The sequence below is a fragment of the Corvus kubaryi genome, unplaced genomic scaffold, assembly GCF_017639235.1.
Source record: "Corvus kubaryi isolate FWS band 111438036 unplaced genomic scaffold, C.kubaryi_AGA036_p1.0 37300, whole genome shotgun sequence".
In the NCBI taxonomy this organism is placed as follows: Eukaryota; Metazoa; Chordata; class Aves; order Passeriformes; family Corvidae; genus Corvus; species Corvus kubaryi.
The window spans coordinates 8,461,891-8,533,979 of NW_024581093.1; the positions used below are offsets into that span (position 1 = coordinate 8,461,891).

The window sequence follows — 72,089 nt, forward strand, 5'->3', positions numbered from 1 at the left end:
TCTGCAGTTCTTCAGAGAAGGTGACGTTCTGGATCTGGTGCCTCTTCCTATGGCAGCTGACTCCCCAGCTCCACAACAAACTCCTCAGCTTACAGAAGTGTCCCATAGGTTAATTAGTTCATGTGTATAGCATATCTTGATGTAGAAAGTGTTGTTATTATTACTTAAAACTCTTGAACAACCTCTTGATAAAGAGATAGAAGAGTTTTAATTGCAAAAAATGTGTATCCTGAGAATAATAATCCCATTTTCTGAATTCCAGTGACTTTTTCTTCATGGTTTCCTGTTACCATTAAGTTGACTTTTAAGAACATATAATTTTAAAATATTTTTTTAAAATTTAGAATGGAAGTTGCCTGACATAAAAATATTTAGATTTATTCTGATTTTACTTTTAATTGCATACAGCACTGCTTTGACTGAAAATATTTAGACTGAGAAAGCCTGTGCCAATAGGCTGTATTTGTATTTTTGCTTAGCTCTTCAGGAAATTCCTTGTCTGTCTCTGTTGCTTGGCTATAATGTGCTTAATGAAAACGGTTTTTGTTGTTTTTTAGAGTAAATGTGGTACAGAAACTTGGGAAAAAAAATGCTGCTGCCTTCACAAATAATTCTAAGAAAAAGGAAGTGTAAATCAACTTATATGTAAGTTTATTGCATTGCTTTGTGTCAGAAGCCTTGGACAGGTTAGAAGTAGTTTTTGCTGTGGGCAAATGATGTAACTGGTAAAATGAACGTGTGTTACTATGGAGTAATTCATAGTCTGTCTGTTTTAAAGTTCTGCATTTCACTGTCTGTGGATCACATGCAACACTGCAAGTTGATGAAAACAAGAGCTTTTTCCTTCTTCCTCTAATGAGGAGTCCTTTAATTGGCTCTGAGTCTTACTGGAACTTAACAAGTCCAGACCACAAACGTGTCCTGAAAAGATGGACACAGTAATATCATGGATACACTTAAAAAAAAAAAAAATTAATAGCTGTGTTACTTAATTTATTCTAATTTAACTTCTGAAAATGGGAATTTAACCTTCTTAAATACTTTGCTTCTAGGACCAAGTAGTTCTAGCTTCTGCTTAGGGCACTAGAGTTAGCCTGAGTTAGTGAATATTATAAAACAAAGTTTCCATCAATGAACAAACCTGAAGCATGTTTTCAAAAACACATCTGCAGTCAATAATCTTGAAGAGTAAAGAGTGTTATGGACAAATTCGTTGAAAGCATATTCTATACTGGATATGAAATTCTTGTGCATATGTATAAACAGTGCCATTCCTGGGCTCTGGAGGTCTGATACAGGGCTTTGGAGAGACACTTGGATACCAGGGTTTGTATGTTTGCACATAGTTGGTAAACAGCATGATTTGGAACCCAGTCATGTCCTGTGGTTTCCTCATATCCTTCATGTTGGATGAAAAATAAGCTGTCATTCATGGCATTGTGGAAACGGAACTACTTAAGGAGACAGTCATTGAATGTGGTAAATTTTCCGTTGTTTATAGCCCTTAAATCAAGGGTAAAAGTGACGGGGATCAATGTAGTAATCAGTGGTTGAAATCTGAGGGGACGTTTAAGGAGAAGAGGCTAAATTATCACAATGCTCCTTCAAAAGTAAAAGCTACAAAAGCACTACTGAGCACATGCAAAATCAGAATTTTAGGTACCATGTTTATGTTGAAAAGAGTATCTATTATTCTAAAACACTCTGAGGGGGGAGGAGGGGCCTTCACTTTAACCCTCCCTTCCCCAAACAGCATGAATGCTGAGCTATTTTAAAGTGCCTTGCAAATAGGAAGAAAAGAACATTCCTTCTTTATCCACAATACAAAGCTGTTGTGTTTATCTCCCGGTCAATGTTTTTTGCTACTAGTACTACTCCTCCTCCTCCTCATGTTTTGATAAACTGCAAGTGTGTTTATGAATAGCCATCAGTACTATGATACAGATAAAACCTGTTCATGTTAGTGGTACACACCCATCCCATCAGGGAAATGAAGAGGTCTTGCCAACGTAGATTAGATTGTGATGGATAATAGACAGTAAGTGAGAATAGATTAATCTGTATAAATGTGAAGTATTTAGTAGTGTTCTTCAGCTCCAGATAATGAAATGCCATCGAGGTACAGTTAAATTTCTGTTTATTGGCATCTGCTGCAGTAAAGAGCCTGCCAGGAGCATGGTCTATGTTTTGAATTGATTTTATATACTGATAACTCTCCATAGTTGTGTGAAACATGCCCAGGTGCTGGAATGGAATTCAGTAGTTCAGTAGTTCTGTCTTTAGTAATAATTTATCTGTTACCTTGCTTATGATTATTCCTCTTCTGGTGATCCCTCCCCTTCCCCCCTGTAAATAATAGCAGAAGGAAAACCTCTGCTTTGCTTCTCTAATGACAAGGTAGTTCATCTCAGAGTTTTGAGCTGCTTGCATATTTATTTTGTACTGTCAATACATCATTAATATTTCCATGATGCCTGAAGTTTTGGTATCTGCCTAAGAGCAGTAGCAGCTGTAACAGCTGTCTGGTTAAGAAGAATAATTTTTGGACTCAGAGTGTAGCTTTGTGTTGCTGCCTCTCCAACAGTGAGTGCTGAGTGATGTTCAGGTGGTATGGCACAGCAGAGGTGAGGCCAGTGCTGGCTTCCCAAGGGTGAAACAGAGCCATAATCTCTGTGAAGATGAACCATGTGGCTACTTACCTACTCATTTACCATTTCCCTTGCTCTTTTGCTGTGGCCATTCTCACATTTGGGTTAATCCTGTGGAGTTACTGGCTGGTAGCTCTGTATTTGCACTGTTAATGTGAGACTGGGTGGCACTGCCCATCCTCCTTGTTCACTCTCCCAAAGCTGTGTGTTAGGGGTATTAGTGTGCAGCAGTCATCACTCCTAATTAGCAAGGTTTCTCACTCATCTCCTGTGTTCTCAAGCACACCAAGATATTTCAGGCTATATTTTCACTGTGACGCCATAGTTGTGCCATACGTTTTATCCATAGAGGCAAGGCCTGCCTAATTTCCCATTCTCTGAGCGGGGAAGTTGATGTACTTGTCACATGCCAAGAGCTCAAAAAAATTACTTTTTAAAGAAAATTTTAGAGTTAAATAAACCATTTCAGGTGTTGAATTATACCAGAGAACTGCACTAAGGTGACCTGTTAAAATTACGTTCAGGTGGTATCAGTTTAAAGAACAAAGACTTTAACAAGTCTGGAAAAAATATAGATAATAGGTTGGAATACCCATAGTGCGTGGTTGAGATAGCGCTGAGATGTGGCCAGAGGTCTACTGGCAGCACATTGTGCTGCTCTAAAGACAATATTTGCTCTTCAGACTGGCAGGAATTGCTGTGGGGGACTTACCTCCTTCAATGAGGAAATTCCTTGAACCTGGCTCAATCGTTTCCTGCCCTGTCCTGGCTGAAGGCAGTGCGGCTTTGGAAGACTTTCCTCCTTTGGCTTTAAGGGATGGTGACTAAAATGTCGAGCCTGAGGGTCATGAGGAGGGAGAGACAGACAAACTCAGGGAAAAAGCTTCCCCTAAAGGAATACGGAGTGTATATATGGCAGTGGGTATGAGAGGTGTGGGACATGATACAACAGTTCTCCCTCTCTTTACAGAAATGCTTCTGTAAAAGAATTTTCACACTTATTCCCAACGAAACATGCTTTCCTTTTGATGTTTAAACACCCTTTATCTTTTTTAATAGCTTGGTACTACCCCAAAATTACGGGCATAAAGAGAACAAAATCCTTCAAGCCTCCTGCTTGGCAGTCTCTTACAATCGAGGACGCAGAGGGAAGCAGCAGTTTTCTGTGCTGCCTTTGGTGCAGGAGTTGTTTTGGAGCCGTGCTGGGAGGGCGGAGCGAGTGTCTTTGGGCTCGGGGAAGCCTTGTCCCGGTCCGGGGCCGGCGCTCCGCGGGGCGGGTGCGGTGCGGCCGCGCTGCCCGCAGGGGCCGCTCTGAGCCCGGGCAGCGCGGAACGCACCGACAGCGGGGAGCTTCAAAATAACCCCCCTTTCCCAATGTTTGCCTGCTGAGTCTGGAAGGAAAATCCAACTGGAAGCAATGCTGTGTCAACGGCAATAACTCTCCCTCGGTTTGCCTTAAAGCCTTCAGTTATTGTAAAGCCACTTGGCTCAGAGGCTTTTATCCCCTTGAACTCCAGGAATGGTTCTAGTTTACATCCACATTTCATGAATGTTCTTCTGAATTAGCCTACTTTGGGATTGTATGTAGGGCTAGTGAGCCTAATTCCAAACTTAGGAGAAAGTAAGGCTCACGAACTTTGGCTGTATTATTTCCACTATAATTTTTGCAGAGTCCTTTTGCCTTTTCACAGTGTGCCCTGTAGTGTCTACATCAGCTCAGCTCATGTCACAGTTATTCAGATTATACTCCATTATTTAAATATCATTCCTAAGAATTTTAGCTTTGGCAAACAGTCTTATATGGAGATAGAGGTATTGAAACACTGGTTTTTGTTTCAAGGAGCTTTCTCTGCTGCAGTTAATTTTATCGTATCTCTCTCCAAGAAAATGGAATAGAAATTCTGAATAATTTGCTAATCATAACATTCCAGATATACCCCAAACCAACAGTGCATTTCCCATTGGTCTATTTAGTGTGATTTTTCACTTTTGAAAAACTCAAATGTATTCCCACAAAGAGTGTGAAACCCAAGAGGACCTATAGTCTCATAAAATTTTGATTGGGAAATGTAGGAAGGTAGGTTCTCCTATGGGGTTGTGGTGTGCTGAAGAGGGCATTCAGAATTGGGAGTTTGGATTCTTTTATGGCTTTGAGAGATATTGGCACTTACATAGCAAAATATGTAGTTAGGATTCATGGTAAAGTTGCAGACAAAATGCCAATCATTATCTTTAATTTTGTCAGTAGAGAAACCAAGGCCAGTTCAACACATGAAGAAAGCTCAAGTTAATTTCAAAAATGAGCAACTAAATGGATGTTGTAATTTGTGTTCTTAAGCCCTTGAGGTTCCATAGAGCATAGCCTTTGCCAGGAGTGATTAAAATACTAATGAGGAGGAATGAAATATTCCCAAGAGAGATGAAGAAGATGAATTGAGCTTGGTGTTTACCTGTAAAGTTAAAAAATCTGAGAAAGGATGTGTTCCCTTGACATTAGACCACTTCAACTTCATAAAAGAAAAATTCCCCATAAATTCAGGACTTCACTACCAGTGTGTAATAACCTTTGAATAGACACAAATTTTTCAGGAATACTTAAAGCTGCCAGTGTGCCGTAGAAACAGAGTATATGTTAGCAATATTTATGTGATGTTAGTTTTAATTTTCAGAGACCACACTGAGTTTTGCTTAGCTAGAATTTATGGAGCAGAATTTTTCATGGACTAGAATAATTTAAAAAAATATTTTAATTTTTCACACCCAGAGTCCCTGTGAGGTTTCAGCATCCACACAGCTTTCAATTTTAGCAGTATTCTTTCCTGTGTTTTTGGGTACTTCTCACATTTGTGAATCTAGTTATGGGATTTTTCCCTGACTGAATCCAGGCTGGAGTCATCCATTCTGTCAATTACTGCAAATAAGTTCTCTGAACTTACTTAGAGGGTGCAAATATTTTTTTATTGAACGTTGTCTGTAACACAGTGTCTCCAGTGGATTTGGTCACCCTTGTGTAAAGTATGCTGGGACATTAGTATTTTTAAGCTTTTTCTAAACTTGAAATCAAAAGTAGAAATGAAAAGTCTGTGTAGCAGATGTGTAACTTCCAAGGAGATGCTGTGATTTAAATGGAAAAGCTCTATTTAAGCTCATGGTTTCACTAAGAAAACCACAATAAATTAAGTACAGGATCTGTTTGAAACTTCTGGTGTCTGATATTTCCCAATTTTTCTGTCCATAGTACAGAATTTGCATGCAAAAATGAAGAGTGTCTATAGAAAAAATATTTGAAGGGGGAAAGTTCCTGTTTCCTGGAGTAGTTTTGACCTGACCCTTTACAGGTGATGACTAACTCCTCTCTTCTGATTTCTTTTGTTTTGATCCAAGTGTCTAGTTGTTTATGTAAAAAACAAAGCTGAAAGAACAAACGAGAGAAGAGGTGATAAAAGTGGAGTTGAAACCGAGACAAACCTGTAAAGGCCATGAGCGCTTTGATATATTATGCATTTTCTCAAAGGACTTGCCTGAAGCAAAAGCCGAAGCAAAACGTAAAAGCTGAAGATCTGTGTAGGCAGGTGCCCTACCTTTTGGGTTGGATACTTACTCCCTTTTAGCTTCAAGATGTTCACAGTTTGAAGAATACTGCATGAAAGTGAGAGGAACTGGAATTTACCTATCTGAGCATCAAGCCATAATTCTACACACATAACCAGAGCTTGAGGACTGAGACAATGCTGTGCAGTGCTACACAGGAAGGCATCTAGATGTAAGAATGGATGAAAGTCCCACAGATGAGGACTTTAGAAGCCCCTTTGACAATATGGGAAACAACAGCAAAAGGATTTTCAGTGTAGGTCCTCCTACTCCATTCTTTTGAGCTGCTGAGGAATAGAATTGTTAGTGGCCTTGAAAAATACATTTTCTTAATGGAAAAGAAAAGCATGAAAATTCTAGGATTTAATGAGCCTTGCCCTGTCTTCAGCTAGTGAGAAATCACTTTCTTTCGAGGCCTGGGTTCAACAGTCAGTGCATTGACCACAGAGAGGAAGCAGAGCCCTTGTCTTCCTTTTGTATGCAGGAGTTGCCTCTGGTAAAGTGCTTCTACTTGGTTTGCCCTGTTCACTCCTCTGCTGCTGTCCTGAGGCAGTGAACTCTGCTGTGGGGGGGTTCCACTAAGTCAGATTCAGGGAGTTGAAAAGGAGAGCAGTGGAGAGAGGCCTTGGCTGGAATTGTTTAGGTGCAACCACAGTAGAAATGTCTCCATGGCTGAAGTAACTGTATGATGTGACACTGGATGGGAGACCTGTGGTTGAATTTCCCAATTCCTTGGCTAGTGGTAATTAGAAAATTTGCACAGCGGAGGTGCTGGGTCGGCATCGTTGCTTGGCACCCAACTGCAGAGTGTGAAGCTGCTTTCAAGCTTCAGCCCTTTTGGCAGCAGTATTGTGCTGTAATAGGCATAGGCAAGGCAGAATAAAGGTATGAAGCAGTCCAAGGTTGAAGCAGTGGTAAGAGACGTGGAAAATAAGCCCACTTGGATAGCTTAATATTGTGAATTCCTGAGACCACCTCCACATAATTCCAGAGACAGACCGCCAAACGCCAGGCTAATCTAAATTAAAACAATTATCCTCTTACAGCTTTAGTTTATTTTGGCAATGCTAACAAATTCTTAACAGCAAAGTAAGTCAGTCAGTCATTTGGGATTAATTCTGAGAAGTCCCAGAGGAAAGGACTGGGCAGTAAAAGACAGCTGAAATTTCAACAGATTCTGTTTTGTCACCCTCTGGCTCATTGTGCAGAGCATCTGCAGCAGGGTTTGCAAGGGAAATGCAGACCTGTAGTGTCATGGGGCCTTTTATTCTTGTGTCCCTCTTCCAGGCTGGCTCGTTGGTTGTCTGGAAGATTCTGAGCATGAGTATGGGGAATCTGGCTGAACTTTAGAAGCATCCTGGGAGTTTGGGGATTTGCAAAATGAGGTGAAAGAATGATCCAGCGATAACATAAGCAGGCAGTGTGGATACAGCTTTCCCAGTGTTGGTTAGGCTGACCAACCTGCAAGTGCTGGTGTGGCCTCATGAAGCTATTGCAGCTCTGGAGAAAGTGCTTGAGCAATAAAACAAATGAACTACTGATAATCTTGGATTTCTTGGCTGTTATCTCCAGTAGTGCTACCAGGGAAGAACACCACTGCAGGCTTGAACATTTGTATTTTATCTCACTGTGTTTTTCTTTGCTCAGACTGTGATATCTTTTCTGGAGAAGGAAACAAATGGTGTTATGTGCTAAGCAGGTTTAGGCCAATTAGTCTTCAGACACTTGGACTAGATGATTGTCATAGGTCCCTTAAAGCCCAAATATTCTATTCTGACATCTATATTAAATAAGATATTCTAATATAGCCTTGAGCTATTTTTGTGTGTGTGCATATGCATGTACACATACAGGCATATATTTAATATGTAATTTAGAAAAAAGCTGTTATATATACTTCTTAAATTATATAAAATAATTTCATGGCCTAAGGCAGTTCAAGCCTAGAAGAGACTATTGGTTCACTTAATCCATTCCCACTTGGTCCAGACCGGGAATTTGTTTTCCCAAAAAACACCAGAAATAACATGTCTGATGAAGGATATTCTCTGAAAAGGTAAGGAATCTTGTTCTGAAGACATAGTTGTTGGCTTTGTTGTTGTTTTGAGGGTTTTTTCTGATTTTGTTTTTGTTCTTACTACAGTTCCCTACCTGGAAATACCTTAATACTTGAGTGTTTTACATAACCAGTCTGTAACAAGTGTTTCCCCTTGCACGTATCGATCTCTGTGATTCCACAGAGCCCAATGCCTGCTTGTTTGCTGACTTCAGCTCTCCCCAAAGCAGAAGTATGTTCATTCACTTAGTCTTTGCTGCTAAAAACATGCATGTACAAGTTTGTGAATAATTTGTCCAAAATGGACCCAAAGGACCTACTTCTTCCCGATTTTAAGAACAGCACAGTTACAATCAATTGCATAAGTTTATGAGTAACTGCTGCTTTGTAAAATCAAGACAGAGTAGCAGGAAGAAAATGTACTTTTAGCAAATACGAAGTGTTAGTGAAACACAAACTGTTGAGCATGATTCACAGTTCAGGCTGCTCTGTCTATTGAGTGGTTAAGCTGTGGCATTTCATTATAGCCTTGGCTGCTTTTTCTGTATTGTGATGGAGCAGTTGCTAAACCACTGCCCTTTGCTCTACTGGACTGGAGCTGCCCTGCTGGGGGCCTGCAGCCCATCCTGCTCATAACTGGTAGAAGATTTCCTTCAACTCAAGGAGCAAGAGTGTCTGAACTGTCTCCATGTTGCAACAAGCTCCAGTGCAGCATGTGTGCAACTCTACCCTGACACCAAAAAGTCCTATGTGAACCAGATTTCAGTTTAATAAAAGTAAAGAAGTAAAACAAGCTCAATAAAGGTTTGATTTGTACTGGGGTTTGTATGGCTTTGAGATAAACTCTTATGCTTTTCCCCTTTGTTTTTTCCTCTTTAAAGAAGGTAGGTAAAGACTTTTGGTTCTGTTCTGAAAATGTCTTGGGAGAAATGTGTTGAGGGCAGGAAAGGCAAGGGTGGTGTCCTTTTTGACAAGGGCACAGTCTCAAAGTGCCCAAGAGAGGTGAAAAGAGAGGCCTAGGAAGGGTAATCCAGTTCAGCCAAGGGTCTAGGGATCATCAAAAAAGTCCATAGTGTTGGGACAGATCTAGAGTTAAACAGGGAAGCAAGTGAGTGGGACAGATTTGCATGGGACATGGCCAGGTATATGCTGAGCTGCAGGACTTTCCATCTCATGGTTAACTCATTACAAACAGGAAAGAAGAGGGAGGTTTTAGAAGTGGCTCTCAATAAGTGGAATTAGACCCAAAGACATTTTCAGGACACATTTTGTAACTTAGTGTTTCCCAGGTCAGATGTGAAAGGCTAATGAGAAGGTCAGTGTACTGTTCCAGCTTGTCTGACATACGTAAGTGATAACCTGGCAAATGTTACAGTTGATGAACAGAAACAGATGTGTTTATAAATGACCCGTGTTAATCTTAAAGTCGCCAGTCTGAAACTGAACTGAAAGAAGTGAGCATTGGTTTAAGGATAGAAAATTTATTTCTGGTTTTCTGCCAGTGATTTAGTCATTGGAGAATGGGTTTACATAGGCAAGAACAAAAGGAGAAGCTGAGCAGAGCTCCTTAAACCCACCAGATGTGCAGAGTTTTGTAGGATTATGGTGTTATTACTACAGAACGTAAGATGGTAGATTTGCCAATGTTGCAAAACATGCGTAAGTTGTAGAGGAAAAGGAAACTATTTCAGTAATCAGTAGAAATGTGATTTAGCAAGTTCAGAGCTGTAAGGCCCATTGCAAATGTTCTACTATATCTATGTTTCAAACCCTTTCCATATTAAATACAGATGCTAGGGTAGGCATGCTGGGGAAGTACTGACATAAGAACATAAAAATCTTCAGGGGATGGTTATTGGGGATTCTTAAAACAGAGCTTAAATTATTGTAGTGCTCAAAATGAATGCCTGGCAGTCATTAAAGCTAGAGAATATTTTTAGCACTAGTGCAGGAAGATGTTTATGATCAGGACAGGTCATACATCCCTGAAATGGATCCTGCTATGGTGGGAAGGTTGCCAGGTGTTTGTAAAAACTGCAATACTAACATTTTGCAATTACAGCTACTTTGTTTTGTGCTTTATTTTGTTGTGTCTGGTGCAAGACTAATTGTGAGGGCGATTAATGATTTCTAAAGAGAATGAGTATTCTGAGGAGGAGATAAGCCATCTTTTCTTTTGGCATAAGTAAAAATAGTGCTGGCCTATCTAGGTGAGGATTGTCTGTAGTAATTGACAGCTTCCTAAAGTGGAGTTATATCTGGATGGTTGCAATTGAAAGGTGATTTGGCAAATGCAGCCATTTTAGAAGAAGTATATTTTCAGAATATCACAGTAAGAAAACCTCTGCTTAGAACAGGAAAGTGCTGAGTGGAAACAAACATGAAGTTGTAGAGGACTTGAGAAGAAACCAATGGATCATGGGCTCAGGTAGTTACTGGTCAGTTCTGTGAATCATGGACTCAAAGTGAGAGATGTTTTTCAGAAGAACCTTGCCTCATGCAGTCCATAGAGGATTTTGAAGTGTTTCATGTGCATGGAGCTGGATAAGAGCCTTGGCCAGATGGTGTCTGATCTTATGGGCAGGATAAGGGTTTGCATCTCTGTTTCTCAAGCTTACATCCTCATAGGATACTTACATCCTCCCTTCCTGCCTGGGCTGTGGTGAGGCAGCCTGTGATAAAGAGTGTGGATGACAAACAGGAGTGTAAACTGTTCAGGGAGAGTAGTGGGCTTTGCACAGACGTGGAGCTGTATCATCTCTTCAATTAAATTGCTGCAGTTGCACCTTAGAACCAACAGAGAAAATAACCTAGGTTTCTAAATAAACCCCCTATGCACTTATATACTGGGGTAATGTTTTTGCCTTTGACAGGTACTGCACTGAAACATACTACTGAATTTATAATTTCAAGTGATACAAGGAAGCCTGGCCATGAGTAGTGTTGACAGTGTAATTTGATTTTATTGGTATTGTTGGCACTTCATGTGTGGAACATTCTTTTCTGGTTTATTTTTTAATGAGAAACATTCTATCAGATTGTGAAAAGAACATTTTCTGTTGCCCAATGCATAAGCAAAAAGCCTAATTGAACAAACCCCCCAATATTATAAAGAACAGAAAAAACCCCCATGTTAAACAATACTTGACTTCTATGTATAACGCATTGTCTTCAAAAATCGGAGTAGTTTCCATCCATATAAACAAGTTATATAGTAGTAACAAAGTGCATGAAGCAAATTGCTAAATTTAACTAATGTATTAAAATAAAAAGTACTTTAAAACAATACTTTAACACAGTTTTTTGCCATGATTCTATCATGCATCAACACAAAGCAGATCCTGAGGCAACCTGTGCCTTTGACAGTCTTTCTGTATTAATATGTAAATAAATGGAAGTAATGTTCAAACTCATAAGAGGGTAAAAAACATCAAGACAAACCATCCATTTATAACAGAGTTGTATTTAAAAAAAATAAAAATCAAAGTGCACTGCTGGTACATCTCACTTGAGCCTATCTGGTATGTGAATAACAGAGGGGCATGATCCAGTCTCCAAAGGTTCCATTGCTTTGTTTAAGCACCAAGGGAATAAAGAATGATGGCTGTTCTGTTCATAGCACTACTCTGACTAGCATGACAACGGGAAAATTGTACCAGAATATATACGTAAACATCTTTTGTATACTGAGGAGGCAAACACTCTTAAATTATCTGATGTGTACAGTACTGGTACTTAGTGTTTTGGTGCCAGTACCAGACTGGTCCAGTAATTAGCATTCAGATCTATTTCTAATTACAGATAAGGCATATAACAAAAAAGTAAATATTTGGTTATTAATATCTCATATAGTTCAGCAACCCAACCAGTCAGAACTTATCTTGCCAATTTTAACAATCTTCAAACTCTTGTCTTCCATTTGTAGATAGTACTGATCTTTGAAAAAGTAGGTATATCCTGTTAAAATAAATTAAAAAAGCACGCTCAGATTATGGAGCACATAATTCTTGATCAAAGATTTTTTTGTCTTTGTGATTTCATGAAGCTTAATGAACCGGAAGACTTATTTTCCCAAAATATTAATGTGTATTTGTATTATTAAAAAGATGTATTTTAAAAGACATTAAAATTCCCATCCTGTAGAAGAGGGCTCTTGTTAAATTGAGCCTTAATAAGATTACTAGTTTGTGAGCCAGAATTTTCTGGGATGAAATGTTTGCTGGCAAAATAGATGTTGAAAACGTGACTGAGTCAAGACTCATGTGACACCAGTGCTGCTTTCAGACTTTAGTGCATATCTGTGCAAAATTTAAGGCCCGTTAAAACCATGGGCCAGGATCTCAGCTGGAGTTGATAGGAAGTTAAGAAAAACTGTGACATAAAACCCATTCATGCCTGTGATCAGGGAGATTGTCATACTTGAGTTCTGGTTGTGCTAGAGCAGGATGGTGCTGAAATGGTGCTGGGACTGTGTGCTGGTGTGGAGGAACCTGGGGAGGATCAAGGAGCTGGGAAATGTCCAAGTCACAAGGACTGGCTCAGTCATGCATCCTGGGGTTAGGACATCCTGATGCCTGTGCATCAGGCATTGGGTGGCTCCATTTGGCTCCTACTCATGGACCACAAGAAACTAGTCTCCAACAAGTTTTGCAGCAAACAAATAAGAGAACTTGTTAGTGACTTAAATGAGAATTACAGCTTACCACTGTCCCCAAGGCCCAGGACAGCATCGAGGTTATCTGGAACACCATTCCAAGAGTCAGCAATGAATTTAGGGGAGGCAAGCTCCATTTTCTTCTTTTCTTCATTGTACCTGAAGGAAATTATATCTCTACATTACAAATCTGCATTTAATCTTAAATTGTAATATAATTTTTCAGAGAGTCCTCAGCAAATGTGACTACATAAAACAAACAGAAATATAACTGAGATCGTAACATGGTTTCTATTTCATTATAATTATTCCTGATTCCTTTTAAATCTTGTGAAATTTTACACCTTTCCTTTGAAAATGCAATTATTGCTGAATTGAAAATACAATTTCTAAGGAAAATTCTTTCCAGAAATGTAATTTGGATGGGAATCGGTGCTGAGCGGGAGGAGTGGAGGCGTACTGAGCAGCAGTGACATGGGATATAGTTTGAACCAATGACCCTTCAGGTGCTCAAGCACCTCTTCAGGAGCAGGAGACTTCAGAGAGGTTGTCTTTGATTAGTACTGGAGGGAGAAAAGCAATTATGTTCCCATTTTCTATTTGTCCATGTCCAGAGGGATCTCAGGTTGCCTTCCCTCATTGCTCTATGGAACTACTTGGATTATACCCAAAGTTACACCAGTACTAACTAGCAGTAGGTTGGTCAAAAGCAATTTAAATGATTCATTTAAATTCCTTACTATTTTTTTTTCTGGGCTATTTAAAGAAAATCTAGTACCTTGCTGGGTAGCTTTAAAACTTCAGCTCTGGAATCTGAGCCAGCTCCTTTTCCCCTCCCTCACAAAACTTTGCTATGCTCAACAGTCTTGTTATAATAACACTAAAATAGCTTGTGGCTGGAATGAAGGAGAGAGAAGGCTTCCAAAAAATGCATTTAAAGTAAGTGTGATAATGGCATAGGAAGGACTATGGTATGTAACTACTTTGATTCCATTGACAGAGTCCTTGTATAAAATGTAACAGCCACATACTTAAGGGTTATAGAGTCTGTTCGATGGAGTTGCATTTTTTTCTTTCTGAAATATTTGTCAACTGCTTGCTTTCTTCTTTACACAGATAGAAATCACTTAATCCTATTTTGTTTCCTTAACAATAAATTATGCATTCTGCAGTGACTGCACTTGATAAGGTACTTCGATGGAAATACTGTCTGTGATTAGAGTGATGAATTACTTGGAGGCCCTGCAGAACAGTTAATCAAAACAATAGCCGGTGCAGAGGAGACCAGCAGCTTTTTAACTCATAGCCTGTAGGTTTTAGTAGGAGTCTGAAGTGTTGCAGATGGCTGTATTAGAACTACTACTTGTAAATGTTTAAATGGTCTTCACAATAAGACATTAAAGAATGAATATCATTCTTTAGCTTTTTAGTTCTTTTTTTCTTTAGATAATTGAGAAGATTACTGTCCTTAAAGTAATTGAAAGTTATGATCAAGTGGCAATTGTGAAAGGGTATTTTATTTACTTACAGGAATCCACAGTCGTTAGGATATAATAAAGTAAGTAATTCAGTTTAATTATAACATGAAATTAATGTTCACATAAAATGGACTCAATTATTCTGAGACCTCTTTTGATATCTTATATAGAACATCTCTCAGAAGGAACCCTTACAGGTTGGAGAATCTTTTAGATTTCTGGTGGTTATTTCTGATGTTTAACTTTCCTCTAAATTGTCAGTTAATGAATGGGTCCACTTTCAGCCTGTTGTGTAATGTCTGCATTCCTGAAGGAAAGTCCTGTTCCTGGAACAGGCCTCTGACAGTGACTGCAGGAGTCAGTGCCTTTGCTTTGTTCTGATGCCCTTTTGATAGCACAGAGGTAACTCACAAAGTTCCTCCTCTGCTTTTTAAGATGGTCTTTTGTGCCAGATCTTCCTGGCAATTATGATAATGAAATTCTATTAAATACAACTATACAATTAGTATACTCTTCAGGTGTAATGTGGGATATTTATTTCTACCACAGTAATAGCCTTGAGACATTTTAAGGGCATACTTAATCTAGGAAGATAAGAGCATGGTAGCAGGTCACCTGGGTTTCACTGTAAACATGAGAAGAATTGAGAGACTGTCAAAATGAATTGAAGCTAAGATTTTTCTCAAAGTACTTACAGATAAACTTGTGGTTTGTTCAGATTTCCTCAGTGCCAACTGTATTAGTAGAGCAAAGGTGTAACTGATGGTAGATCAGCTGCTGAAAGGATTTACAGTCATCCCCAGCATGCTTTGGTAGTCACACTGCTCTTTCCTTTAAAGCCAGTGCCTCTAAACCTGATGGCTTAGTGAAAGAATTTCTTAGGCAATCTGGTCAGTCTTTGGATTCAAGTGATTGGAGATCAGTGCATTTATAAGGAATTCCTTGCAGAGTTTTCCCTCAGTATTTGTGAGCTGACAGTATGGACAACTTGCCCCTCTTAAAAGCCAGGGACTGATGTGGGGCAGGTGCTGGTACATGGGGGCAGAGGGATGAGTTGTTAGTGGTGGCCAGCCTGACACACACTCCCAGACCTCTTCCATTGCTGTTTTTGAGGCTGTTTTCTGAGATACGTGCTAGTTTCCTGCTGCTGTCAGCACTGTCCTGGCAGCCCTTGTTTTACATTCCCGGAGGATGACCCCCTGTGTTTGGTCCCTGCCTCCTGAAGCTCAGCATGCTTTCAGCCCTAGAGACAGCTCGGCTAACGGCATCCCACCGCCACTTAGTGCATCTTACTTCCAGTATCTGTCTCCAGCAAAAATGTATGTCCTCTTGTTTCTGCCCCAGTTAAAAGCTGCATCGACACGCTGCACATCAGGGGGCAGTCCCAGGCTGGTGAGTTTCTTTGGATAGCCTCTGTCCAAGTTGCTGGCTGAATAAACCCAGTACTCATTTCCTAAGTAGGGGAGAAAACAAAGCAAACAAACACTGTTTAATAATCCCTAACAAAAGGGTATTTCTTATTTTTTGCTTTGCCATGTGACTTTTTATTGCACTAACTGTACCACTGGTCTTTCTAGTATTTTGCCATCTGTGAAGCACTAGATTACAATGCAAGTGGACTGTGATTACCACTGCTTTTGCTATTGAAGTGCTCCTTGCCTCAAAAAAAGAGATCATCTCTTTTCTCTTGCTTCCTACCTTCTTAGCTGACTTACTTTGAGGCAGACACTGTTGTGGGTAAATTTGGGTTATGCTAAAACAAGTAGTTTATACAGGAAATTTTTTGTATGATGAAAATTGTCTGAAACTGGGCAGGGGCACCTGATATTAAAATGCAGAAGCTCATGTTCGCCCTTTATTTGTTTTCTTGACCAATTTTATTGAGTGATTAATAGGAAGTTTTTGCTCAGAATTCCTGTTGTCCTTTGTCACACAACATTTTCTAGTGTCTCCCCAGATATGTACTAGTGGACTATGTAGTAGTGGCTCTGTGCTCTTTACATGGAATCGTAATTTGCTTAGTAAATACCCTCACTGGATTCACTGAAAGCCATGGAAAGATTTGTTCATGAAAGGACATTTCTTTGATTCTATGCTAGTGGGAAAGAAAGTAAGTAAAGTATTAATGTTAGAAAAGTATAAAGTGCAGCATTTGAGATTCTTGGAAGTTATTGATTCACCATTCAGGAGTAAAGTGTGGGACTAACTAGTAAGTATTTTAAGACAGTTGTGTTATTTTCAAACCAATCTTTGTTTTTTGATAGTTCTTATTTATTTTTTTAAAAAGCAGGTTAGCTGCATTTTCCTGGAATTTTTAAAGAAAGGGAGAGGTTTAGATGTGATAGAATTATATATAATATATGCAATATTTGAAGTGTTTTGGTTTGCCTGAATTCTTTAAGTTTTTTCCCCCCCTCGATGTAAACTAAAGCAAATGGCCTCTGAGCCATGTGGAATAGATTATCATTACTTTTTTCTCTCCTGTATAGAAATGTACAGCAGCTTTTGCCATATGGTTTTTACATGACTGGAGATGTTTAGTCATGTTTTTAGTAGATATTGGAGCCTCATTTTTGCTGGCTCAGTTCTTCATGTTGAAAACAGTCTCACAGCTCTGCTCATTTGGCCACTACAGCTGAACCATATGTGTGACAGACAGAGCAGAGCTTCCTGTCCTCCTCCTCTCCCATGGAGGCAGCTTGCATGGCTGCCTGTATCCTCTGCCTGATGAGCCACCAAGGAAGATGCTTGGAAGCCAAAGTGGAAGTCAGTCTTTGGCAAAAGAGAAGGAGACAAGGAAAGGCATGAGGAAAAAGAAAAAAGTAGTCCTCTCAAGCAACATGTGCTGAGATAATAGCTTAAGATGGAAAGAAATAGAAGAAAAACAGAGCAGCGACTGAGGAAAGAGAGCTCCCACTGTTGTTGCATTGCATTTTAAATAACGATTCTTGTTTGACTTTGCTTATTGTTGAGTGTCTCTTTCTAGGTGGTTACAGCTCTCCTTTTGTTGTACTGGAGGCTGAATGCTGTTTAGAGTCTTTCAGATCCAGCCTTTGTCCTAAAATCCTGAGCATGGGAAGAGGGAGATGTCTCACCCTACCTGTTGGCTCTGCTGGCTCTTAGGCTGTTCCCTGTCCCAGGTACAACTCAGAGGAAAGTGAGCTTGAATGCAACATTATGCAAATGGATACTTACACTTTGAAACTTAAAACCCATACCTGTAAAAAAAATATAGCCTTTAAAACCAATACCTGAAAAAAATACAGCCTTCTCGTCCTGAGGGGCCTCATAGACAGCATCAATTTTCTCTGGCAGATCAGGCCAGAATGTAGCAACAAGAAGAGGACCTGTGGGTTTTCCTCGGGGGTTTACAGTCCTCCACATGAATCTGAGCAGAACAGAAAATTGTACAAGATCTACAATGAACTAATTCAGCAGCACATCTGTTTCTCATCACTTTTGGCACAGGCCGTATGAGCACGCACACACACACGTGCACACACAAATTAGCAGCAACACACACTTGGAACTCTTCTCTTCACTGACTGAAAAGCAAACTCATTTATTTAGAGGCATGTTGCTAGAGGAGCTGCACCATAAGCTGCATGCTGGACTGCTGGTGAAATTGTTGCACTGATTGCTTCCTGTTGCTTTTTGCATCAGGGAAAAATTTATCCTGTGCTTTGAGTATACAAATAAACTCATTTACACAGCATTTAAACTGTTAGAGCCCTCCTGCTGCTGTGTATGGAGCAGATGGATGAGCATTTGACACAAGCAGAGTTTTGTATTCCATGAACTGCTCTTGCAATTACTATTGTAGTGACTTAAAGTTCAAATTTAATAGCAGTACATCACAGTGCTTGGAAGTGAGTTTGGCTGTAAAAGAAACTGCTAGCACTAAAAACGTTCATTAGAGAAATGCAAAGGGTAATTTATTGGCTATTTTATGTATAAGTAGGATGATCATTTGATTTAAGCCTTAAAAAGCTCTAATTATCTTTAAATGGCAGAGCTTTGTGCTGAGGGCTTTTGGTATTAAAAATAGCACTGCTATTTCCTCCTCCATAGAATGAAGAACTTTTTTCCCCAACAGAACAAAAGTTTTAATATGGTCATAAAATGAAAAATCAGCAGGCTGGTGGAATTGCTCTTGCACCAAGCTAGAGTCATTAAATTCTGAGGTCAAACTGCTTTTACCATTAATATGTTTCTGAAGCTCAAGGTGCTACTGGCATTTTATTTTTTGCAGAGTATAAATTGTCATTATCCATTCCTGCCTATAACACTTATACCTTTGAGAAGCCCAGGATCTTAAACTGCATTTTTGTTTTGCCTAAAATTTGGAGGAGCAGTCCTAAATTAATTTAACAAATTGCTGTATTTTTATCAATAACGAAGATAATAATATATTATCGTATCCTTGTTGTGGATACATAGATGTATATATATATAACATGTACAAAAATATCTCTGAGCATGACTCATAATTTTCATTTACAAAAAAGAGGCAAAGAATAAGCCACTTGACTAATTACTGCTCTTGAAAGTGTTAAAATACATATGAAATCCTGTAATAGGTAATACCATTTGTTTCATCCATCTCTTTTTAGACAGAAAAGCAGATCCAATATGATATGGAATGGAAATTCATATAGAAAGTCCTTATAACACTGCATTCATAAAAGTAGTTCCTTTAAAAACCCGAGTTACAGAATTCTCAGTCAAGTTTGAACCTGATTTATGGCTGAATCAGCTCCAGTAATTGCTATCTGCATGAATTTCAAACTATCCAGGGCCAACAGAGACTTAACACCAGGTTTTTAATAAACCACACATTTCAAGGGACTTGTTAAATTGGTGAGGTTTTCTTTTGGAAAGGGAAACTTTTTCAAAGCTGAATTTTATTTTGTTTTTGAATTGGGTAGAAGGTATTTTTATTTCTACACATCTTACTGAGGAAATGGTGAAATTAATTATTTGGCTTTCTAATTTCAGTTTGAACACAATAAAATGTTTTAACTCATCCCTATTAAATCTTAATATTACATTTCTAGAGGGTTTTAATAATTTAGTTACAGTAAGTATTTTACATCATCTTTTAACATAATCAATATTTGCCATGATGATGATGATTATTATATGCAGTTATCAAAAGGACCCAAATCAGTGGGTCTTTTTTAGTGTCCTGATAAATTTCAAAGTGTGAACTTTTCTTCACTCTCAGAACAAAACCATCTATGGAAATGCTGTTCTTGGGCATTCTGTGCCCAGTGGAAAAGCTCAACTATTCTCTATGGCTAACAGCACCTTCAGTAATTCCCTTTTCCCAGTAATTTCCTTTCCTTGATTTGAGGGGGGAGGAAAAATACTTTTTTTTTTTTTTAAAGAAGTAATCATATCTGACCTCCTTTTTGCTGTTTACTCTTTGCCTGTGCCATGTGACAGTTGGATTCTATGGTCATTTTCATGAATCATAAAAGTCACACGACACATGATAGACAGTGGTTTCTTGAATGCCAAAAGTGAGTCACAATGCTGTTTGCTTGATACTTGGAAAGCTGCAAGACTGACAGGCAAAGCCATTCCAGAGCAAAACAATTCAACAGTTGTCTGCTTTTGCTGCATGCTAGATAAAGGCTGAGCCAGTCTGAACAGATTGTTTTGGTATTTGCATAGTTCTTAGTCCAACTGTATCTAAATGCAAAATACTTCTATTTTGTTTGGATTATACAGAATACTGGATCACTCTGCTGGTTTAGGAGTAGATTTTACTTGTTACTTTGTGTGACTACTAGTTTAGAAGAGCAGAAGCAAGGTGGAGATCTGGCTGAAAACCAAGGCCCACAAGTGAGCAGAAGAGGAGCAGTAGTTGGGAATAGTGTGGAACTTGGTAGGGGTTTTACTGCTCTGAGAATGTTTTTCCTCTGAAGGTGCTGAGCTCAGGTGACTACTTCAGCTCTCTGATGACTAAGTTAGCAAAACTGGGCACTGGTTTTGACAAACTTGTTCTGGGTTCATGGGGCCAGCCCTGTGTGGCTTTGTGAGGCTGATCTCTTGTTACTGTGGGGCTGTTTGGTGGCCAAGGAATGACTGTTCCTTGCCAGTAGGGATCACTGGAATCTTAGCCTGCTGCTGACAGGGCCAAGAAGAAGAGTACAAAAGGTGGCAGAGGTATCCCCACAGACCAGATGAAATGAACCCTTTTTGCCACAAGCAGCTGTAATATAAATAGGGAATAATATGTTCTTACAATCAGAAGGTTTAAATTCCATTTCTGCATTGCTAAAACACAAAGCCTGTGATAAAGATTAAGTCCAACTTCAAACCTAAAGAACCATTATTCTGGGTATCATATAGATTGGATCTAGAAGGAAATGCACTGAAGAAATTATTGTATTTACCCTTTAAAATCACCTATGTTTTTTTGTTACTAAAAGCTGGTGAGTAGAGTTAAACCATGCAGCATATTAATAAAACTTCATATATCTAGCTGAAAATTTGAAGCTGGAGTAGATGTCTGGACTCAGGTATATCACCAGGAGATACTAATAATTTTTCAATTGCTATTTTGTGAGGGGAACTTGTATGTTGGTTCCTGTTTCCTTTTAAATTTCTACTGACAACTGGCAAGGAGCAATGAACAGCTGAGTTGCAATACTTCCCTTAGCTTCAGATTCTTGTATATGTTTTTATATGATAGGAGACAGTGTTTGATTTAGGCACACTCATTGAATGTGTGTGGACCCATATCTTCAGTGGTGTTGGGAAAATGTTCAGGGTAACTGAGGATAAATGATTCCAAATTTGGCATTGATTTATGACAGGGAAAAAAGGAGCTTTAGTGTCTCTCACAATGGTGCTGCCAAGTCCCATAGTCCATAGGAGAAGCTCTTCATTGCTGAGTGGCTGGGTAATACAGGCCCTGGCAAAGGCAGTGGGAGCTGCAGCGGTGCAGCCACCTCATTTTAATAGGAATGTCTCTGCTTTTGCACAAAAAATGCCTTTGGTGCCTTCTGTCTTAGAGGCTTTGCACACATGTAACCTATCCCAATCACCAGTGCCCTTGATGTGTTATTACAGCAGCCATGAGTCACATAGTGCTGTTATTTAATGACTTTGGACTCAACCTGAATTAAACTATTTCCCTGAGGAGTTGATTAGGGCACTTTGCCATTTCTGAGCACACAAAACAAAGGCTGGATGTTGTGCCTGATGATAAATTTCTAGATTTTGGTGAATATGTCTCGCAGATTCCTTCACTTCAGGCTCTCTTAGTAAGCAATTTGTCTCACTTACCTATCTTTGAAGAAAAACGTTTCTCCTCTAATTTGTGCGACTCCATCAAATACAATCTCATGCTTGCAGAGCTCTGGAGTGACAGGTCCAAGGGTCGGACGTGGGCCTGGTCCTGGCCCTGGTCCAGGTTCGACATCGGGTGACACCTCTGTGATGGTGAACAGAGATATTCTGTTACACTGAAATGAAATACTGCACAGGTTACGTGGAGAACATGAGCTGCCATGGGTTCTAAAAGGGTAATCATTTGGAGTGAGTTCTTGAAGTAGGAAAAACTGATAATAAAATTGCTTCAGAAGGAGGATGGTTGAGCACAGCTGAGGAAGCCTTGACTTCCAGTCCTGCCTTGATCCTCTGTGTGGCCTCATTGGAGACATGGTGCCTGTGTGTGTCTGTCTGGGCTGAGCTGCCTGTTTAACCTGAGAGATAATTAGAAGTGACTGTACTGGGTTCAGAAGTGAACATCCTAATTCTTATTTTGCTGGCTTCTAAAAAGAAGTTAAATAAATTTCAAAGTCCTTGTACTCAGAATTATCTGCAGCTCTGCTGAGAAAGATGTCAAAGTGGATTTCTCTTTTTTAAAGAAGTGCCAATATCTGGCAAGTTACAAAGATGCATTTTGAGCCATTTGTATGATCTTTCTGCCCTCACCAAGAATCAAATTGTGCTTTTCAGAACATGCACTTTGCCATCTGGTTTATTTTATTTGGTTTTATTATTTCGCTGCTGCTTGTCTTGAGGCATTTGCTATTTTTTTCTCAGACATTGGGTTAATTTACTGTATGAGAAAAAAAAATGGAGTGTAGCTCAATTTGTGATGATAATAATAATGGTAGAAAACAAGGTTTTTTTGAATACTTGTTTTACATAGAAAACAGTTTGTAAAGGGTTATATCAGTTAAAAAGGAAGAAAGATAGTTTTGTCTCAGATCTTGAAGCATGCTTTAAGAAAATTGGGTTAAGTTCTGAGCTCTTATCAAAGATACACAGTATGAGCTCAGAAAACTCACTTACAAACCTTGACCATGTCTCAATTCCCATTCTTAATTAAAGCAGAACAAGGAATAATGAAGATTCAAATCAGATTTTTGTCTCATGTGATAATAATTTTGATATATTCTTATTAAAATTTCTAAGGTGTGGAAAACTGTAGAATATAGTCAGAGTTAAAAAGATCTCTCAGTAGAAAAATGAAAAGCACAGAAAGAGAAATGGAATATGGGAATGTCTACTTAATTGACTGTAGTATACCTGTGCCTCTGCAAGGTAGAAAATGTGTGCATGAAAGGAATTTTAATCATGATACTACGTATGCATTTTACTAAGACTGTCTGTGGAGAAAATAACAAATGTTAAAGATGTAACTACATAAAAATACTTAAATCGACTTTTTCTCTAGGAGACTGCCAAATACATTTACATTGAAGTTTCAGCTCCCACACTTTCTGCAAATGTTATTGTGGTGGTACAGCCTGAACTGTGGGAAGGCAATGTGAACTGTTTCCAAGCTGGGACACAGGAAACAATGTCCTTCCCCTTTTGCCAAGGGTCACAATCTGGGAAGCTCAGAGTGTTGTAGAAAATAACATCCAAACCCATGCAATCAGGTATTTCAAACTAGAGACAAACATGGCATTTCATTGTCCCGTAAAAGCACTAGAAATTTTCACCTAAAGGTGTGCTTATGGGGTGCTTTGATGCTCCTTTTCATTCAGTAACTTTAGTGACCCCTCATCCTTAAGTTGTGATATTTAATTGAAGTAGAAGGCCTGGTAATATGAAGAAAGCAGGGAGAAAGGAGCAGAGGATGTTTCTGGCATTGGTGGGATTGTGCAGTTCGTAATTTACTGCAAATTCTGAGTCCCAGATTTCAACCTGTGTTGCTTGCTTTCCTGATGAGTTCTGCTGATGGGGGAGGACTTTACCGTATAGCTCCTGGATCCCTTTAATATCATCCTGAGAAAGCCGAAAGTTCTTGGTGTAGGTGTAGATAGGGGCCATGAGAGCTCCGGGGTCCTCAGAGTGCTCTAATCCCATAGCATGACCAAATTCATGGGCAGCAACCAGGAAGAGACTGTACCCTAAATAGCACAGTAAGACAGTGTTAGCTGCTTGCATTTAAATAGAATTGTACCACACAGGCTATTCACAATAAATAATAATGATTAATATTTAACGCCTCCAATGGTGAACATCACACCTATTTGCCAGTAATGACATTTCACTGGAGAGATTCTAAAACCCTCTTTTGTAGGTGATTTTTGCTGCTGTCTCCCATGCAAGTGACTCTGACCAAGTGTTAATACTTGTGTGAGAAAAGGAAGTGTAGCAAATAACATTGGACATCCCTTTTAGGTACAGAATTAAACTTGCAATCTAGATATCAAATCTTCCTTTTCACCACAAAAAGGCTTGTAAGTGATAAACAGGTCTGTAAATCTGTGTCTCTGAGAACAGACTCTGAATTGGTACTGGTGTACCAAATATTGTTAGGTTAAAAATAACCTTTTATCATAGGATAACATATCATCAATTATGCCCAAACAGTCCCTGAAATTTGGCAGGTTTTTTTCTTCCTAAAATACACCCCCCTTCCCCCCCCGCCCAAATATAGCATTTATTTGTAAATACATAAAAAGCCTTTTGCCCATGTTAAAAGATGGACAAATATTAACCAAAATAATTTTAAATTGTGATATTCACCACATAGACTTTATATTGTCTCACTCATTTTTTAAACATGTTTTTCATCCTTTGCAATATCAGTCACAAATGTATTAATTTTTTACATTTAGTGTTTGTTCCTAATTTGTATCAGTGTACAATTTACTGCATACTAGTGAAATCCCATAGTACTTGTGGCTTTTAGTCTTGGAAAGAAACACTGGTGGGAAGAAAAACATCTATTTATTTATTAATTTATTTCATGGTTTTGTATTTTAAAAGGATCGTGCATCATTATAACTTTAGGAAATCTGAATATTTCAGACAGATGAGCTCTGGGAGTGACTCTAGCTGTAGTCTCACATTTCAGTGTAGGGACTTTGCTCAGATTTCAGGCTGGGGAGAAGTGCTGTAACCAGCAGGGATGATGAGAATGAAATCACTGCACATGTGATGCCATCGGTGTGGGCACTGCCCAGTCACCCTTGCGTTGCCCTGACAAGGGGTGTTACCTTGATCTGGACAAAAGCCCCACTTGCGGTCGTCGTCGTAGCTGCTGGTGGAGGCACACCAGAGCTTGCCATCGTTGCGCCCTGCACTTGTGCACGACTCGTATTTATTCCCGAGGAAGATGAAGGGGAATACACAAGGAGCTCCCTCGGAATTTCCACCAACTGTTGACATAGCTGTGGAAAATGACAGGAAAACACAGTGAGAAGGGGATCCCTTTTGCTTCTTCTCCTAAACTACACGCTAAAGCCAGAAAGGAAGCAGAAACACTGCAATGCTTCTAGGAATGTGAAGAGTAAGATTAAAAGTAATATTTGAAAATACTCTGACAGAATTAAAAAGGAAGAAGTCTAGACATTGCCATTGCAATGAACTTGCCAATAGTTTAGGTGGGGGTGAGAAGGAGCCCTGGACTCATGTTCACAGCTCTGGGAAAGCAGCAGTTTAACAGTGTTTTGTGGAAGGTGATTGTCCAGCAAGTATCTTTTAATGCTCACTCCTGGTGTTATTTTAAAGTGTTTTAAAGTATTTAGGTGGAAGGTATGGTTAGTGTCAGAAAGGTTAAAGAGCTATGTATATCCACCTGGCTGGTAGGTGTCTCACTCAAGAATAAGCTTTATATACCCTGACAGCAGGGTACAGTTTAAAATTATATGATTTAAAACATTTTCTAAAGAGAAGGATATATTATATGTAGAAAACTTTTTTTTTAACCAGTAGTTCTGCAAAAACTTGAAAAATTTTCCCCTGTGTTCTCATCTATGTAGTGTATGGCAGTAATATATAAGAAATAACATTTGTATGTGCAGGTACAAGGATTTCTAGAGGGAAGAGAATGCAACTGCATTTAAAATAACAGTTTAAAGTAGGTATCATGAACAGAATAGGAAAATAATATAAAAGTCATTTAAATTCATTTATACTTCTACCTGACAATGACAGTTCCTTTCAAATTATGGTCTGTCTTCTGGGAAGGTACATGAGAGCAATACAGAGGCAAAGCTGGTTGTGTCCCTAATTATTTATTAGTATTTATTTCTCATTCATTACTATTTATTAATAGCATTTTATGCTGAAAGAAAGCTTAAACTAAGTGTATTTCTTTGTTCCACTGATAGTGACTGTGTTACCTAAGATTTGACTACATTGATTCTAGATATATTGGTTCTTTTGTCTGTTGAAAGATCTTTAGAATTTTCTCTTCCTAACCATGTAGCAGGGTATAATGAATTTGATACCTTTTTTTTTTTTTTTTTTTTTTTTTAAAAATATTTTTTATTTTTTTTTTCTAAACATGTTAGAAGGAATAAATAAATTTAAAACTTTTTTTTTTTTTTTTTTTTTTTTGACATCTATAATGTGAAATGGAAGGGTTACACCTGGTAATCAAAAGTAACAGAAAGCCAAATACCAGTACCTCAAAGCTGTATTGCTAATGGTTGGGCCATTTTCAAAAGACCCCCAAAAATCAAAAAGCAGGATGCATGTAGGTTTGAATGTAGTTTCCCCTTGGCTCTGTTAAAAGCCAGAGATTTTAGAACTGCCATGGTTAACTTAGTCTCTATGCCTATAGCTGTAGCATGAATCCTAAGAATGAACACCTGCCAAGCTATTCAGGGCTCTAAATTAATTTTTGTTCCTTTATGTAGTAAAACTCAAGTTAAAAAGTATAAAAAATTGTGAAGAAAGCTGAAATCTATTTTTGTGGCTAAACCATTTCACTTAGTTCTTTTGAATTGCTGAAAAGATCTATTAACACAAGCTTAACATACTAAACAGGATTTCTTTTTACAAGTGTAAATGGTGAGTATTAAGCTAAAATATTATTCATACTTTCTTCTGTCACATGAGACTTCTCTTCCAGGGCCATTAACAAACCGTAATCTGCTTGTAATTATCCTGCAGTGGTAGCCATGTACGTTCAATGCCATTTGTGTATTCCTGACAAACCTGTGCTGTGACCACCTTGTTTATACAGATTGCTCCTGTTCCAGTTACATCCTTGGCCACCTCTGTTGAAATTGTGTCTAACTCATCAACTTGTGTGTGCTCTGGTGAAAGTGTGCCAAAGAAGACTTGTTAAAACAATGACCAATTAGACTGTGTTATGCAAGCAACATTCCTCGTACCAGTCTCTGGACAGAATCCATATTTCTTATCTCTGTCGTAGTCTTCAGTGGTTCCACACCATCGGTATCCATCTGTTCTGCCTTCTGTTGTGCACTGGTCATAGGACTGGCCTTGGAATTTGAAGGGAAATTTGCATGGCTGCCCATCACCATTGCCACCCATTGTAAAAAGTGCTGTAGGGGGAACGAGAGAGGAAAATGTCAGAACACAAGGCTCAGTATCAACAAGGAATCACAGTGTAAAGCATCCATGATTTGGCCCTTTTTAAGATGCCCAAGGGCACCTTTTCCCCCCCTTCTCTCACGCAGTTTAAAGCTGCAGCTAAAACCCAAATGTGTATGTGGGAAGGCTTGGCAGGTTACTTCTAACTTTGCTGTTGGTTTTGATTGACTAAACAGCCATTACAGCCTCAGTCCATGTGTAGGATTTGAGGGGGTTTGCCTTTGCTTAGGCTGATCCATCAGTGGGAAGAGGCATTGTTTATGTGTGTGCTTCTTTTTACAGTAGCACTAAATAAACCCCCCAGGCCTCTTCTGGCTTAAGGGTGACTGGGAAAGGGTTCTAACAATGGAGTATTGTGACACAGATGGTCCATTTTGCCTTTTACACTTAAACCAGTAATTGGCTACAGCATCAGGGACATGAACCAGTAAGTTAAAGAAGTCCTACTAATGAGAGGATTTGGAGCTTTGCAGGCCTGGCTCACACACACAAGTTTGCTGAACTTCTGATCTGCCTGAGAGAGTGATTCTATCCTTCTACATCCTGGACATGGCAACAGCCACACAGGGGTCCTGTCTGCAACACACCCTGTGCTTCCCCGAATGTTGGGTTTTGTTTCAGGTGCTGTACTAAGATAGGAAAGGTGCATTAACTAGGGCTGTGGCTATTGTGATTGGAGAAGGACTTTATTTTTTTAAAAAAGTAGTGATAGAATTGGAGAGCATAGTTAAACTGAGTTGTTTAGATGACTCACTCACCATGAGCTGCTTCCAGCTCTAGGTCTGGCAAACTCTGCATTTTAATAGCCTTTTTTATATTGGTTTACATGTGGCTAAGTTGCAAAAACCATATGGAAAGTCAGTCTCTTACTTTGCATCCTGCCTTTCTGAGCCGCAGTTTTTCATTTTGCTTGAGGCTACATCATGTGATGGTAGCAACAATGGTTTATTAAGTTTTCAATTCCCCCTCTCTCCCCCCTTAACAATAAAATTGCGTTAATGTAAATGAAAGTTAGAGACTGGGGCAGTTTCCCCAAAAGAAAAGCCAAATTTACTTGTAAGGGGATCTTAAAGGGCCTTGTTCTGCATCATGGTAAGCTCAGCAATTTACTGGTAAAGACACACTGAAGTGAGAGCAGATTCAGACTGGACATTACTAATATGTGAACTTCACTTTTAGCTCTTCCTAGAAAAATTAACCAGTTGTGATGTCAGGAAACCTCAGGCTGGAAGGCTGCAAACCCCTGTGGCACAGATCCATGGTGGAGGTAGGTGCAGCTTCACGAGGGTTCTGCCTGGGAGAGCAGTCAGGCAGCAGCCTACAAGAACTGTGACCAGTGTGAGGGAGGTACAGGCAGAGAACAGATTGTTATATACAGGAGGACCAATGTTAGGAGCCTAAACTGCCTGTAGTGTCAGTGGAGTTTGGAAATGAGAGATATCAAGATGCCTTGATCCCATATGGCAAAGGAGAAGTTCAGCACACCTGTGTAAGATTTGCGTAGTAGGTAGATAACTTTCTGCTTTACCTCCAGCTTTGACAAACAATAGTTCAATCAGTTTACAAAATTAGGGTACAGATCTGGGACTAACTTTAGAAAAGCCTGGTGCAGCACCACAGCTTTAGACATGTTTCCATATATGCACTGTGGCTCTATAATGAGAAGAATTCAAACTAACTTCAGTGAGTTAAACATGAGAGAAACAAAGGCCAACAACCAGGAATGTTGCCGCCAACACAGACTGTCTGATATAAATCCTACCCTATCTGAATTTATTAGCTGGGGTTTAGCAAATGGTGCCTTGGAATAATGAGTGAACAATGCCACTCTGCATTTAATAAGAAACATCTGTGCATAACTGTTCATGGATCTTGCAAAACAATTACATCAGAAACAAAAGGCTGAAACCCTTCTGTTCCATTTCAGAAACCTTGACACTGGCATTTCCAGGAATCTCACTTTCAGAACCAACTCTCCCTGACAGTGCTCCACTGCTTACATTTTCAGCCTTGCATGACTTTAGGATCTTACAAAGGTGTATCAGTCAGGGTATGTGGATCTCCATTTCTCCAGCTGCCTATAATCATGGCTTCATTCTGACTGCATCTGAGTGCTTGCAGTATTTTAAAGAAATGAGCCAAATTTTTCTCTTTTGTGGCTGAAAGAATTAATCCAAGGAAGAGGCGATTTGGGGAAAGGTGGGAAATAAAGGAGATGTCAAAATTTCCCCCAAAAAAAGATTATGCAGTTATGTGCATGTGCACACTTACAGTCTGCTGAAGTAAATATTCTGAAAGTCATACCACTAACAATAAATTTTTAAAATTTTTTGTAATCTGTGTAAAGTTCATACTCCTGCTTGTTCATCCTCTGTACTTGTATTAATAGCTGTCACCAGGGTAGATCCCAGCTCTATATGTGATCTATACCAGGCAATTAGGGGTTTGGAAATTAAAGAATAACTTTTTACTGCATTAGGGCTCAAGACTGATATGTTCTACAACAGATTATCTTTGGAAACCACTGCCATCCTGAGGCAGAAAATCTGTAATCTTGTATTTGAAACTGTATAGTCTTGCAAATGAGCTTGAAAAAACCCCAAAACTTGTCAAGCAGGAATCCATTTAGTGTTTGGCTACAACAGGATTCCAGAGAATCCTATTTTGAACTTTTTCTATGTACACATACCTGCAAAATTTTGAAAAATGCATTTCTTTTCAGACATGTACATATGAATACATGTACATGTGTGGCAGTACTTGTGTGCTGGGACATGTTGGGCTCTACTTGTGCATTGTTGGGCTGGCAAACCCCTGAACATATTTTGGTAGCTTGAGGCTTAAGCATCACTGATCTTCTTTCAGCAATCTGGATTCTCTTTCCTTGTACTGACTGCATGTAGCCATAACATTATAAATAAGTTCAGTACTATTGTTTCAAGCAGGATTAGCATGAATATGAAAAAAGCACCATTTCTTTCTGGTTTGCTCTCCTTCAAAACTTTCTTATTTTTTTTTATGACCCAGGAGTAGTAGGCAGGACTTTTACTGACCCAGTGCTTGATATGAAAGGTAAAAAGAGTGATGAAACACTCCCTGCTGCCCAAAGCTAATAGTCAGTTATGTACAAAGGGAAATAAATGAGTGTGGGAAACTGCAGTACTGGGAATGTCTGTTAATGTATGTGCCAGGAACTGGCAAACAGGACGTGGAACGAGTGGCTGAAAGCACCTTACCGTCTCTACTCTTCTCACTGCTGATAAATTACCTCAGTAGGCTACAGCCAATTAATTGCTTCTCTAAAGGTTTCCTACTGTGTGATGTACAGGAGATGAAATTAACACTCATACCAATAAATAGTCTGAAATGTTATATCCTCAAGATGTAAAGGCTCATCAAAATTTTCAAGCACAGAAATATGTGTTCCTATTGTTTTTAAAGGAAACATATTGTTATAAATTCATTTGAAAGATAATAATAAAAATTATATTGTGTATGATTTTAAAAAGTTATGGCTACACAAAGGCATTATACTCGTTATCTAATCTGTAAATGAATGTTTCCAAATATGAAATAAAATCCTTGTGAAACAGAGAGTTCTGGTCATCTTCCAAAAGGTAGAATTAAAGTACAATCTCAGCTTTCCTAGACCCTCTAATAATTTAGTACAGATACTGGCATGTTATGATTTCTGAAAGACATTCATTCCTTTATCTAAAAGGAAAGGAAGTGGGAAAAACACAAGAAGTGGATGAGCAAAGAAGAAAGGAACAGTCTGCCAGGAGAAAAATCACTAGAAACATTGGTCTACTTACACTCATGGGGACAAAAGCCATATTTCCCATCTGCATCGAAGTCTTTGGTTGTGGAACACCAGAGGAATCCATCGCTGCGTCCTGCATCTGTGCAGCTGTTGTATTCCTTGCCATTGAACCAGAAGGGAAATTTGCAGTATTCACCATCTGCATTTCCATACTTCACTCTGACCACTACAAAGAGAACAAATGCAGTGGTGAAACTAGCCACCAACTGATACAAAAAATACAATTTCTGGACATCTTATTTTCCTGGAAGATACTGATATAGAAATGCAGTCTGAATTTCCATTTTGAAATTCAATATACTGCTGGTCTCTCTATTGGCAAGATGATCATAGCTGAAATATAAACTGGTAATTTTAAAAGAATTACATGGATATTACTCATGGTGAAGTGTTAGAATCAGCCCAGAAAAATATATATGTTGTTACTATGGCAAGGCAAAGTTATAAACATGCTGTTAATACATTTAGTAATTTAGTTTCTTTAGTAATATGGTCTAAAATGTTCAGTATAGTTTCAAAGGTTCCAGGCAGCAGCTGAAAATGAGCTGAACATGCCTTGTGCCTCATAAACCACTTTGGTATTTCCAGTGGGACTTGTGTGACATCTGTGGCACGGGGGGACAGGGTAAGGAACACAGACACACCCAGATCCTGGGGTTTATTTCAATTTGTACACACATGTAGTCTTATGAATACAGTATTGGTGCTGGAATATATGTTAATGCATAGATAAGTCACTTATTCATTGCATTTCTTTTAATGGCAGTAACTAACTGGTTGCTTGTGCAGTATTTTCACTTATAGGGAAAACAGTTTCCTCCTGCCTCTGAGGCAGGGAACCAGTCCAGTTAGTAGTTACCAGCTGGTGCTTCTTCTGAAGGTGAAAGAAAGCCCAACAGAAGGAAGATGACTATTTTGGTATTAAAGTTCAATTATTTTTTTGATGGGAAGACAGATGAGAAAGCTAGAATTTGAAATGAAACACAAATGTGAGTTTATATTCTTATTTTAAGTGTTCCAAATTATTTTACAGGACAAGATGATAATCAGTATGTATGATTGTGGCAAAGTTCAAGCAGAAAAAGCAGGTTACAAACTACTAGGCGTTTTTTGCCTAGTTCAGGTGATATTATCTAGATCTGTTCTTCTAAGGGTATGGCAAAGTGCCTGTGAAAGATTCTTGAAGATGCTCTTAATCTGCTGTTTGATGTTAATTTTGTTTTGGTCACCAGCATGAGTGATTTCTATTCCACATGTTTGTAAGATACTATGAGTATTTAAAAACCTATTCAAGTGGATGCTTCTACTTTTAGCAACTGGAGCTGCAGCTTAAATCATCTTAAATCATCATGTGAGCAGAAAAACGCTGACCAGTCTGCCTCTTGAAAATAAACTTAAAGGTATTTTAGTTTGAACCCCTGAGAACTGAAGCATTCAAAATTGTAGCCATGGCTTTGTACTTTCACAGAATTCCTGAAGGTTATGCAGCATCAGGCCTACTGTTAATTCAGTTTTTCATGGGGTAATAGTGGAGGAACAGAAAGGGAAATCCTATTTCATTAGGAATTACATAAACATGTTGTAGAAAACATTTTAAATTGTATAAATGAATTTTCACCTCCTAATATTTACTGTCAGTCAGTGAAAGAATTTAATGCAGTGCCTGAAACAGTATTAAAACAGAGCAGCCAGCAGGCCATATGTTCTGAAACATGAAAAAGTCTGGTACCTTGTCCCTCTCCAAGAGTCCACAGTTCATCATCATCAAAATGGGAGTCTCCTCCAATTCCTGGCCCTGGTGCAAAGGCATGAGCCAGGAGACCGTCTTTGCCATCAAAGGGGTATCCATCACCATGTTCTGCAGGAGCAAGCAGACAAAAAAGAGCAGTTTCTAATGACCTCAGGCAGAGTCTGTACATGAATGATGATTATCATGTGTACTTTCCCATCCAAGACAGCAGCAGAATAGTCTAGTGAGTGAATTTATTGGTTTGGGTTGTGCTGGAAAGATTGAACCAGAAGAGAAGCAGCCAGTTCTTACAAAGAACATTAAGAGTCAGTACTGCAGTTGTCACAGCATGGTATTTTATATCTCATAAGTATTGTGGAAAGAAAGCAAAAATTGTGAAGAACAGTGAAGAATTGTACATGTGATGTATGACTGTATACACAGTGCTATTTCTCAATAAAAGCTGATAGGGAATTTTAAAGTAAACATTGTAGATGAGGGATATTTTCAGGTAATTCGTATCACTCTCCAACACAGAGATTAGAAAGTAAAGGCAGATTTCACTTTGCAGGCTGCTCTTTTCTTCTGCACCTCACACTGCTGTGCTCTTTGCTTTGTGCAGGATACTCACTACCCCAGCAGGAAAGCAAAGCTGGGTGTCAGCAGTGAGCTCTGGAAAGCCAGCTTGCTCTTGCTTCTCTGAGCCCTGAAGGAGAGTATCCCTCATCCACTTGAAGTACTCCGAGAGCCAGGCAGCTCACAGGGCAGCATCAGGTTAAGCAGCTCTCATGTGAACACACTGTAGGCTTTTCTTGGAAGTACACCACTTGTGGGTAAGGCAGGCTGGCACGGGCATAGCCCTGGTATTCATAGCTCTCCCACCACACTGACCTGTGCATCAAAGCTGGCTGCCAGCATCTCCAGTTGCATCATTCCTGGTCTTTTGGTCTGATGTCTTGCCATTTAACAGAAGCCCTAAATACATAGGCCTGATTCTCTCCTCTGCTACACTGATTTCAGGCTGGTGTCACTCTTAATACTAGTTCAGTTCATTCCCTTCAGGAGACTAGTGTGTCAGTAGTTAAGAAAAAGATTTTGACATATATCAGGTGCTTTACTCCCGTTTATTTCAAAGTAGATCCTTTGCTTAAGAGAAAGGTTAAAAATGAAGAAACCTCACAGCTGTCTCAGCCCCTGTGAATCTGATATGCAGTAAAGTGATAGGAATGACTGAATTGTGGAAGCAGCTCTTTGCCCGCAGTATCTGAGCTGGCTATAGCCAGCAAGTACTAAAACCAGCAGAAACACTTCTGCTTTTGTAAGAATTTTTTTTTTTTTTTTTTTTTTTTTTTTTTTTTGCAAACCGAGCCAGTCTGGATGAGGATCTGAAGTCCTGAGTGTACAGAATCTCTGCAGCTTTTGAGGTCAACTCATCAGTAGCTAAAGCAATGAAAACCAGCTTGAAATGAAGGCTTTTACAAAGAGTTCAGTTATTCTTTGAACTCTTCACTTAACTTCCAAAGTCTACCTCCCAAGTAATTGGCTGCACAAATATCTTTATTGGTATTAAAAATTCTGTGACTGTCCAGAAGTTAAAACCCCCCATGTTTACACTGGAAAGCCATAAATATTTTTTCAGGGGAAACCAAAATTAATTGAGAAGGCATGCACAATGAAAATGAATCAAGTCACCCATCATCAGCTGCACCCAAACCATAGTTCTGCTCATGATCCATATTTTTAAATTCTTCAAGACCAAAGAATGCATTGAAAGCTTGCATTCTGCCATGCTAAAGAATGGAAACCAGCTATGGAGTCAAAATTGGAAGGCACGAATCCATTTTTAAGCTCTCCAGTATGTTAGAACTCTCACCACTATCACTGGAAAACAGCATACAAAGCTATAAATAAGTGGTATGATGCTATTCCGTTCTCTTCTGTGGCAGGAAGCCAGCTCACATCATCTGAAGATCTATACCAATATGTCTCAGTTCTATTTCTGATTTGTAAATTTAAAAATAAAATGTTGCCCCTAGCAATTCTCTTTTGGAAAGATAAATATAGTGTAAGGATATTGTATAAATACTTCCCTCTCTCTCATGTAAAAGAAAGTCTTAGTGAAATTAGATCTTAGCTTGTATGAGCCAAGTGTGAACTAGGACAAGGTTTGCCAGAAAGGCTCATGAGGGTGGATCATTCTAATACTGAGGATTAATGAAAGGAACAAAACCAAAAACATAAGTAAAAATCGAAAAATATACCCCATCGGCCAAAATTAATCATAATGTCTGCTTCTCCATCATTTATTCGGTTAAATCTCAGCGGTGTGACATCACTCCAGACTTGAAAGGCTCGAGCAAAGGCATCATCTACTGTCTCAGGATCCAAATCTGGGGTATAGCCTATAATCCTTAGAGGTAAAAGCAACAGTTAAGTAACACACAAACATGCTCCCTGTATTAGTTGTTTACTGCTCAACATGCTGAGTAGACTCAGCAGTGAAACCAGCTAAGAGGTAACACTGCTGCACATGAGATCTAAACAACTTCCTTTGATTCAGAGATGTGTTTAGATGTTGCACTTACGGTTTATTTTCTTTTGGAATTGATGCAGCAGCAAGAAGAAAATTATAAATCCAGAGGCTGTAAAGCCTGGATGGCAGTGAGCCTTGCACAAAACATTTTGAGTTTTGCATTAGCACTGAGACCAGAAAAGGAGCTCAGTAACATTCTGGAAGTTTCAAGTGTGGATTGTTTTGCCCTTCAATAAGAGCAGAAAAGCAGCCCTTCTCCCTCACCTGTGTCTCTAACTGTATATTATTTCATCCCTGTGGAATGCTAATCCTTTACCTGTGTGTGGGATACATTGGCAATAGGATGCACAGGGAAATAGGAAGAAAAAGCATGTAAGATAAAGCTGCAGGCCTGACCTGAGAAAGGGACAAACTCTCTAGTATGTTGCTTTCTTCTTCTTCATATATTTTAATTGGACTTCTTACTGCCTTATATTATAGCCTATCTGCCATGTAAAGACTAAAGACAAGTTTCCAATTCTTTGCTGCTGTGACTGTGCATAGTGAGGGAAACTATTTTGTGCCTAAGGAGAGTGAGGAAGAATCAGAGGGAGCACATCAGCAAGTAGGGGCTGCAAGAGCAGCTGCCACGGGTTTTTTCAGCGTTTATTAGGTTAGTCACAGCCCAACGAACGCTTGGAGTCCAAACGTGTGAGGGAACAGCAGACTAAGTCAAGCACCTAAGACGAATCTGCTGGTTTTTCTCATTGGTGGTAAATGATTGCTCATGGACCACCTAAGGTAATGAGTTTTTTACTACAATGAGAGCTGTATTGGTCCCTAACTCTTCAGAAGAATATGAAATTAGAACATGCCAAACTTATTGCAATAGGCTTGTTATAACTTGTATTTGTATATAGCTGAAATACAATTGCTTGATTTTAAAATTTATTTAATCATCTCCTTTTTAGGACTGCAGGATGAAGAGGAGTTTGGCCTCTGCAATCAATAAATACTGTGATCCTCCTGGAGCAGGTGGGCAGGTGAGATACTCCTGCTCCAACTCCCTTAGGATGCTTGCTGCAGATCAAAGAGTAAACCCAAAATCTCTTTAGTTTCAACCAGAAAGTTGATGTCGAGATGATTCTTCCTGATACATTACAGTTTGAAATCACAGAGGTATTTGTTAAAGCATCTGGTAGTCATCCAAACACCAGAGGATTCTAATTCAAGGAGTCTTGTCTAGCCTTTGGGTCTTGGAAGTGCTATGGTTATATGTGAACAGAACCCAGCATTACCAGTCAGTACCAGTCAGTACCTGTATGTTATATGATTCTTTTCCCATTTTGGCTTTCTTGCAAAGAAGTTGTAATTGGCTACATCAGGGTTACCACAACGAGGTTTCTTCATTGTCTCAATAGTGTTTTGATCCAAATCTCCTGTTTCAGGCAGCCCAAAAAATTTCTGCATTTTCTTCAGCGTATCTTTCAGGACAAATAAATTGCAACTGTCTTTTGGGCACCCATAGTATTTATTCAGGTATTGCTTGGGAAAAAAAGCACAGAACAAAGAATTTAAAATTCATAAAATAAATAGTTAATCATTGTAAAGAAATAAATACTGTAATTCCATGTTAGCTTTCTACCTGTAATTTTTAAGTTTTCAAAATTACTATTATTAGTAAGTGAGGGACCAGCAGAATCATCTTAATTGACACAAAGCATCCTTGATCACATGATGTTGCTAATTAAACAGTCATTTCCACTATTAGCTATCACCTTTACTTAATGAATTGCTTTTAGTTATTAGAACATAGAGCTTCAATGTAGAGCTACAAAGTAAAAATGGGTTTGTCTTTTTTTGTTTTCTTTATGATGTATAAATCTGCTTACAGTTTTAGACTTTGTGTAATTGGTGTTGGAAGAATCTGGATTATTGAGAAACTTCTCAAGAAATCAAAGCAACCCCACAAATGAGACCGCATTGATTGCAAAGAAAAACCCCATTCTTTATTCAAACCACACAGAGTTGTTTGAATGTTGTATGTGTTTGCTTTTGAGCCAAACATTGCAAAGAACTGAAGAAGAAAGTATTTGGTAACATTTCAGTTGCTTGGACACTGCAGCCAATCAATATTTGCATACTTAAAACTCCACTGAATGCTCCAGCACATTATGGCCAGACTGATGTTTCTGATACAGCCATGATGGCAATTCATACAGTTCTTTCTCATTAAAAAAGAGTGATCATAAGAGATCCAAAAGATGGCACAAATCCCATTATTTTCATCTCCTACCTAAAATAATACCCACCAAAGTCTCTTCCCCTTCTCTTAAGAATGAGTTTACAGTATTTTATGCCTCTCTGTGAAAGAAAAGCTTCAGCGGTGTGAAATGGCAGCTACTCCCAAACTGCACCCAAATGGGTGCTTGGCACTGCCCAGAGCTGAGAGATGCCAATGGTGCTGTGAGACAGGAAGGTTGCAAGTTACTGATTTTCCTGGTAAAAACAATCTGCAGCCGAGGAAGAAAAACCCTTCAGGTATTGTATCCCAAATATTAACTACAAGTCCAAGGTAGGAAAACACCTGAATAAGGTAAAGGTCTATTTGCCAAAAATACACGAGGACTATTTCAAACTGAGGATTACAAGAAGCCTGCCAAAAAGACTGCACATTTAAGTTCTTGCGCCAGCAAGTATTCCCAAGAGAAACCTTGTTTCATGTGTCTAATTAATTGCTGAAATACACCCAGGAGACTGGGGATATTACCACAACATCAGGAATATAAAGCAGAGGATATTTGATACCTGCTGTTGGTCAAGCCTAGATTTCACCACTCTCCTCACAAAGTCCAGGCTAACCTCATCTGCCCAGCATAGGAAATGGTTCAGGGCTTACTCAGAAAAGGATTTAATCAAGATGTTACACCATTTCCTTCAGAAGGTCCTCCATTCATCATGATTAAGCACAGACTGTGGCTAGTTTTTGTGATTTTTGTAATGTACTTCTGATGTGGTATTTCTCCAGTGGAGACTGTGGCACTGGCAAATAAGGAACACAGAGTGGATTCATCTTAGCTTCCACTGAGCTGCTGTCTACACATAGTTAATGGGGCCTGGTGGAAATGATGTGAAATGCATTAAGAACATAATCAAACAAGCCAGTTTGGTTCTTATCCTGATTTTCACTTTCATGTAGTTCGATGGATTTTCTTATGCCTCTGCTTGCATCCCCCAATGATGTACCATAGTATAATATAGACTGTATATCAGGATTGAAGTTTACTGAAGAAACAGGCTGCTGCTCTTGCCATTTTAGGTTTGGGAGCAAGCTATACAACCAAAAATATAATCTGTGGCATGATAAAGAATTTTACTTGATAGAATTCTAAATAAAAAGCTAACCCCTTTCAGTTTTTCCTAAAATGGAGATTTTATTGAAGATGACAAATGACCATGATCAGCTGTTCTATGAGGAGAGAATCTTGAAGAAATGTAATGTCTATGCAAACCACATCTTGGCCTAGGCTGTGAAACGCTGTTCCCTCAGAGTCAGCAGGGAGCTGTGGTGATCTGGAATTTTGATCCAGCCCATTAATGAAACAGGGTCCAGCTGCAACATTGCAATTTGTGTTCTGATGCTGAGTGTTGGGGCTGTTCTGATGGAGGGTGTGAGGAAATGCAGCCAGTAAGCATTGCCCAAGAATACCCCAAGAAAGACAAAGAAGTGGTGCAGAGTTAAACCAGCTTGTAATTTTCCTCTGAGTACACATAATAAATAGGTTGTTTGAAAGAAACAGAGATGAGGGGAGATGTGGATTGCAGTTATTAAATAAAAGCCTGGCTGTGTCTAAGAAAATAGATTCTCTAAGAGTGGTTAAATTGCTGTTAGACATGTGGGACCCCTCTCTCCTCTCCCAAATGCACTGCCCCTGCCCCCAGCCCTTGGCTACTGTGCTGTTAGGGCAAAACTGTGGGTGAATTTGTTTTGTTAACGACTGAGGAATGCCATTTTTGGGTCAGTTTGTCTGTTTTTCCTAAACTTTCCAACACAGCTCCCAACTGGAAATTCTCTCTCTACCCTCCCCCAGACCTTCTTTAACCTGGGAAGCTTTCCCAAGATGCATACACACTCCTAAAGAGAAGTGACCAACTTTCAAATCTCTATGTCCTAAAATAAGAGTAATTTATCTCAATCCTCCTTAAAATGGATTTACTGCTGAAGAAGAGAAATGTCTATAATTTACATGCTAAATAAGGATAATCTATCTCAATCTCCCTTTAAATGGACTTCCACATAATGTCACTTTTATGAAGGTCCATGGGGCTAAAAAAAGGTTAGAATAAAATGCTGTAGAGTTATAGCTATAATTTGCTCATATCACAGAAATCCAAACTCCTTTTTTTTGTTCCAGATTGGATTTGGGAAAAAAAGTCTTTAAACCTTTGATGAGATTGTTTTCCAAAGTCAAAACTAGTCACAATGGCTTCTGAAATTCGAGCCAGCTTTCAGTTGTAGTGTCCCTTAAAGCTGTGTTTATGCAATGCATGGTAAACAATCTGGAAAACACACTTCTGAAACTGTGATACATGCATTAAGAGAGTCTCGACTGCCCTCACGTCTACTTGATTTAAGTAAAAAGAATTACATGTCTCTTATTTGCCCTTCTCCCCTCTTACCATTGCAATCTTTTGATTATAGTTGTGATGATTTACTAAAAGTATTTTGTAGCTTGAGACCTAAGGAAAAAAAAACCCAAAAAACTGACTTTCTTTGCTGGCTTTAAAAATTTTAAGAGAGGAAACATTACTTGGCTCCAGTTTTAACTTTTGAAAGCTGATACCTTTGCTAGCTAGCTAGCACTTCCAGAGACTCTAGGGAAAGAATGCTACACTCATTCCTTAGCCTCAGCTGAAACAAGAAAGAAACATCTGCTTATGAAACAACAATATAAATCTGAAGCAAAGATGAAACCAACACTTACCACTGCTAGTTCTTTGTCTGTTTTGGGAGTGCTGTCTCCAGGAAACTTAATGATTGGTGACGGTGCGGCTAAAGTTTTGTTAAAAAGATATACTTGGATGAATAGTACTTTAAAAATGAAGCCACAGCCAATGTGAGTCTTCATGCTGCCTAAACTTGCACTCTCCTCTTTGGAAAAAGCTTTTGCCCACTGCCTCTCCGTTACTTTAGCTGCAGTGCACCAGTTGCTTATCTGCACATCTTAACTCTCAGCACCGTTTTCCCTTTTGCTTGCTCTAGCAATTCCTTTGTATGTTTAAAACATCCAGATGCGCAGTCTCAAGCTACCACAAGAGGAAGTCTGAAAACTAGTGGAAACATGAGAAAAGGGCAGTTACCAGATGTGATTGCTGTGATTTTAAGGTAGCAACAGGCAGATAGTTATTATTGCTGAAAGAGGCCACATTTTCTCCTCATTTGTATATATGAAAGCATTTATTTATGCCAGAGAGGAAGAAAAAACAAAACTTGACAATCTTGAAGACATAGTGTCCCACATTTATTTAAAAAAAAAAAAAAAAAAAAGAGAGAGAAAGAAATTACTAAACATTATTTTCCTGGCTAGGAATTTTTACTATTTTTTAGCCTATTTTTATGTCACAGACATAATGATATGCTTTAGTCATACGTGGTTATGCTTCCACACAGTGCCTTGCAGCAAACATTTTGATTATGGATTTTGAGACAGACCCTGCACAGGGCGGTGCAGCTGAGTGAGGCTTCTTGTCCCCCTCCTGCTGAGACTACACAGAGTGTGGGTCTGTACTCAGGGCTCAGCGTGCTCTGTGTGAGCCTCACTCCCTCCCTGCTCTCTGCACAACCTGCAGAACTCTCAGTAAGATTATTGTGGCTCCTTGGGTTCAGACCCAGCTTGAGGCTTTGCCACCAACAGACACAGCGTGTCACCTTACCCCTACAGGGTAAAATATAATTAGGCAGATTCAGCAGTAGAAATTAACTTTAATAACTGATGTCAGGGAAATTGTACAAAATTCAGTGTTTGCTTGTAAGGGGGGTTTGACCACCTGGTGCAGCTGCCTTAATCTGAAATTTTGGTGTAAATATGGCCATTGTCATGGACAGTCCATTTATTGTGTCATTCATAATATTGCCAGGTTTGAGGTGCTATTACAAGTGAAATATTATTTTAGCTGAATATCCCTAATCTGGGGGTTTTGCTCATCACATTTCAAGATGGGAGGCTGGTAATTCTGCATGATTGCAAACTGTGTTCTGGCCAGCCAAGGGTCTACAGTTTCTACTAAACACAAGTCCAGCTATGAAAGTTCCTCTGACCTGTATGTCACCATAAAGATTGCCACGGCTTTCCAATGAATGCTAAATGAAAAGTTTTCCAGATATGACCCCTGTTAACAAATAGGGCTGTTAATGAAAAGAAGGTACTTTGCAGGTGTTTGGAATTTACTGATGATATTTGATAATAGATTGCAAATAGTTAATATTGGCAGTTGTTTGATTTATGTTAATATCAAGCTATTTTGCTAACTGTGCCCCATCATTCATGAAGAGAATAGTCTTACATAAAGGCAAGGATTTCAAAGGAGGGGCTGAGGGCTCAGGGAGAAAGCATTTTCAGGGGCTTGTGCTGCCCATATACTTCGAATGAGAGCCCAACACAGCAACTATATGCAGGGCTGCTGGGTGAATCAGCCATGGGAAATGTCACTTGACGCTCAGGAGAGAAAGAGGAGTTACGGGAACTTTGTGCATGAATGGAGCTGTCTTTGTCAGCAAGTGGTTTTGTATTTATCCCTGCTCATCCTTTCAGGAACGAATCCAGTGTGACTTGAGTTAGAGTGAACAACTTTCCCCTAATGGTTCAACTTTGAAATGACACATTCTTTTGTAGCATTTCCCCATCAGCAAAAATCCATGGTCATTTAAAGTGTTGCTGTAATAAACAGCAGTTCTGGAAATATGATCCAGGTTTTCCAGTGCCCAGTACTTGGTTGTGGGGAATGACTCTTCTGCTTTGTTTGTGATGACAGCTCATATTTGTATCTGGCCATGTGACACTGTAAGAGAACAAAGGCTAAGGCTTCACTATGTGTGCCAAGTTAGTCTTAGGTCTCCTTAATTAAGCAAGTAAAAATATTAGGTATCATGTTGCAAATTCTGCAGTTATTTCTGTGCTCCATGTTAGGTCAAGGGCTGACATAAATCTTAAGTCATGAGAACCACGTCATTTTCATAAGAATTTTAATGTAATTTATGACAGCTTAGCAGCTTTCATTTAGAAGGGTACTGTGGTGAAGCCGTTTAAAGCCAAATGTGTCCTGGCACATTCAGTTGCACTCATACACCTCATTGAAAACTAATGAATGCTCTGTTCTCCCTCTGTCCTAATGAATATTGGATCAGAAATGGATGAGGAAACTTTTGAAGGGACTGTGAGGTCTGTGCAGTTTGAAAATCTCACTGTATTTTGTTTCTTATCTTTGCTGGCAATGAGAGTAGGTTGAGGTCACCTTTTAAATACACTTTGTAAAAGAAACTGGCAAAGCAACAGAAACCACGCAGACCTGCAGTGAAGCATTGTTTCTCACCTTTGTTTGCATTTTTGCTGATACTACTTCAGTGAGTGAGCAGTTAAGCAAGTTATGTTCAATTAGGAAACATAATACATAATGGAATATTGGATTTATGGGTATTGGGTGAAGCAATAGATTGAGTTTCTGAGCAGTCAGTGAAAAGCATTCTCTTTCATTAGCACATGACATCAGAGATCCTGGCTGAGCTGCCCCTCTTTCAGATTGGCAATGCAAAATAAATGCCGATGACACTTTGTGAGAGTAGAAGTCCTATTGTATTGAGACTAAATTTGGGGTAAAATGTTTCTTATCTCCTTGTATTTGTCTTCAAGCTCTATGTCTTTAAGCTCTAAGCCATCATCCTGTTCTTAGTGTGCTACAGAGGTGCTGCTTTTACAGGCTGGGAATGCAGTGGTATTCAGTCCTGGCAGTAGGGACATTTGGCTGCTGGCTGGCCTCTGCTTTGACTCAGAGGTTGGGCTAAATGACTCTTGAGGTCAGTTACAGCCCAAATTACCCCGTCACCCTACCACTCTTGCTGAGTTTGAAGACATTATGATGTGTTTTCTTATCTCAGACTAGGTAAGGTTAAATCAGGGAGACAGACTCTGAAGCAACTGAAGTGACATATTCTGACATTGACAGATTAACTGGTGTTAGTGTTTAGTGCATAAACATTCCTCAGCCCTCCATACCCTGAAGAGATTACTTCTGACAGTAATTAATTAGATTAAATAATTAAATAATTAATTCTGGGTAGACTCCCTAGAAGTTAAACGTTAAGCAAAGAGGCAATACAAAATGAAGGGAAAGAAGAAAAGGCCCTGCTGAGAAGAGAATCCAAGGCCATCTACCAACTTTATAGAAGAGCTGAAGCAATAACCTAGCTTTCCTTTCTCTTACCATAATCCTCCATAAGATATTTTGTCTATGTAAACAGATGCTACCTCTGGATTAGCTACAGAAAATGAACAGTTATATCTCCTATTATTGCCTTTATGTATTTGTGGAAAAATTAATTTCCCTGTTGCATATAATTTCTATATTAGGTATTTTTATGATATACACATTGCTTTATCTCTCCTTAATCATAAAAAGCTCCTCTATAGTTACTGAGTTTGTTTCAGGTCAGAACAACTCCATATTGAAAATTTTAAACTATCTACTTTGTGAGTAAGATACCAAATTTACTTTTTAAATGTCTACTTCCATGCATTAATAGTTACTGTATGGCAGACACCACACAGTCTGAGAGGGCAAATACCTCTTTTGAGGGCATACTTCAATAATAACAGTAACAAGGGAATCATGATGTCTTTTGAGCTGTAAGCTACATCTCTCAGTAGATCTGACTGTGGTAAGAGAAACACGAGCAGGTATTAACATGCTGTTTTTATCAAAGGATTTTTCTGTTTCAGAAAATGATTTTTGAAATGATTCAGAAGCACTCAGCAGTTTCAAGATTAGACTTCAAATGGTGTCCTGGGTAATTTGCTCACAGAGTAGTCATCCCTCCAGAAATGTACTGTAGCAATTCCTATTGTCACTAATTCCAAAATTTTATCAAAAGCTGATGATTTCCTTGTGGTTCCAGAGGAGTATGTCAGGCAGAGTGTCCTGAGCACAGGCCATGGGAGGATGATGGATTTATTCCTGGTGGAGTTTCATGTTTTAAATTGAAACCTGTTGCTAGGCTGAAGAAGTAAATAATCATCAGGACAATTAAGGTCTTAAGAAAACAGCTGATTCTCTGATTACCAACTCAGCTGGTTCTAACTGGGTACAGTGGGATGTGTGTCTGCAAGTAAACTATTTCAGTATGTGTATATAACCTCTTATGTGTTTTCTAGGTCATGTGCTGTCAGTTTATAGTGTCTGGTTTAGGAAGCAAAACAAGTTCGATTAACGCAGATGCATGCATTGATTTTAGCAGGATTTGTGGAAAAGAAAGAACCAATTAAAGTTCTTAGAGCTAATATGGTGTTCTCAGAGTGTTTCAAACAGAACTGGAAAACCCAAAGCTTGGTGATGGAAAAGTTTGCCTGAACTTCAGGAAAGGTGCCAATGAAATTATCCCAAGGTCTAGTTTAACCAGACCTTGGCTAGTTTTTGGTTTTCCAGGGTTGCCTTGTGACTCATTCTCTTTTCAGAGATCCCATTTTGCAATTTCTCCTGGATCAGCATTCCAGAGCCTTCTTTCTTCTTGTCTGGGGAAGAAAAGTTTATAAGTACCAGGAAACCAAAGAGCTTACAGAAGAAAGCATGGGACTGGACAATGCTAAAAACAAAATTTTGATGCCTTTTGCCACATGTCTGACTTGTAGGGCACTGTGGTAGAAAGTAGCAAGGCCACTAGTGTGTTGCCAGACTGAGCCCCCCCTGAGCTTGAGGTGTGTGTGTAGGAATCATTCACTCACTGCTTTTTCTTAGTGGTACCTGTGCTGAAGATGGACCATCTATATGAGTAACAGTAGTGACATACTAAGGGACTACATTGTTTCTGGGGTTTGACACTGGCAAGTCACTAAGCTCCAAGTACCTGCCTTTCAGTGCCTGTAACAGAAATAGTGAGCACCTGCTGCAGCTGGCTGAAGATGTGTGCCCCTGTAGGAACAGAGGAAGGCATGATACTAGCAGTTTATTTGTTTTAGTAAGGTTGTCTCTAGGAAGCAATCGTTAGTCACAGCAGTCCCCACTGAGTTTAAAAGGATTAATAACTTCAGCAAGAACTCATTTATATTGCAGGCAAGTGAGCTCATCTAAGCCCTGTATGTTGAAGGGTTGATCCTAACAGAACGTAAGGTTTAAACATCCACATCATTTATTATCTGGATGTGCTCTCTATCTGCTCAGCAGCTGGCTCAGGCTTCAGTGATCAAATTCACCATATCTGACCACCACATGAGGGAGTCTTTAAACTGTTGGAAATCAGTATGTGTGTGTGTGTGCACGGAGGGGTGAGAGTGGGACAATGTACAACGGGTCAACAGTTGGTACCAGATATGGTTTTCAGCATTTAAGGTAGCAAATATATTTTTCCTTTTGTTTCTCTCATCCTTTCTGTTTTAGGAAATTAGGTTCTAAGGATGTGAAGTTCTGCTGACACATAGATATGATTTGTTAGCTTGCTACTAAATTAGAAATGAATTTTTTAAAATTCGATAATGAACTGGACGTTGTGGATACAATGTGCAGAACTAACATGCTGGTGGTTCCATACTGGTGCTTCCACATACTGGTAGTTCAGAAGAAGTCCTGATGCTGCTGTATTTGGTTAAGCTTGGTAAACTCAGCATGATCCTCAGTAGCACTGGGAACTGATCCTGCCATCCACATCGGTGTTGCCTTGTGCCATATGTTGTGAATGGGCCTGTTGAGCTCCATGAGGCACCTTGCAGTGTAAAATGTGAGTAAAGATGATGGGACCAAGCCCTTTTCTAGCCAGGTAGCCACCCCTACCCCCATAGTAAGAGCAAGAGCTAAACTGATGTGATGGCATGATCAGCTCCTAAGCCCATAGAACAGAGCTATGGCATTTCTGCTGTTCAGATTTCAGACAGATCCTAAGGAATACTGCACTGAATGACCCATTTCTCAAATTCTATGAAGAGGCACATTACTTACAAATAGTGCCACACCAAAGCCTGACTATTCCCCACTGCTGTTCTGTTTGTATTCATGGGAGATCTCTTCGCTGTAACAATGGGCAAGTGCAATCCTGAATATGTCAGAATAATAGTTCTGCTTGCTTTGCTGCTGCTGCTGGGCAGCCGCTTGTTGCTAGTCACTGTACACCTCACTTGTCATTATAGTGTTGGTATTCAGACACCAAGGGGCCTTAATTAATGACTTTGAAGATATGGTCTTTTATAATTCATGACAGAACTTTAATAAAAATCAAATATATAGCAGTTGAACTAGCAGAGGATTTAAAGTGCACAATCTTCGATGGAGACAGTGATTTCCTCTGACCACTGGTGATGGATGCTGAATGCAAATTCCATTTCATCACAGGAGATTCAGAACAGAATGGGCTTTTTTTTTTTCTTTGAAACAGAGAGGTCTCTGTTGTTATAGACTGAAAAAATGGTAAGGTCAAGAGGCCTGTAGATTTGATTCCCTCTCCTACCCCCATTTCCTCCTCTAGAATCCTCATGTATTTTAAATGTCTGTATTGGTAAGGAAAAAAAAAAGGACACAATTCTGTGTGATGCTTATTTATTATTTTTAGAGGTGGTGTGTAAAAATGCTGTGCATGGTTCAGGTACTCACTCCAGGACTCTTGTCAAAGCAGTAGGAGGATTCTTACTTCACATAAAGGGAAACTGAGGCAGTGCTTTCACTTGGACAATGCAGGAGAAGTTAATGGAATTTTGAAGAGTTCAGCCTGGTTCACTGATCGAGTACACGTCTTTCTGGCCCATGTTGGGATAACTGAACTTAAGCAAATATGTAGCAGAATCATTGCTGTAGGTTAAATGTGCCAGGGAGCCTGATTTTCTTATGACAGTTGAATTTATTTCACTTTATTTAGCCTTACTGTCTAACTGGGTTCACCTAAATTTCTTACAAAACATGTTTTTTTCCTAGCATACTTATACTGCTATCCCACTACTGCAGTGACTTCCATGGCATTCTTTGAATGGATTTCATGGTCTTGCTGGTTACTCTGCTTACTGAGAGTAAATAGAAGATATTTGTGGCTTTGATTTTACAATTTTTAGTTGTATTTTAAATTTTATTATCTCATCTGTTCTACTAAGGGATGGGTCTTCTTTTCTGTGGGATTAGTTGATTGTCTGAGGTTGCCAAGTTTCCCTGTTGTGCGTGTATGTGCCGCAGACGCTCGCCGAGTGGCTAGCTCTGAGGTCGAGCTCTGGGCAAGTCTTTGTCAGCTGCTGCAGCAAAGGACACTCTTCGACAAAGGAGCGGGAGGCTGGGTGAGAACGGTGGTGAGGCTCGCTTCAACCACTGTTGACCAAGGTGCTGGGGAGAAGAAGGAGGTGAGGGAGGCTTTTCTGGGAAACAGAAGCAGTTTTATTGAGGGTCGAAGGAAAACTCCAAAAAAGCCCCATGGAGCCCCTGACAGAGGCGGAGCACACAGAAGTAACCAACAGGTACATGGCAAAGGGGAGGAACCGAGGCAGGGAAATATACAGCAAGACCGATGGGAGACGGGATAGGCAGGGAGGGTGAACCAGGGCCAATTAAAAAGCAATGACATAACCAGGGGAGGAGAGGCTGGCGGCCATTGCAGACACACAAGCTGTCACATCTTTCCCGCCAGGGCCAACGGCTTTTCCCGCCAAACTGCCTGAGGGCTGCCTGAGGGCAGCCATGTCAAGGCAGGCAGCCATTTCATGGTTCCTGGGCCCCTGGGGGGTTAAACCATTGGACCTTTTGTCCCATGGGGTCCAGCACACCCTGGCGGGAGCTGTGGCTCACCACAACATGTATGGAGGCCAATCTATGATCTTACCATCAGAAACCAACAAACAAACAAACAAACAAAACCAACCAACAAGAATAACTATCTGTTACATATACAAAAGCTAATAAATTAAACAAAATTTACTATTTAATAGAGCTAAGGGAAACTGGTCAATAAGTCATGTCAAGATATTTCAAAAGATTGCCATGAGAGGGAGATGAATAATCGAAAAAATTGCATTTGAATAAACTAGTCACTGCAAGCTGTTAAAAAATCAGAAATGTCTTATTTAGTAGCTATAGAAATGGTTTAACAGTAGGAAAATATGATTAAAAATGTCTTTGCTAAATATTGGACATAATTCAGCCATCTATAGTTACCATCTTTACAGTAGCAATAATTTCTCCTGGAAAGGAGGAAAGGATTTCTTCAGTGGTTGCTCTTGGTAATGTTGCAAAAAGTTCACTTGTTTCATATTACTAACTTTTCATGTAGTACTTTAACCAACTGCTAAAACTACAATTTGTGAACTGTCAAAATAGAATTCCTGAGCACAACCATGGGGGATTTTTAGTTGAAGTTTTTTTCTTTTGTTTTTACTGTCAATTTGCTACAGCAAAGTGTTACTCATACTGGATTATTTAAGGCTGTTTGGCTGGCAGATATATTTATATGTGAGTCTTAATAGCACTGGGCTGTTTCTGCAGATCTAACCATCATTAGGGCAGCGGAGGCTCAGCTTTCAGAATGCTAAACCAAAGTAAATGTCATAGAATTGCAGACTCTTCTCTGGTTGAGCAGTATTTTGTGGCATCATGCTAGAAAAGCTTTGGCTGATTTTCCATCTGCAGTATGCAGAAGGATGCTCAGGGTCTATACCAAGCCTGATGAGACTGTTCCTGGCACTGCTCGTGGGGCAGGAGCTGCTGGAGCAAGGCTGTTCAGGGACTCAGACCCGTGACTTCCCTGCTGGTATAATTAGGTATTGAGGTCAGCTTCTTTTCCTTTAACAAGTCATACCAGGTTATCGGTTCATCACAGAGATCTCAGGAACAGAATCACAACCTCAAAGATGCCAAAAAGGACAAAAATCTAAGGGCTCCATGGGAATCCCAAAGGGGAGAAGTGAGGAAAGCCTACAGACCCACAGTGCTTCTGCGGTGGTGTCGAGTTCAAAGGGAAACTTCCATTAGCTGGAAACCTGAAGGAGAGGCACCACCTGCCTGTCCTCCAGCAGGCTGAGTTTCTTGTTAATTGTAACGACTGAATAAAGGCAGCATTTTAATGGGCAGGGAGAATGTTTCTCTAAAGGGATTAAATTCCAACTTTTTGTTTTTCAATGTTTTTATTACTCTTCCTATGCTTTTTATGAGCCCTTAATTTCTTTCATACTTGACCATTGTTAATACAGGGCAAATAAATGGCTAAACTACTTCCAGAGGTATCCTGATGGACCATACAGCACATCTACATTTTCCTGTCAGGAAGACTGATTCGAGGGCCATTTGCACAAGTTTATACTGGGTTTTATTCCTGATTTCAGGATGATATTAAAAAATATGTGTGCTGCTGCACACAAAATCTGGATCATATTTTTTTTCTCTGTCTCAAAGAATAAAGTGCTTAAGGTTTTACTCTGAAATTTAAATGAAGATTTATTTTGATTTTATCTCTGTACTTCCTAGCCTCCCTGCCTTCCCAATCTGCTGTGATGTAATATACAAAGATTTGAATTGGGAATTACGATCATAAGCAGATCAATACATGTTTTTCTGATGATAGTAAGATAAGCAGGGGGAACTTCTGTGTAAAATGATGGATTAACAGGCATTACTGAAAACACAGCATCTTCTGTGGAGCTGCAGCACCTGTACAGTATTACTAAGTTTACCTTATTGTATTTTTTTTAGCATTACCATCTGTGATGGAGTCATCTTCCTATTCCAGGAAGAGACATACTTTAAAATGCATCAAGTTGTCTTGCTTTCAGCTCTTCACACTGGGAGTTTTTGGAACCTTACAACCTCACACTTGTAGCTAATTGTGTTTTCCTGCTTGATCTCCTTAGTAGCTTTGGGAATGTCAGTCCTCATGTTACCTGAGATGATGTTTTACCCAGAATAGTGCTTTCATTCTGAATGCTGCTTTTATTGAGAGTTTGTCCACTCTGATGCTTGTATCTGCAGTCTACAAATCTTTCTCAGGTAATTCACAGAGCAGAAATCTGTAGCCTTAAAACCCCCAACCCTCTGAGTTCCCTAAGGGGGAGGTATGACATTTCGTCTTCTTTGGGGAATTAAATATGTGATTTCTTATTTGTTTAATTCAGAGATCTCATAAATTAAGAAAAGAAGCCTTTGCACACTCTTGGTCCAAGATCCAGTCCTACCTCTCTGGCACCTCTTTTTTGAGCATAGTAACACTCAGCATTTGCTGCTGCCAACTGCAAGTTAATCTTAAATAGATTTCTACAAGAACAGATCCAATACCTTTCCTCTATGGCAGAAATTAATTTTTGCTTAATAATACCTAAGTTTCAGGGAAGGAGGGCTCTTCAGGTGTCTCAGCTTTATTAGGATTTGCATTGCACGTCCACTGGAGATTTTTATACATTCGCTCTTCCAGTTTTCTGCTCCAGACAGAAAAGCCCTAGATTTGCCACTCAGAATTCACCATTTCAAGAAATATTTGCAAGTATGTTGATTGTTAATTCAATCTTACTATGTGCCAGGCTGTTTCATAGGTACATTACCTCCTTTGCACAGAAACTTCCATTTTCATTTGTTTCATTGAAGTTCATCAGGTCTGTCTTTACAGTAAAGCTGGCGAGATCATTCCAGGAACTTCCCTGATACCATATGCAGAAGGGAAGATAATCCTCTGCCTTTGAAGTCAGATGAAATCCCAATAACCTGTAACATTGCAGATTACAAACTGCAGCCCTCTCACAGTGAGTCTCTGACCTAATGCACCATCTCAGGAAAACCAGTCTAAGTGAGTTCAGTTTATGTTACATTCTGGTTTATTGCAGATAGCATGAGAACTGATTTATAGCAGTTGTTTGTTATTAAGGTGAACATTCAGATCAGAATCAATGAAATATGCATGGATACACTGTGTGCACTCCAGAGGAATTCATGAGTTGTAGCTCACAGGCTGCACAAACCTCCTTAAGTCCTGGATCAATTTCCTGACTATATAAGAAATATAACTACTAGTGATGAGTAAAACAGGAAGACAGCAGAAATGGCCAGAGACGTTGTTGGTATATTAGATTCTTGTAGATGCAGGAAATGCACCACAATTGATAAAACTGCAGAAGAAAACCTGGTCCCTGTGATGAAGGTGAAGGGAAGAATATTCCTGTTCCCTCAAACTTCTTAGACTTGCAATTAGTGTTGCTTTCCCCTCTAAAGTCAGAACAAGGTGTTACAGGGAATATTGAAGTTCTAGAGGAAGAATTGAGTCTATGATGGGAAATGAATATATTTTTTTCTTATTTGTTTGAATTTTTTTAACCTGTGTGTATTGATACCACATTGATTTTGGTGGGATAGCAACCAAGCTATTGATAGTTTCTCCAAGATTTGGAAGAGAACTTTTTTCAAATCACAGACTTCAACTGCCAGTTGCTGCTTATTCTTGCAAAAACTCCTATGGCCTCAATTTGACAGAGCACTTGAGCACTTGTTTTTACTCAATAGTCATGTGAAACAAAAGAAATTAGTCTTATGCTTAAATGCTGGATTGGAATGTATTTTGTTGAAGAAAATTAAATTCATTTATCATTGCAAAGAATGTAAATTCTATACTGTCAAATTCTAATGGGCTGAAGTTCAGTGAAAAGAATAGCACTACTCATAAACAGTATGAAGAGGAAAGCAGGCATAATAGCAAGAAGAATATTTAATACTTCCAAAGCACCTTTCACCCAATGAGTTCACATTGCTGTGTGCATAAAAATGATCAACATTTCAACACTTCTGTGAACTAAGCTGAATATCTCCTTTCTCAGATGGGAAAGTCAAAGCACAAAGACTTTGAATGATTTATCTGCATGAATTGGTAGCAGAGCTAAGAATCAAATCTTGGCTTGCCTCAGTCTGCCATAGTATTATTGCTCATATGAAGTATTCAGTCATTTATACTACATAGAAATGACAAGCTCTGTCATTCAACTGGATAAAAATAATTTAAAAATATTATTTCAGTACAGCTCTTGCTCACCATTCTCCAAGATCCTTTTATTAGAAGTTTGCCTTTTTGTCTCCCATGACACCAAGACTTGGATTTAAAGTTTACTGCATTCATTCTGCTTTTCACTTCCACCAAACAAAAAGTTTGAGCTGGCCAAGTCAATTTATCCAGGGTTAGGACACTGCTATAATAAAAGTGGGAATAGGCAGGTCTTTGTGGAAAAGTTGTTTCCCACTTACAGGCATATCATAAATGTGAAGTCTGTTATTTGCTTCTCATTGGGAGAGCTGTGCAGCAATGTACATTTAGAAGACGTGTAATGTACTCTCCTGAAGCATGGGCAGAAACTTTTTATCACACAACTCAGGATACTTGTCTCTCTCCCAGCCCCTGCAGGTCTCTTCTGACAGTTGAGAGTCATGAGAATGAATCATTTACAATCTTGTTGCATAGAATGTAACACTAATTTTCTTCTCATTATGTTGCAAACTGGAATCTCTAGATCCTAAGGAAAATTGCCTAAGAACCTTAAAATTATGAGTTGTTTACAACCTATGTGTTTTGACCAAGAACTTTTCAAGTGCAGTAAAAAACAAATAGCTGGTGCTTTACTCCTGGAAGTTTTGATGGTGGATTCTTCCTCTTGTAGACCTTTGTAGAATGTTGGTCATTCACTTTGCTGGGAACAAGATAGGGTTCCTTACTTTAAAGATCTTTGGTTGCTTTAAGGTTTAATATTTCTATTGTATAGAAGCCAGATGCTTTTCTTAGTCCATCTGTCTCTCACACAATGTCCACATGCACATCTTCTACTTTACATGCTGCAAATAACTTCTTCTTAAATGCCATTACAGTGAGGGAAATGACTATAAAACAATGGCACTTGCCCCCTAGACCTGCTCCCCATATGTCTGACATATCTGCTTACTTAACAGAACTGAGCTTTTATTATTGCTAGCAAGTAAGAGACAGTGTAGTTGTGGGAAAGTGAGCTGGTTTTCTGCTCTGTCTGGCATATTAACAGCATCACTCAGGTAAATCTCAGTTACTGGTTTTTATTATTGGTGATGGTATTTGAGCCCTGAGCATCAGACTTCTGATTCCAGGTTGCATTTGCACAGCTGACAGCATGGAAAAAGAAAGAAAAAAAAAAAGGAGAAAAGAAAATCTCTTGCCTCATAAATTGAGTAGACTTAGCCTGGAAGATATTGAGAGACACTAATGGTTCGTTAAAGCACATTTTCCTTACTTTTAACTTCAAACAAAGTTTGTGGGGATCAAGGAGAGTTGTTAATGGTGTTTGTAGAAAAAAATGTGTCAAGGTATGGAGATATCATGATGGCGTGTGGGTCTTTCTTTTTAAAAGCTGTTACATGATCTTCCTCTGTTGCCTGTTACATGATGTGCCTCTTCTCCAGGACTTCAGCTCCACCCCATCATCACTGCCACTCCTCCAGGTCTTTGACATCTCCCTTTTAAGGCTTAGTTTTCAGAAGCCCCCTAAATATTTATAACTGGAAAACTCTTTTGTGTATGTTTGGCTGAGGATGCCTTTGGGAACATAATGGATCATAGAAGCATGGACTCGTTTGTGTTGGAAAAGACCTTTAAGATTATTGAGTTCAACACTTATTAATCCTGTTATGTCAATAATCCTGGAAAAAGTTTGAAATACAGCTTTGACCTCAGGTAAAGGCATGTTGGATTGGATAGCATTAGGTTATATTCCACTGTAATAGAGAGCCCAGCATAAGGACACTTCCTAAAGATGTGAAAAAAAAAAAAAAGGTTGTCATGTAGAACTTTCATTTCTCCACTAGAAAGTACCTGTCCTACTGAGAGGTCTGGAGAATGTAGGTTTGCTCTCATTAAATAGTGTGTTCAGTTCTTTTGCAATGGACAGTGTCATGAGAAAAACATGAACTCCTAATGTCTTCTCACTAATGCATGTTATTCAGGAAAAAATACAGAACCCCACTAGTCAGCCTGGGGTCTGTAGCAACTTTGGGTATAAAGCAGCTGAAGAAAAGTTACTTGATACAATAACAGATGGTTTCCTGTGGACTTTCAACTCTTTGCTAAGTATCAAAATTCCTCCTTTGATGAGACATGAGATTACTGACTGTATGACTTGGTTTGTTATCAGAATTAGAATACTGTCATGCTTCATTTATGAGTATTTGCATAAATCAACACATCTCCTTCTTTAATAGGATGTACAATGCTAAGATCTTAACTTAGGCTAGAGTTGCTTCTTTCCTCATATTTTATGGAGCACATGGACTTGATTTCTAAATTTTTAATTCTAACACATCTTATTAGACGTGCAGGCATAGAGAAGCAGCACCAGTCAAAGACATCATTATATGCATGGAGGGTTATCTTCTGCCTTTCTATCCTCATCGTTCATTAATGATGCATAGAGGCTTTTGTCTTTTCAATTCTTTGACTTTATTTTATTGCTCATATTTTATGACACATGGAGAGCTCTGTAGCAGGAATTTGTCATCAGCCTTATGTGTCTATGGAAATATCATCTCTGTTAGGCCAGGAGAAAGTACCTTTTGTTTTCTTTGTAGTTAACCTGTGAACTTGGTCTAACATCACCATTGTTGTTGGTGTTTATTGCAATCTTTTAAGTTTCTAAGAAAACTACTAACACAGCTCTGCTGTATGCTGAAAAAGCAGCTAACCCCTACAGTGGAATGCGTGGATTTTACTCACCTTTATCTCATTTCATAGCTGCTCATATGAAACCCCACTCAAATATAGTCTTTGGAACCTCAGTTGTAACTCCAGTTTGCCGTTCAGATAAGATGATCCTAGATATGATTAAGATGCTGCTTAGTCTTTGTGAAACTGCCAGATAGAAACCTCTCCTGCCAAGTATGTTGGGTGTGTGTCTTTGGAAGGCAAGCTGTGGTCCACTGGGACCAGTGAGGAGACTATTAAAGCAGTTCTGATTTCTACATGTCACTTTGGAAAGCCCCCCAAGATACTCTGATCAGAGTCTTTGGAGTGTTTTAAGTTTTTCAAATTCAGTTTAAAGAGCTTAATCAAACTTTCTGACACAACTGGCACACATTAACATTTTTCAGCTGTAAATACACAAACCCAGGAATTTCTAATTGCCAGTAATTAAAGTGTGTGGTTGGTTTTGAAATGCTTTCCTATTGAAGGAGTCTGAAGTGGTACAGCTCCCTAGTGATGTTCCCAAGGAGACAGAGGCCTGCCTGAGGCTGCCTTGCTGCCTCTTAAAAGGTAATAGGGAAAAAATTGGGCTGTGTACTTATCCTGCATAAACATTTCAGCTGGGGCTACTGTTGTGTGTTCATAGAAAGAATCTAGTTGGATAACTCCTTTTTATTAAAAACTTAATTAGTTCACCATGCCAAATGTCACTTACTGCCTGATATGACATTTAAAAGGACTCTGGTGTGCATCATTTTTTTCTGAAATCGTTCAAGATCTCAGAAACACAAACCCATGCTTGCCCAGCAGGGTGTGGGTGGCTTCCACTGCTTTATTGAAAACATTTACGAATGAAATGTTCTTTGGACTAGAGCTAACCCTGAATTACTCTGAAAAGATCCAGAGACCTACCAGTTAGGGGCCAAGTTACATGCATTTCCTCGGAGCTCTTTGGAGCACAGAGAGAGGCAGTCCTCATCTGATGCTTCAGTGCTTTATCCAAACACTGACTATGAGAAACAGGGCTGGAAGGTCTCCTGGGTGATATGATATGCTAGAACTGTCTGTTTCTTCTGGAGCATCTGGGGCTAATGACTACTAAGAGGAATTTGATAGGAGGCATAGCCTAATCTAATATGGTAATTCGTAGATTTTCATGATAGCTTGACGCTTGACAAAATCCACTGCTGCTTTTCCCTTCCATGTGCTCACAGAAGATTCTTGCATAATCTGTCTTAAAAAAACAGTAGAGCTGCTGAGCCAGGGCTTGGCAGTGCATCCTCTAGGGATACACTTGCAAGTATTTTTGTTTCTTGGAGTGGTATTTCTGGTGGCCACATCACAATTCAGTTTTCGAGTGCTTGTCTTTTATTATCTCTCACAGGATTTCTTGATCTTCCTGTCTCTTCTAGTCAGTTCAAAAATACGGTAAGAGCAGCCTTTATTGTGGTATTCTGGCCTTTCTGTTTTCAGTTTCAACTATAGTGAGGAAGCCCAGAAGGAAAAATGCCCTTTTTTTTTTTTTTTTTCCTGTAAGAGTTTAACCGTTTGGAGCCTGAATTGGTTCAGCAAGTGCAGAATGGGGTGATGTTTCTTACTCTGAAGATTCAACCTGAAAAAAACCCCAGAGATAATATAAATGTTCTGCATTCACAGCAACATGAAATGACTTAAAAAGATTTACATTAAAATGTGCCACTGCAGTGCTAGCAATCCAGTAACAGGACCAGTAACACTTTCAAAGGTTGACTAGTCAGTAAGTGCACCCTCCTCTGGATTACTGTCATGCATGTGTGGAGAATGGGTGAGAACATGAGAAAATGTTAGGCAAGGGGCATTGTAGAGCCACGTGAATTGGATTCCTTATCTCCCATCTTTTATCTCTACTTCTGCTCCACACCAAAGCATTATGGTACAGCAGAAGCACTACAGTAAACATGTATTAGGACTATGGTTGCTTCCACTGTATGTGCCTTGCTTCCTGTGGATATAGATATGCACCAGTGAAATGAGTAGAAGTGTTAAACACTGGTCTGACATCCTGAAAATGGAGTAGTTTACCAAGAAGAATAGGTTTATAACTAAGTACTTAAAGGGGAAGTGTGCTGTAGGATTAAAGCTGTTAAACTGCAGTCACTTAATTATCCTGAGACATTCCTTAAGTATGTGTACTCCAGAGTATCCATCAGTAGATGGACAGTCACCTTATCAAGAGGAGAGACAAACTGAGCACATTTCCATGTAACACGGATTGGAAAAGGACAAGAATCAGAAGCTTAACAAAGCATTTATTGCCTAGTAAGAAGAATTGATGCACAACTTCTATTTTTTAAAAAATTTGTATTTTATTTTACATTCTTCAAACAAGGGAGTATGAGTTTGGAGTTTTTTACAATGCAGGATCAGCTCTACTCTGGTAGTGGAGGACATAGATTCTGCAGTACTTAGGGTATGGTGATAAAATGACTCAGGTGTTAGCAATTCTGCTACTTCCTCTAGAAGGGTTTCACAGCTGCATAAACATTACCAGAGGAGTTCTTCCTGCTGTGCTTTCATTCAGAGCAGAAGTGAAAAGGATTGTGGTCCCTCTCATTCAGTAGGGCAGAAACATCCTGGGTTCACGGGGAAACATTGTGAAGGTGTTTGGAGGGGAAAAGGAAAAAGCCTAAATGGGCAGGAGAGAAAATGTGTGCTGAGGGTTTAGGCTTAACACTAAACTGGACAGTAGGAGAATGAGAATAAAATGTCCATTCTCCTGAAGGCAGCTGCAAATATCAGACAGATGGCAATTATGGAATGATGATGTTTTCATTTATACTTCTGCTTCCAGATCCCACTTGCAGGCAGAATCCATTGAGTGGAAACAACAAATACTCAGCTTGTAGTCAAGCAAATTGCTTTTAAAACAATGAAGTATTGGAACACCAGGGCTTTAAATGTCCTGCTTAGAGCTTTAGCATAGGATTTTTCAAATTCCAACTCTGACACTTGGAAGTCCAGACCAGAGTTTCTCCACTAGCATCCTAGAAACCCATGGAGTAATTTTCCAGGGATTTACTCAGGAAGTGGCCATGCATCTGCCTCAGCTCTGCATGGACAGGTCCTAGCTTCAGGGCTGGAAGCAAGTCCCTGAAAGCCTGAGCAAATTACTAGAAATACGGGATTGCATGGGCTTCATAAAAGTCTCTTGCAACCAGGATCCAGGAGATGTCTGCTTTGCTTTCTCTTATATCCCAGGGTAATGAAAATTTTCCACTCAAACTGTTTTAATGAGGATAATTACACACACTTGCTGTATTTAGTTTGCGATGCTCTGACTTCACATCTCATGTTTGCAAAGCTGCAAATCAGAATGCTATTTTTAGATGGAGACATTCTCTTAGATTCACGCTGAGTATAAATATTTATAAGAAAAAGGAGCCCAAATAATTCAAGAATGTTAAATTCATCTAAATACTTTCAACACTCGGGTGAAGTTGGCAAGTAAAAAAGGTTATCTCTGTTATCTTACAACAGAATTGGCTAAAGTTACAGTTAGTATATATTTTCCAGGCTTGTATTTACTCAGAGATCATCTAAACTAACGGCAGAAATAGAGACATTCTAAAGATTTGGCATTGTCATCTGTTTTGTCTTCTGTATCTACCAGTGCCAGATGGTTTTCTCTCTGCAGGCAGCAAGTGCTAATGAAGGCATCACAAATGTCTGAAAGGATACTAATATCTATCAAAGTTTGCTACAGCCAGCTGTGAGTGACTTTCAGGCACTTGTGCAGAAGACATCACCTGGATAGTATGTAAGTGAACAGCATTAATGCTTCCACTCTGGAGGTACCTGTGTCAGGTTTTCTTCTGAAAAGTTCCCTTGCTGAAGTGTCAGGAGAAAGGAACCGTGCTAAGTGTTGTCAGACTTGGTAAGTGGGCATGGGATTGTGACACAGGGAAATAGCATGAAAGTAGGAAATTGCAATTTTGTCTCCTTGTTCCAAACTTAAAATTAACCAAGACAAACATGGCCTTTACTCCCCTTAAACTGACAGTAGAATTACTCATGGGAATCCATACAGATGCTGTACACAGTGAAGGAAACACATCTGGAGGGCAGCTAGCACTATCCCTCAGTTTTGTAAGCTCTCTTGTGACCCAAATGCTCTGTTGGTACTTTGTGCTTCCTCTGGGTGTGCACAGTGAGTGTGCTCAATACCACATCACTGAGCCATGAGAATATCTGAGAGTGATGGCTCATTAGAACTGCCAAGTAGGCTCTGTTTTCTCAGGTGCTTGAGTTGCCCATTAAGAGCATGTGGTGATGAAAACCCTTCTGCTACAGGTTTGTGAACTCTTGAGCAAGAAAGATTATGAACAACCTCAAAGTAACAATGTCAAGATGGGCTGTGTAACTGTCTGTTGTTTACTTGCATTAAGGAGTGAAATACAGCCTCTGCAGATGGTGTTTGCAGCCCACAGATTAGGTAGAAAATGTTAATGGGAATTAATATGCATACAGTCATGTACATACATACCTGTTCCTAACCCTACTACTAAGCCTGTTGAGTTAATACTAATTGTGTTCAGAGATCAATCCATTGCTGTCTAAGTGGTCTAAAGGCATCCTCCAGCTCTGGTGGCCCCTGAACCACTGACTCTTAGAAGCTCGTGAAGTTTATACATGAAAAATCATGCTATGGGCTTATTGTCTCTTATGTTCTCTAGACATGCATTCCTGACCTGCAGGGACAGCCCCAACAGAGATAGATGTGACATTTTCTTTGAACTGTTATAGCCTTTCTTATGTTCTTAAGCTAAAGGCACCCTCTACACTTAACTTTTGCTCCAAGAAGAAATGTGAATACCAGGGTTGAGAAACAGGAAATGCCTGTTGGCATGAATTCAGGAACTTTTTAATGTATGTCCCAGAGAATGTAATTGGCAGTGACATCACTCTGGAGAGAGATTCAGTTTCTCAGACTTAGCAGAAGCCCACCACACTAGTCTTTTTAGATGAAGATCATTTGCTGTTGTATGAATCAGTAAATCAGAAGCAGACCTGAGAGGACAGGTATCCCATACTGTATTGGTGCAAGAGAAGCATTCTGCACTAACTAGGCCCCTTCAGGCTGGCTTACAGGGTCAGCCTTTCAGAGGGAACTCTGAGATTTCCAGATTTCTGTGTGGCTTCCTCAGACACTGAGGGAGAGCATTGTACAACATCTATATCCAACTCTGCTGCACTCACTAGCTCAGGTCAGAGGGGCAACACAAGAGGACAACTCCTAATTTTTGGACATACTAGCAGTTGTTAAGAAGGATCTTTTTATTCCAGCAAAATGCAAAGGACAGTCCAACAGTATCCTGAACAGTTGCCCAAAATTGAATGTTTAGATTTTGAGCTCCTCAAAGCATGCGTTTTTTGTCTGCATTTCTCTTCAAAATGCCTTTAAGCACCATGTAAAAAATGCAAACATTTATAACCTCTAGCCATTCCATTTGTGCTTGTCTAACCATGAACAAAACATTCCTCCCCCATCCCTCATTCTCATCCTTATCCTTTTTCAACTTCTCATTCAGACATTAAGGAGTGATGGTCTTTTCAGGTCTTCTGTGGTAAGAAAGTTTTTTTCTGACTCTTCTGTTCTGCTGTGTAAGATCAGTGAAATTAATGGACAGCATGCGTAAGAAATGGGTGAAGCTAAGACTTGGCTTGCTGGTTGTGAGAGAAGAGCAAGCAGATGAACTCCAGGTATGCAGCAGCGTGATGATCCCACTAGGTATTGTGCCGTCGGGTACTATCTGGGATGCAACATCAAAGAGAAAAGGAGCAGTCACCACAAACAGATGATTATAAAGTTGTTTTATAACTGCCTAGCATAGCTTTTAGCAAATTAATGAGAGATACTTTTCTTTAATGCTTGGTGACACATGCACAAAACCCCCAGTACATCTGATTTCTAAGGCTTCAAATGATGGCATGTGTTTCTCTGCCATCCAGAATATAAATAAATTTGAAAATACCTCTTTATCTAATACTGATTATGGTCTCAGTTCTGAGCAATGTGGAGGAGATTAAAGCCTGATGCTTCTGTGTACAGCCTAAGGCACTGTCACAGTGGCAGGAACAGCGGTCCCCTTGTTCCATGTACTGTTCCAAATTCCATAAACGTCTCTGTCGTTGCTGTCACCTGCTACCATGTAAAGATCAGTCTAGTTCTCCATGTCAACTTTGTTAAGTGCTTGTTCTTATTAGCCTGAACAGTGACAACTTGTTATTGCGGGCTGCTCTGGGACGTTTCCCTCTGCAGCAGTACATTGTTTGCCAAATCTACATGTTACTGCATTTGTCTGTGCAGTGCAGACTGCCTGGGAGGATAAAGCTAGGTTTTAAACTTGAACACTTTGTAGCTGTAGGCCAAATTCTGTTTTCAGTTACATCTGATCAGATCAAGGCTAACATTTAGTCATGTCATACAAATACCCCAACTTCTTCATTTACATCAGGATAATTGCAGGCAGAACAGATCACTCAGCCTCAGATGTCTTGTTTATTGAAAAGTAACAAAGCATCTTTTGTGTTAGTTTTATTTGTAGGGTTTCATATAAACATAAAAACCATCTAGGTGTTTTGAGCTTCATTTAAGAAAACAAGAAAATTATTTTCAGAGTAAGGGACAGCAGGGCCATTTGATGGAGCAAACCAAACACTTTTAGAGTCACTTCTATCATAGGAAGCCTAGGGCAGCTGCATTCCTAGCAATGAATTTTGGCAAGGTGCATAAAACCAGACCAGGCAACTTCCCAGAAGCAATACAGAGGCTCTGTATCTTCTAGAACATTCTGTTGTGGTGTCTACAATGCGTCCTTAGCCTTCAGTATGGGGGGTGAGATGTACTTAAAATTTTCATGCCTTCTTTTGCTATGTAGTTCTCTGGAGAAATGGAACAATTCTTACAGTGCAACAAAGCATTGATTTTAAGCAAGCAAGACATGTGCAAAGCAAACGTGACCAGGAACTCAACTGCATAAATGACTGGACTTCCTGGCCTTCCCTGTGGTGGCTGAGAGGCTTCTGACTTACAGCTGTGCAGTCCTCTCAGACAGGCCCATCGTTCCCTAAATGATTTGCTGCACTAGGGCTCCATAAGTAAATATATCTACAGGAATGTCTTCAGCTGGTGTAATTCAAAATGCACTCTTTAAAGTCAATGGGAATTGAAATCACTTGTGCTACCTAGATTTGCAGCAGCTGAAAATCTAAGTGATAATCTGTATTTCAAAGGGATCAAAGGTTTCTTCTCCCTTACTCCCTGAAGGTTGCTTTCACTTAGGAGAAGTTAGTCTTTATGAGTGCTCGAGTGCATCTGCATCTTTGTTTAAGGCATTATCGGCTACAAAGTAGGTTTTACTCAATAATGGGTATTTCCTGTGCGTTTCAAAGAGTATGTGAGTAATGTAGAATTTTTCAGAGGGGCTTTAGTCTCTTTGCTTTCTTCTGCTAGAAAACAAAGCACTCTTACAAATCTCTTGGTATAAAATTTAATTTTAAATAAAAATATTCTCATTTTCTGCTTTAAATATGTAGTTAGTTGCTTATTGTTCAGTTGCTTATTGAATAAATATTTGTTTCTATTTGGGAATAATTATTGTTAATATCACTTAATGAAAATTGCTATGAAGATGAAGCTACCTAACATACCTTCACTGAAATCAGAAGCCTTGTACTAGTTTATATTGGTTGAAAGTTTTAAGTGTGTGTAGGAAACACAGAAATTAAGTAACTAGACATCTTTCATTAAATGGGATGTAATAAGTTTTATAGGTCAATGATATAAAACTAGTGGACAGTTAATACTATCAGGCTATTGAATAACAAACTGTGTTTGAGACTCAAAGGAACTTGATAGCAATATTCTGTTTCTCTCAAAAAGCAGCAAATATTTTGTGGGTCAGGTTTGTGTGTGTTTTGTACCATACATATCTTGTATGTCATAAATAAAGCTGACATGCATGAGAAGAGAGAATTAACTATGCAATTCTATGCCTATGTACTTTTGGGATGTCTTGGTGATAAACTGATCTGACCATTTGGTGACCTTAAACAAACTCCAGAAAATACAGCCAAACTTCTGACATGGCAACTTGAAAATGTGCAGGGCATTTTTCATTAGTTTAATTGAGTCTTTTGAGGTGTGTATGTCTGGGGAAGGATAAATCATGACTGTGGAATTTTTTTTTTTTTTTTTAAATGCATTTGTAATTGAACCTGGGCTGATTATTATTCTTATGTATTAAAGTTCTGCCAGGAGACCCTGGTACTGCAGTGTATCTGGCCGTCTCAGCATTTGAGAAGAAAAGAAAACAAATGTGTGGGATAAAATGTTTCCTAATAAAATATAATGTCTTAAGTATTTTGTTCCTGTTTAAAAATTGTATCTTGTAGTGGGGATTGATGTAATCTCAAAGAAGTTCAGACTTTAGTCAAAGCAGGCCATGTGCTTTGATTAGCAACAATTCCTCATTTCCTCTAAGTGGTTTATTTGGGTTGCTTCTAATTATGAAGAATATCTGTGTTAGGCTGCTTATGTGGGCAATATAAAAGATATTATGATAAAGGAATTTTAAAATTTATTTTTCTAACTGCTTCAAGCCTTAACATAGACTCCTCTGCCTTCAGTCTGTTGGGCCGTTAGGAGCCAGTTTGGCTTTCCAGACTCAGATTTCTGTTGAGAGAACATAATAAATTACTTCAGGATTTTGGGAACCATAAATGTAATGTGTATTTGTCCATAACTAAGGGACTAAATTCCCAAAACTAACTGGACATTGCTGGGTAAGCAAAACAAAGAGAATTCCTGCCTCTATTTTCAGTTTTACTGTGTTAAGGGAAGACATGCTCACTTGTGAAGCCAACTTTTCCTAAACCACTCTCAGTAACTCTGTCTATAGTCGTGAAGCTGAAATGAGTATTTTGTGCCAGCTCAGTTGGAAAACCAGACGGTCTTGAGAGTACTTCTGGCATTGTCTTAAAAATGGTATTGGAAATTATTGTGTATTACATTTGCAATTTACAGTGAATGAGTATTTATCTCTGCTAAGCTTGCTTAGTTTAACTGTCAGTGACTTCAGGGGTGTTCTCTGTGTAGATGCAATTCACAGTAAGAGGATTAGAATGTGATGTGCTGCTTGTTCATTTAAAATTGTTTTGCCTGAAGTTATGAAACTCGGTGGAGAGGGAGAGAATTCAGGAGTCGGAGTTTTCCAGGGTCTGAAAGTTGACAAACAGTTGCAAACACTTTTCTGAGTCTAAATAAAGTTCTTTTATCTTGAGGCAATAAAAGATTCAGTCTTGTAGCTGTGGAGTCAGTCAGTAGGTTTGATGGTCTGGTGATTTTTTCAGTTGTGTGTTATTGTTATCATGTCATCCCCCACCCCACAATACAAGGGCATTGAGAGCTGAAAGTGTACCTGGAACTACAAACAGCTTATGTGATTGATTCACCTCTATTTTATACCTGAGCACTCCTGGTATGCTCCAGCCCAGAGGGGTTACAGACATCTTCATCTGGAACTCAGTAACTGTTGGGGATTTTTTTTTTTTCCTGTGTTTAATTTACAGATTCATTATGTGGACATTTATTTTCAGTTAACAAATAGCGCAGGTTCTCTGGCATATATTGGCCCTTTTGCCTATCAAAAAAGCTTAGAGTACAATTCTCCAAACAAAATTGTTAAGCTTGGAAGCATAAATGTACTGTATCCCTGCATTGTTTTTCTGAAGGTATTAATCAAAAGTCCACTAAAATCACATGAGAAATAATGCTGCCAATCATTCTTTATGGAAAAAAAAAAGTAAGAAAAATCCTCAACCAACTCTCCTATGATGCTTGTCTATATTTAAACTTCTAAAAGTTATTTTAGAAGGTTAATTGTGGCCTTTTCCCAGTTTGGGAAAGTTAACCCACTTTTAGTACATCAGAGCACATGACATGACCGCTGGGATTTTTTTGCATCTTCTTTTATTGCTGTTGCTGAGCTGCTGATACTTGCTTATTCGATTTTACATAATAATCTATGCAACTTCTATTATCCATATGGTACCTTAGCATTTTTGCTTTTTCCGTGTGAATCCATTTAGATTTGCACATAAATCACTCTGCTGTTGGACCTTATACTGCAGTTTTATTACTGATCTGCATGTTAGAGGAGTTTAAGTGGCCAGGATGTGCCCTGGCAGGTCTAGTAGATTTTTTTTTTTTTTTTCAAAGAAAGATTGTATATTCAAAAAGGAAAAATGGGGAGTGGAAAAAAAAAGAGATTAATTTGTCACATGGCCATATCCAGTAAGGAAGTCTTAGCGAGTGAACCTAAGACCTAGATGTAGCTGCCCAAATACACAATCAGAGGAAGGGAAGGCCATAATTAAATTTGACTCTAATAGTTCATCCGAAATTTAAACCCTTCTGAGTTGGTAACATGTAGGCGTCCTCCAGGCTCTGGTTAATGCAGGCCATCCCTGTGCCACAGCCTGTGGAGCAGCTCCTGGCCTTGTACCAGCTGCAGCTTGAGGTGACAGCATCTCTGCCCTGCAGTTGTGCTCTGCAGTTTGTGATGGGAGGCATAAGACAGTATTTCATTCAGAAGGAATGTCCTGGTGGGAAGCAGCCTTTGGGCAATGTGTGACAAATGTCGAGCGAAATAAACCGCCCATGCTTGCCAAAGATGCAGAGCAATGTAGGGTACCCTGCAAAGTGGGCAAGTGTTAAAGGTTTGTATTATCGACAGCAGCAAAAAAAAAGTGAGAGGAAAATTAAATGGCACATTGCCATGGCTGTTCATGTGTGAAGGGGATAGAGGAATTGAGATGTCTTACAGTACCTGTGTATTTTCAGTAGTTCGCCAGTACAACCTCAATTCTTTTTTTTTTTTTTTCTGAAATTTAGGTCAGTGCCTGATGGTTTGGGGTCCTGTAATGAACACCCTAAACTTTGGCTCTGCTTAATGTCCAGTCCAGATCTTGTGATTTAGACCTGTTCTTGGGCTTCTGGAGTTTATTTCAGCCCAGCAGACAACTCAAGTCAGATGGGACTTTTTGTGGTGTAAAACTAGAGTGGGGTAGAGGGATTGAGTTTATCTGAAGAATTATTTTATATGTATCCCTGATTTTAAAGACAAGCTATCTTTAAATATTTTATTACAAAACAGAGGAAAATATTTGTCATAGTGATTGTAATGGAAGTCAAAATTTAGAGGGCTCTGTGCTGGAATGTTATTACTTCCAGCAGTAGATGCAGCTTGTGTGCCTCTGTTTCAAAAAAATTTTGAAGCAGATAGAAGGACATTTTAAACTTAAGGTATTTCATGCTATAAACTGGGCAGCTCAAAGGAAATTGCTGTTGAAGAAACACTGCAGAGTGCAATGCTCACCATGGGAACCAGTACTTTGAAATCCCAGGCTGAAAGACCTTATATAGCTACAGACTTGTTTGAGTAAATATGTACTGTCCACAGTTGTTTTCTGTGGGGTATTTTCCTGTGACCTTCAAACAGCCTTTCTGTGTATTTATTTTCTCTTTAAAAGCAAAAAGCCTTTTTGTGAACTTGTTTTGAAATGAAAAAATAAAAGCTAAGTAAAATGTGCTTGAAATGCTGCATGGCAGCAGTTTCTGCTTTGCTCTTGTCATGGTGATTGGTTTCCGTTCCAAAAGCCTCTTGATACCAAATGCAGGCAGGCAGGTAAGTGCTGAATGAGAGGAAGAAACAGTTTTAGGACTTTACTATTTGCCGTGGAGTTTCCTGCTAGCACAGCACAGAAAGTCTATGGCTTGGCAGGTCTGTACAGTGTTATTTAACACATCGTAAATGCTCTGAAGTGCCCTTCCTAAGGTCAGATATCTGCAGTCAACTCCAGAGTGATTCACAAACATGAAAGAATGAGCGTGAAAAACCAAAGGCTCATTTCTAAAGTACCTTAGTAGCTCCAGTTGTAACTCCTGGTAACTGTGGTGCAGTATTGCTTTGGGGCTGGATTAACTTCAGTAGGAGCAGCTCTCCTAGTTTTCAGATTGCCATCTGGGTACAGATGTAGAAATGTTCATGGATCTTGAACTAATAAGTGCTGGTTTGGATGTTTCATTTTAAGTATTTAATCATACGTGTAATTAGTAAGTAGCTGTAAGACTTGGTCTCCCTGAGATAGTGGCACCACTGCATGTGGATCTGGGAGGGCAGCAGGATGGAACAGACTCTGCTGGTGGGCACAGTCTCAGCCCCAAACATGGCAGGGAAATCCTTCTATGAGTAGCCTGCTCTCACTCTCCTACTCTTATCTTCAGGCTTCACCAATAACTGTAAACAGGCTGACTAGAAAAACAGCAGAGTTTTGGGGAGGCTTTTGATTTCAAGTATGAAGGTGGTCAGGCACCGTGGTATGGTGTAAAAGAGTACTTAGACTTGCTTGTCCTAAAGATTTAACTTCTTACCAGGATCAGGATTTGCAATGTGAACATCTCATTCTTCAAATTGTCTCCATGTGAGACACCTGACACCCTATCAAAAAAACAACCAAACAAAAACCCCCATGTGCCATGTCAACTCACTGGGAGGTTCTGTATGGACAAGTGGCTCTGGTGAGCAAGGGGAAGAGAGGGAGCGGTATTTAAAGCTCAGAGACAGTCAAGAAGCATTGCAACACTTGTTCACTTGGGCAGAAGTGCCATAAGGGGATGCTCCTTCAGGTTGAGTTGGCTCCACATTGCTGAGCTCATAACACTTAACAGATCTGGTGGAGCTCTTGGTGTGTTTCTCCTACTGTGGCAAACATCCACAGCTCGCTGCTCCCACACATAGGCAGGATGTCAATGCTGAGCTTCCCTTCCTCTCTTTGTCAGGCTTGTGCTTTATCCTTAATTACCTGAACTGTGCTGAAAGCTTCATTAATGTTTGACAAGTCAGCTTTATCCTGAAGGGAAGAGAAAAGGAGTTGGCTTCCTGCCAGTTCTTAAAACTGTGCGTCCACACGGGAGAGACGTCTTGAAGAGGGAAGAAAACGCTACTGTAAAATATTCCTTAAGCTGGTCTTCCTGTGGAGCATTGCCAATTGAATCCTACCATAAAGTGACTTGTCAGGGCATCCTTGAATTAGTAAATGAAATTTTTTTGGTATTCTGAGAATTCTAAACTGAAATGACATCATGTTAAACATGTGATGTGCTGAGGCTAAAAGAGAAGAACAGGCTGGAACTTTGCCCTCTTTTTATCATTAAAGAAATCAAGGTCATCTAAATGAATTCAGGGATTTATTATAACAAAGAGAAATATCAAAGCATAGCATAACTTTTTCTTCACAACATATGTAAAATTCAATATTAGTCATTCAACTTGGGGAATAAAATTTGATGTGCGCACATGTCAATGCTGTAATCCCTCAATTGACATAATGAAGGTGAGCTTTTTCAGTGTTTGATTGAAGGTTAACTGTACAGGTTTCATTTTTTCCCTATATTAACTCATTTTCTTTGCACATCCTCTAGGACTTTCACTAATGACATGTTTCAAAGTATTTAAAAAACCCTCAAATAAATAAAGTATCAAACTGGCAGATCTGGTCAAGTTCTAGAAGGAAGTTTTAAGAGGCTGAAGACCCTATTGTCCCCAGTTTCCTTTTATTGACCTCTAGAAGAGAATAAAGTATTTTGAAATCTTTAGGGGATATTTTTAAGGATGCATCTGCTGCTTCTATCAGGGATAAATACATTTTCTTTTCAGAGTCCCTGTTGAAATCCACTAAGGTTTGGCTCTCAAAGGCAGCTGGAGAAAGTGGTGGCATAGAATCTATGTGCAAAAAATGCTGAAATAGATCGATTACAAAATAATTTGAGAACAAGGAAGAAGTTTGGCTTCAATGCTGCTTGTTCTGGCTAGTGGGAGATTTTCTGTCCCGAAATTCATCCTGACTTGAGGTTGCAGTATGTACATTTGTAGTAGTTGTGTTCCACAGAAGGATTATGAAAGGATTTGTGGGCATGGGAGAACTAGTTTGGGTCCAGCTCGTTTAGGAGGTCACCCGCAGTGTTCCACTCAATAGTAGGACCGCATTTTGTTCCAAAACTATTCCCTTTTGGAAGGGCTGTTTTATACCTGAAAGGAATGCTTTGGGCCTCCTGTGAAATACAAACTACTGTTCCCATAAATCTGAAGGAGAAAAGAAATCCTCAAGTCCTATGCCCTGTTTCCTCTGGGCAGGTATTATAGAATTCCCAATTTCTCCTGTCCTGTTGCTTCTTTACTTGTATTTGATAGTGGTTTTTTTTCTTTCAGTTTTATTCTTTTTTGTTTTCCTACACTAATCCTTGCCCCCTGTCAAGAAAATTCCAACATTTTTCTTTCTGATGTCAAGGAGATGATGCAGAGCCTGTAGTAGACAGGTAGTAGAAGCAGTCTTGCAAGAGACTGTGAAACACCTCTATACTCCACCACTACGTATAAGAGAGGAGTGTTGTAAAAAAGCTAGTAACCATAGGGATTTAGTTAAATTTTAAAGGAATAAAGTCAACGGGATTTATCAGTTTGGATACTTGGGTCACATCAGAGGAATCATTGTATCCTTTGGATGGATGCAGGTTTGAAAGAACATGCATGGGGTTGATCCCTTTAAGTCTGTTGACTCCTCTCCCAAAGGTTTGACTTTGGACTGCAGCGAGTGAAATATTTTTTACCCATGGAAACATTATAGAAGCAAACACGTCGTTACCAAACCATGCTATTACTGCTCTGAAACTAGGAATCATTTAGCAGCACAGTTTATCAGAAGGTCAAATATCGCATGAAGCCTTTACTACTCCCAGTATTTATATGACTAAATCAATTTTTATTGTTCCTTGATTTCCTTCCGAAATTTAAGGACTTGGTAATTTACAGGTTCAGCTTAAGTAGCCATGATGAGATCACAAATGTATCTGCAAAGCCACTCGTGGTGTGGTTTTGGCTTTGCTTAAAGGATTAATCTTTTGCAAAGTGTTCATCTACTGGGATATTTTTTCCTCTAATGACAGGTGAATATCTGATATAAAGGTATGGGAACAAACATTTGGAATACCTATTTGAAATGCACCAATATTTTTGATCTTCAAAAATAATTAGGTAATTTTCTGTAGTCTGTCCTGATATTCTTTCTCATAGAGTTAGCCAGAACCAGTAACAGAAATTGAAGATAGTAGTTTGCTAGACAGTTTTGAACTGCAAGTAAGGTCTGGTTCAAATTTGGATCAAAATTTTAGATTTTTCATCTCTGTTCTCTTTTTGTTGAGATAAGAAATGGTTAGCTTCAAAGAACCACTTCCTTTGAAGTGATTAGGGTGTGATCTAAAGCTTTTGCAGGAAAATCATGGTAATCTGTGATTGATGTGTGTGGTAGAATCATGGTTAGGGTTCCTCAATAAAGCCCGATCTGGCTGGTTTATTAATTTTTTTTTAAAGTACTAACACAGATGCAAAACCTGAAAGATTTGAATATTGTGTTGTTCAGAAAAAGCTGCAGTGAGTTTCCTCTTGTGGTGGGACAGGAAAATTCCCCACTTTGTGGGTGACCGCAAATGCTGAAATATTAGAAATGGATAAGACTTTAAGTAGGAAATGCAAGGTATTGTATTTACAGATGAGTTACAGGAATTTTCACTATGCACTTAGGTAGCTCAGTGACCACCAGATTAGTGATACCTGGCCATCTTTGATGCACGCTTTGTCTGATTAATTCTTTATGTGGTGTCCAATGCAATATTTTCCTGACTTTATGAAAAATGGAGAAACTCGATTGTTGTAAAACCAATTCTCAGCAGGATGAAGATAAGGATAAGCATGAGATGGTAATAATCTTAGGGTCTTTTTCAGGTTGATTTCAGAACTTCTCTATAAGCCTTCATCAAAACTATTGCTCTTATATGGAAACATATATCCAGTGCTGCAGATCTCCTAGGAATGAGATTCACTTGAGTGTCTGTTTAGGCAAGCCTGTGCCTTTAGGTGCAGCCTAAAGCAAAAATCAGTTAAGTGAGCTGCATTGGACCTCCCAAATGTGTTTCTTTCTTCTCACTCTCAGAAGCAAATTTGCAGCTCAGGAGGCAGCTAATACATATTTTAAATAAGTGTGTGTATATATGTGTGTGTGTATATATATACACATATATATATATGCATATATTACTAGCTCTTCAGAAGCACACAGAGAATACATCTGTATTACAAAAACCATAATTAGGTAATTTTGCAATCATCCTACCTATGATTTGAAAACATGCAGTAGTTAACTCTCACCGCACTGGTTGGGCTCATAGGATGGAACTGGGAATACCATGGGCACATCATTGCAGAAGTAAAGAGAAGAAGGGGGGGAACTGGCACTCCCCAAAAGCCTTCATTAAATGCCTGTTCATGAAGACAAGTGAAGGCCCAAATGCTGTTACTTGCAATTCATTTTGTAGAGTTGGATTTGGTATTTTCTTAAACTACAGTTTCCTCCATTCTTAACAATTGGCTTATGGCCTTTGCCCAAGAAGCCAATGTGTTCTGAAGTTTTAAATGTATGCAGTGATGTTTTTGCTGGCCCAAAGTATTTTTATTGTTTTAAGGATTTCTGCAAGGCTGGCCCAGTCTCTGAAGGACTGTGCAGTGCTGTTTCAGTATCTTCAGTGGAAGTTGTGTGTGATGAAGCTGAAGCCACACCCTTTGTGCACGTATTAGTCCTGGCAGCCGCTGCAGCCACTCTTAGCTCACTTCCAGTGCTGAACTTTTATCACTGACATGAGAGCACTCGCCTCCATTCACAGCTCTAGTTCTCACTTCAACAGCCTTCAATTTGCAAACTGGCAAACTTTTGCACAAAGTTACATTTT

The 72,089-nt window shown here is 39.2% G+C and overlaps 1 protein-coding gene across 1 annotated transcript; it reads right to left on the reverse strand.

Annotated features, from left to right (window-relative positions):
- Positions 1-11,233: 11,233 nt before the first annotated feature.
- Positions 11,234-40,625, reverse strand: MMP2 (matrix metallopeptidase 2). Its single transcript, XM_042027492.1, has 13 exons — positions 40,302-40,625; positions 36,635-36,861; positions 35,066-35,214; positions 32,805-32,933; positions 31,068-31,241; positions 27,030-27,203; positions 24,903-25,076; positions 23,652-23,807; positions 21,727-21,874; positions 17,679-17,815; positions 15,721-15,880; positions 12,999-13,108; positions 11,234-12,252 (listed from the first exon to the last, which is right to left on the reverse strand). The coding sequence occupies exons 1-13, from the start codon at positions 40,443-40,445 to the stop codon at positions 12,149-12,151; spliced, it is 1,986 nt and encodes a 661-aa protein (XP_041883426.1). The 5' UTR covers positions 40,446-40,625; the 3' UTR covers positions 11,234-12,148.
- Between the last annotated feature and the right edge of the window lie 31,464 nt (positions 40,626-72,089).

What these genes read in the sequence shown, in the direction of transcription:
- MMP2 (XM_042027492.1), bottom strand. Translation starts at nt 40,445, where the DNA reads ATGAAGACTCACATTGGCTGTGGCTTCATTTTTAAAGTACTATTCATC. An exon ending in GGGCTTTTGTCCAGATCAAG is followed by an intron (nt 23,808 to 24,902) that starts GTAACACCCCTT and finishes TGTGCTATTTAG; the next exon opens with GGTACAGTCTCTTCCTGGTT. An exon ending in AGGGATCCAGGAGCTATACG is followed by an intron (nt 21,875 to 23,651) that starts GTAAAGTCCTCC and finishes TCACCATCACAG; the next exon opens with AGGTGTCACCCGATGTCGAA.